Below are 63,377 nucleotides of genomic sequence, written 5' to 3'. Positions count from 1 at the left end.
GAGATGATTCCATAGGAGAGGAGCTTGATAGCTGAAAGCTCTGGCTCCTACTCTACTTTTAGAGACTTTAGGGACGACAAGTAAACCTGAATTCTGGGAGCGCGGTGCTCTAGTGGGTTGATAAGGTACTATCAGCTCTTTGAGGTATAAAGAGCTTTCTTTGCTACGCCGATGAAGTCCAGCTCTACATCTCCACTACAGTAAATCCATCATCACTGCTACTCACTCCCCCCTGACAAACAGCCTCACTGGCATTAAATCCTGGATGCAAAACAACTTCCTCAAATTAAACTGTGACAAATTGGACATAATCCTCATTGGTCCCAAATCCTTCACTAAAAACAGTCACAGCTTCTGCCTCACTATCGACAACTCCACTCTCTCCCTCCCCACACATCCGCAACCTCGAAGTCTTGTTTGACAGCAACCTCTCTTTTGAACATCACGTTAACCAAATCACCAGAACTTCCTTTTTCCACCTTAAAAACATAGCCTGTCTCCACCCTCACTCTCCTCCTCTGCTGCTGAAACTCTGATCCATGCCTTCATCACCTCCAGAATTGACTATTGCAATAGCATTCTCTATGGCACATCATCCAAAATACTTAATAAACTACAGCACATTCAGAACTCCGCTGCTCGCCTGCTCACCCACTCCCGCTCCCATGACCACATCACCCCTGTTCTCCAGAATCTCCACTGACTCCCTGTCCAACATCGCATCGAAAACAAAGTCCTTCTCCTCACCCACAAAGCCCTCCATAATCAGGCCCCCTCCTACCTCACCGACCTCCTCCATCACCACACTCCATCTCGTCAGGTCCGCTCCTCGCCAAACTCCTCTCCCATCCACTAAGGACCAAGCACCGTACGTGGGGCGACAGAGCCTTCTCCGTAGCCGCCCCCTCCCTCTGGAACTCTCTTGCCAAACTGCCATCCGTGACTGCACTGACCTTACCATGTTCAAAACTCGAATCAAAACTCACCATTTTAGAATTGCTTTTAATGTGAATGTTTGATATGTGCTCTATGTTTATATTGTGCTACTTTTTATGCTAAACTTTTAATGTTGTAAAATGTCTTTGAGTATCATGAAAAGTGCTCTAAATAATTTTTATTATTATTATTATAATTATTATAGATATGGGTCATACTGACCTCCTCTCCCTTTTCCTCCATGGCCACGACCTTGTCCTTTTCCTCTGCCTCCCCTCTGACTTGGACCTGTGAAAGCTGATAACATTGTCAGCTGGGCGTTGTCAGTCTTGTCCTGGTGATGATTCTGCTGCTGATCAAGAAAGCTAGAAAGGAAGTGGCGCTCCAGCAACCGTGTTGAATATCTCCTAGACTGGAAGAATAGTGTTAAAGTTTATAAGAAGGCCCTCCACAAAGCAAGAGCTGCCTACTACTCCACACTAATAGAAGAAAATAAAAACAACCCCAGGTTTCTCTTCAGCACTGTAGCCAGGCTGACAGAGAGTCACACCTCCACCAAACCCAGTATTCCTCAATCCCTAAATAGCAATATCTTTATGACCTTCTTTAATGATAACTATTAGAAATCAAATCAACCATCTCCTGCCCTCAATTGGCACTAATACCCTATCAAGAACAGAAATCTCAGAAACGGCTGAGAATCCTACCAATTATTTAGACAGCTTCTCCCTGATCACCCTTGATCAGCTGACCAAAATAATCTCATGTTCTAAACCAACAACTTGTATCTTAGATCCCATTCCTACAAAATTACTGAAAGAAATTCTGCCCCTAATTGATAGTACGTTACTGAACACAATCAATCTGTCATTATCATCAGGATATGTACCACAGTCCTTTAAACTAGCTGTAATCAAACCCCTTCTCAAAAGATCCACCCTAGACCCGGAGGTTTTAGCCAATTACAGACAAATATCCAACCTCCCCTTCCTGTCTAAAATCCTTGAAAAAGTTGTAGCCAATCAGCTGTGTGAGTTTCTCCAGGAAAGTAATGTATATGAAGACTTTCAGTCGGGGTTTAGAGCTCATCACAGCACAGAGACAGCCTCGGCAAAAGTCACTAATGACCTTCTAATAGCTTCAGATCAGGGATTTGTGTCTGTCCTCGTTCTGTTAGATCTTAGTGCAGCATTCGACACTATCGATCATCACATTTTATTACAGAGACTAGAACAGTTAATTAGCATTAAAGGAACCGCCCTAAACTGGTTTAAATCCTATTTTTCAGATCGATTCCAATTTGTGCCTTTAATTCTCACTTAAAATAAATCTCTAGGACCGCCTTTTTCCACTTGCGTAATATCTCAAAAATCAGACATGTCCTTTCTCAAAAAGATGCAGAAAAACTAGTCCACGCCTTTGTTACATCCAGACTTGATTATTGTAATTCCTTATTATCAGGCTCCAGCAGTAAGTCGTTAAAGACTCTGCAGCTTGTCCAAAATGATGCAGCACGTGTCCTGACAAGAACAAAGAAAAGAGACCACATTTCTCCAGTATTAGCTTCGCTACACTGGCTTCCGGTTAAATCTAGAATAGAATTTAAAATTCTCCTCCTCACCTTCAAGGCCCTTAATAATATGGCACCATTATACCTCAAAGAGCTGATAGTACCTTATCAACCCACTAGAGCACTGCGCTCCCAGAATTCAGGCTTACTTGTCGTCCCTAAAGTCTCTAAAAGTAGAGTAGGAGCCAGAGCTTTCAGCTATCAAGCTCCTCTCCTGTGGAATCATCTCCCACTTTCAATTCGGGAGGCAGACACCATCTGTACGTTTAAGAGTAGGCTTAAAACCTTCCTTTTTGATAAAGCTTATAGTTAGAGCCGGTCCAGGCTTGTCTTAGACCTGCTCTTAGTTATGCTGCTATAGGTCTAGAAGGTCGGGGGACATATGACACACGGAGCTTCTCTTTCCAGCTTCTCCTTCCTCTTCTCAATCGTTATCACATCAAAGAAATTCATATCTCATCAATACATGTTACTGACTTGACTTCTTCCCCGGAGTCCCTTTGCCTTATCGTCCGCAGATCCAGGGCCGCAGCTGTGGCCACATCGTGGATTATGATCTGTGGATCGCATATCAGAGGTCGTAATGGTGGATCCAGTATAGCGGATGATCCTTTATCGTTTTGGCATCTGATAATGGTGGTGAACCACGATCGAGGTGGCAGCTGATGATGGATCCTAATGGCGGCAGTGGACAATGACTGTGGACTATAGTGGCATCCGATCTTGATGGTGGATCATGATCGTGGTGGCTGCTGACCATAGACTATGATTACAACAAGACTGCCTGATATATAATATTTCTCCTCAGATACTCGACTATTACTGACAATAATCCATCAATTCATTGACCTTCAGTTATGCTACAAAGTGTTTATTCTAATCAATGCTGCAAATACCCTTATCTTTCTGATGTTCTTGTCACAACCTCAGTCAGCTCATAACATTTTCATTTTCTGTTATCTTGTTTTTCATGTACTAATTCTCATGTCATTTCAGAATTCAGCCACTCCCCCCTGCTCTGCATCACCTCTTCCCACGGATCTCATTACCTGCCCCACCCCCTGACTCACCTGCTTTCCATCAGTCATCAGTCACCCAGTGAATATATACCGGCCCATTTCCTCTGTTCTTTATCAGATTGTCTAGTGTGTTTTTCCTAGCTTGCCAGCGTTATCCCTTGTTTCACTCTTCTGCCTGATCACTGCTCTGACCTGCCTTTTGGACCCTGGATTCCCTTTTGCCTGCTCCCTATCGGATTTGCTTGCTATCTCTGACTGTCTGCCTGGTTTTTGACCCCTGATCACTCCATTAAACCAGAACTCTTGTTATTCCCTAAACCTGCTCAAGTGTCGTGCTTTTGGGTTCACGTTTGCTCATTTTGCGCATCCTGACAGTTCTACTTTACACTTGACATCTATTGCACTTCTGTCCGTCCTGGGAGAGGGATCCCTCACATGTGGCTCTCTCTGAGGTTTCTATGTTCTTTTTACCCTGTTAAAAGGGTTTTTTAGTAGTTTTTCCTTACTCTTGTTGAGGGTTAAGGGCAGAGGATGTCACACCTGGTTAAAGACCTATGAGACAATTTGTGATTTGTGAATATGGGCTATACAAATAAAATGTTATTGATTGATTGATGTCTGCGTCTTACTACCTGTGGTGGAATCAGGGTGTTGTCCACCTCATCGCTCATCATCGCTAGCGCCTCCTTCCGCCTGGTGAGATGGTTGTGGAGGTGGGGGGACTGATGGCTGTCCTCCTTGATCTGGTGGAGATTGATTTTGTTGTTGCACTGGTACTGGAGCATAGGGAGGAGGAGGAGGAGCACAGTCCAGATCCAGATTCACATATTTTGTCTTTTTTTCTTTTTTTTTACACAGAAAGACAGGGATACAATAGACTGTTGTGTTTGTGTATGTACTTTCTGAGTTTCTTGTGTGCTCTGTGTTTGTTGTACTCTCAGTCTCTATCTTTCCCTTTTCTCTGCCCCCCGCACACACATACTGTACTCTGCAGCTTGTCCAAAATGCTGCAGCACGTGTCCTGACAAGAACACATACTCTATTCCGTTACTCTGTCCTCTGCACACACATACTGTAAGCTTTCTTTATGCTTGAAATGGTTTACTTTCTTTTTTACATTTTCAAGTTGTCTTTTACTACAACTTCCTTTTTCGGGGAATCCCAATTTAACCTACTCAGTCATTTGTTTTAATAAATGTGGTAGAATTGGGGTCTTTCACCGGTCTCATTCTGGTCCATTTACGATCTCTCTGGTAAACACAGCTGAAAGTCACGTTATGTTTGGATACCGCTATAGAAGACCAGCCACATATTTACAGTCGGTTACAACAGTCGGCCAATGTAGGAGTAACGTCCCGAGTTACAGTACGGAGTTTCACAACGAAGTTTCAATACGGAGTAACGTCTACTATTCTGAAATAAAGCCAAAATATCTCAGATACGAATGCTGTGATCTTGTAATTTGGAGCCAGACTGATTCTCATCTGTCATCATGATGTTTCTCCCCATTTTTATTATATTGAAAAAGTAATTAAAAATAGCAACTATACCTATAATAACATATACATAACAATAAAAAACGACCTAAAATGACAGAAACCTTATTTGAGAAAAACTTATATGATGTGAATTTTGTCTTTCTAGTTTGCTCCATGTCCCATCTGCTAAGGTGGACATTTGGTTGAATATTTGGTTGGATGTAAATGGTAAACGGATGAAATTTAAATTTTACTTTTCTAGTCTCGTATATGTGCACATTAATCTCTTTTGTCATCCTGTCTGTTTTTTCCTTTTTTATAGGTACACGTGGTTCACCTGTCTGTATGTCTGTGTTGCTCAGGCTGCTGATGTTGACAAACAAATAAACCGAACAAGCTGTGGCTAAATAATGTAAATGTCTTAATGACCCACATGTAGGAGTTATTTATTTATTTATTTATTACTGGACATTCTAAATAGTTGAGCTCAGCTGTCACATATCTAATGTCTTAATTTGCTTTGGGAGGCATTTTTTGCCTGGACTGATGGTCATATTTTGATTTTGAACAACCACATATTAGCTAACATTTATCCCCACAATAAGAATGAATGTCAACTGATGTTTTTGTCCTGTCATTGTATGTAAGGATCATTTAAACTAGCACTGCTAGGCTGCAGTAGGTCAACTGTGCCTAATACAGAATGACAGTAAGGGCTGTCAGGTCATACTTGTATACGTGTGATATGCCTTTGCTTGGAGTCCATCGATGACAGTCCATTAATTTTGATGGTCTACAGAAGGCACGGATGCCTAATAAAAGGCTTGAGTCACTGTATGTTTAGTCAGACGGTAATATTGGTTTTGCATGATTACGGCAAAACCTTTTCAATGTACAGTACATGCTGAAAAGGTGTGTCCATGTGATCAAAGTATTCTGTTTATAACACAATAAACTTTATTATGTCTTAAAGTACAAGTTTTTATTCAGAATAAAGTGTTTGATGGGCATCCCCACCCAACCTATGAACTGCTGAGAGGTCAGAAGGCACACACACACACACACAGGCTCAGATATGCATCCACAAAGTCACATCCACAGAGAACACACCCTGTCCCTATCACTCATAGTTACTCATTTACACATTTTTGCAACATCAAGTGAGGCAGCAATTCAGCATCCACACCACCCACCCAACACATCCACCTTGTTTTCCACACAGCACTCCCCTGACCCATCCGAGCCCTCTATATAGAGCTCTGTTCTTGTCTCTGCTGTCTTTTTCTCATCTAACTAATGGTTAGCCATGGACACATTACAATTTCAAATTTTGCTCTTATGGATGTGTGGCTGCAGAGCAGGCTGGGCGCAGCACAGGTAAGTCAGTCCCCTAGGATGGTATAATAAATAAATACTAAATTAATTCATAATTTAAGATAAATCTAATTATGTAAACTATTTCTTACTTACTTAATGTCAATTTTTTTTGCTTTTTTTAGTTTTTGGAGACTTAACTGTACTTACTTTTAGAGAAAGGTTACAGGGTCACAATGTGATGTAGTATGTGGTCTTGGTTGGTAAACACAGGATCACATCTTTTTTAATTACGTAATATCATTCATTGTTATGTCATCTAACAGTAGTTCATGTAAATCTACACTTTATATTTCATGTAAATTTATATTCTTATACTCTGGACTTAACTCGATTCTTAAACTTTTTCAAATAAATTCAACCGTGGTAATATTTATATATCGATGTCTAAAGTGAGCAACCTGTGGCGCAGGATGATGAGCAGGTTATTCATGAACCAAAAGGTTGATGGTTTGATCCCTGCTCCTCCAGTATGCATGCCGATGTGTCCTTAAGCAAGACACTGATCACTGTCGTGTCAGAATGCGAATTATGTGTAATAGAAAAAGCAATGCATAGAGAAGTGCTCTGTAAATTTGTGAAAATCACTTTGAGTGGTTATTAAGACTAGATAAGTCTTAACTGTACTTACTTTTAGAGAAAGGTTACAGGGTCACAATGTGAAATAGTATGTGGCCTTGGTTAGATAGACCAGATAAGTCTTTACAAGTTGGTTTACCATTTGTTTTCATGGCCATTTTACGTGTCTGCACCTTACTATAACTTTGAACTCACCTTTAACTTGAATCTTGCCCTATGTCTTCTTATCTTTTACAGTCTGCAGAACCCACAAAGAGAAGATGGTAGGTTGTGTTGATCATCCAAGAAATTGTTTGACTCTTCAAAACACATTCAAATCAAACCAAAATCAAATCAAATCAAATTAATTTCTAATGCACATTTTAAACAACCATAGTTGACCAAAGTGCTGTACAATAAGAGACGATAAAAACAATATTAAAGTAAAGTAAGAACCAATAAAACAACAATAGAATAAGAGAAGATAAATCCAAAATGAAAGAATAGTAAGAGCCACCCAGTAAGCTTAAGATGAGTCCACAAATCAAACCCTTTGGCATACAATAGGCAAAACAGGCTAAAAACAAATAAGTAAAAGACTTAGACACACTTATTAAATGGCTGACTAATTTAATAGTTAAGTTAAGTTATTTTGATTTAAGCTGGGAATGCACTGTTTCTATTACATTGTCATTGAGATGATGTGGACTTTACCTCTGTACAGCTCCTTATCTTCACTATCCATGATAAACAAACACTTTCACAATTTGCTGTGTGTGTGTTTATATATGTATATAAAATATATTTCATATATGTATATACATATATATTTATAGAGACAGAGAGACAGCGAGAGATGTAGATGTAGATACAGATATAGCTATAAATGTGTCTCAGGTTACCTGAATACACTGTTTGACCGGAAGGGTACACTCTGACCAAGCCCCATATCACAGAGAAAACACACATGTATCACTTTCACATCACAATAACCACCAATTAGTGGTAAACGACATGATATTGCATCGACATGACATGGAATTGCTGCTCTTCACCCCTAAGCCTGTAATATCCATTTGTCTGTGTCTTTGTGTTGTGTTTGTGTTTCTCCAGCTGAAGTGCTGACTTCCTGTGACTTTAACCAGGACAGTCACCCATTCTGCAGGTTCATACAGGACACTGCAGACAATAGTGACTGGACCCGACATAAAGGTCGAACCCCAACAGAGGGAACCGGACCAAGCGGAGACTACCCTGATGGAAGTCAGTCCTGAACTTGTGGTTTAAAACAAATATTTCCTTTCTGTACATTTACTTTATTGACTGTCAGGCCATGATTAAGGTGAATTTCGATTTCTAGGGTGGATACACTGAATTCTGATTTGGGATCAAATGGCACAGATGCTGTCTATTTCTGTCTGCAGATGGATTCTTCATCTACCATGAGTGTGACAATGTTGCAAATATGCAGAAAGCTCGTCTGCTGAGCCCAGCCCTCTCATCATCGGCCTCTCAGATCTGTGTCCAGTTTCGATACTACATGTACGGCTCAGATGATCAGAATGTGTTAAGGGTTCTGGTCAAGAGGCTCAATGCAGAGGAAGAGGTCTGGAAAAAGACCGGAATCCAGAGTCCGTCTTGGCTGAAGAGCTCCATCACTGTGTCCAAACCTGGTAGTCAGAGCGTCACTGTAAGTGTCATTGTAGATGTTGCTTTAAAAATAAAGAATGGAGACTTACAGTATAGCTGACGGTGGCAAAGGGGGCAACTAACATCCGTAAGGTTATTTGGTCGAGAAGAAAAATTAGTTGAAAAATGTTATAGTTCATTTAGAATTTACTATTAAAGTGTGGAATCTTGACAAAGTTCCTAAATAGCATACAGTCTATAGACAGATGCACTTCATTTAAGTCTGAAACTGTTTATCATTACATCAACTTAAAAAAATATATACTTTTCCTATATTCAATTGTTTGCAGTTGTGCTAACATCGAGAATCACACATCTGCAGTGCTTTGACAGAAACTGAATTGTTTATTTTCCTAAATAATTTGGAGAATTGGAGGGAAACAAAAATTTTACTGAAATACCTTGTAGCATTAATTCTCATGCGTACAGTTGCTTTTTCATTATATTCTGACACTGGTATAAAATAAAAATTCTGTCATCAGAATTTAAACATTGAGATACAGCTACAGAATAACAAAAAACTTTTCCACATCCACTGTAATGCCAGTCCAATACACAATTAATATGTGGTTTGATCCCAGTCTCCTTAGTCTAGGGTTAGGGTTAGACTAGAAGAGTGGAATATAAAACAGTCAACTTACCATTTACCATCTCTTATGTTCATATGTAAAAATACTTGTTATTGCTATTGATAATACATATTACAACAGTATGACAACAAAGCAATTGACAATAGTCAAGGTTTCATCTAAGTGTAGTGCAAATTTTAAACAATTTCCACATTTCCCAAAAACTGGCAAAAAGAAAATGTGAATGAAGGCATGTTCAAGGTGCTCCTTCCACACAGGTTTGCAACCTGAGAAGTGACTATGAGCATTAATCTTGTGGCTTTAGGGTGATTTATTTTCTCTCTGTGTCTCTAGATCGTGTTAGAAGCTCAGAGAGGCTTCTCCTCTTCCTGTGATTCAGCTTTGGACAACATTGTTATTACTGAAGGAGCATGTCCCTGTGAGTTTTCACACACGCACACACACATGCACACACAACAAATATTGCTGTCTCACCGATTGATCGTTTTGTCCACAGCTTGTGTTTCTGGCTGCGATTTCGACTCTATTGGTGACCTGTGTGGGTGGACAACACAAACTGAGAATAATGATGTGTTTGGCTTTGAGCAGTGGCCTGGACCAACAGACACTCCTGGCACCGGACCTGATGATGACTTCTCCAAACCTGGAAGTAAGGGGTTCTTTTATAAGTCTGTTTGGAAAACCCTTCTTTTTTTAAATACTCCAGAGCAGCAGCAGTCATTGAAGACTAAAGTACAGATATCTTTATATTTATTGAAAAGAAAATGCAGAAAATCACCATTTTTAATTTTCTCCTGCATGTTTACATGGTATTTATGTCTTGTCGAACACGGCAGCTGTGACCACACGCAATATATCTTCAGGTTATCTGTCTGTCCATTTCATTCTCATGAATTCAATACCTGAATATCTCTGGAATGTCTCAAGAGTCTATCTTCAATATGGCACACACTTTCACTCGGATTCAAACACTTGATTTTGGAAGTCAAAATTACTGTAGCCAAACATGTTTCTGGCCATAACTCAAGAATTAATGCTCCGAAAAATCTCTAATTGGATAGAATGATAGTGATTATAGTTTAGATAAAACAGGTCCAGCTCTTTCTCATTCACATTTTCTTTTTGCCAGTTTTTTGGAAATGTGGAAATTGTTTAAAATTTGCACTACACTTAAATGAAACCTTGATATTGACAATTGCTTTGTTGTCATACTGTCGTAATAGGTATTTGCAATAGCAATAACAGGTAATTTATATATGAACATAAGGGATGGTAAACATATTTTGCAAAACATATTTCTTTCCATTATTCAAACAGAACAGAAGGGGAGATTGTGAATTTGTTTTCCTGTAATATGAAAAGCTGTAGATGCTTTCAAGCATTCGGCGGTAATTCTAGTCTCAAAACCATCTTGTACTAAAATAAAGTTGGGCAAAAATCTAATTGTGATGTGTTACTTTCTGCCGTAATACATAGAATAAGACAACTGAAGAAAAAAAAAAAGGTTAAATTTACCATTCTCAATTTTTGCCCTTTGGTTGTTAAATGCAATTTACGTACATTATTGCAATCTTTTTATTTTGTTATTTTATTCTGAATGGCATTTATTTTTTGAACATTCAATTTGTAGTTGGTGCCTACATGTTGATGGATTCTTCCGAGGCCATCCCTCAAGTCAGTTCGCAGATCAGAAGTCCTCTATTGACCCCCTACTCAGGATGTGTGGAACTCTTCTTCCACTACTACCTGTATGGCACCAGCACCACCATGCAGCTCACTGTCCACACCATCACCGAAAGTAAAAGACAACATTTATCATTATTTGCATAGATAGAAAGAAATAAAAACAAGAAAAGCATGAACGTTTTTCTTTATACACAGATGGAAACGTTGGACCAACTCTTTTTACCAGGACGGGCAACCAGGGTCAAGGCTGGAAGCCTGCAGAAGTCCAGTACCTGGGAACTGCTGCTATTCAGGTAAATATTAGTGCTAAGTTTGTCTCATTATATCTGTATGTGTGTCCACACAGGTTTACACCAACTAACTAATAAATGAATACATTTTTTGTACATGTATTCCAGTTTGTAATTGTGGGTACCTTTGGAGAAACTCCTGAGACAGATATTGCCATTGATGCTGTGTGTATCATGGCCTGCAAAGGTGAGAAACTGACCAGAGAATTCAAGTTACTCTCTGCACCACCAGAAACACAAATTGGTCAACAGATTTTTATATTTATATATATTTATTTTTCATTTATAGCTCAGCCAACAACTCCTCTTCCACCAACTACGGCAAAACCAACAACTATAGGACAAACTACGGCAAAACCAACAACTCCAGGGCCAACTACACCAAAACCAACAATTCCTGGACCCACTACGCCAAAACCAACAACTCCAGGCCTAACTACACCAAAACCAACAACTCCTGGACCCACTACACCAAAACCAACATCTCCAGGACTAACTACACCAAAACCAACAACTCCAGGTCCAACTACACCGAAATCAACAACTCCCGGACCAACTACACCACAACCAACAACTCAAAGACCAACTACCCCAAAACCAACAACTCCAGGACCAACTACGCCGAAACCTACAACTCCAAGACCAACTACACAAAAACCAACAACTCAAGGACCATCTACACCAAAACCAACAACTCCAGGACCAACTTCACTGAAACCAACAACTCCAGGACCAAGTACACCAAAACCAACAACTCCAGGACCAACTACGCCGAAACCTACAACTCCAAGACCAACTACACAAAAGCCAACAACTCCAGGACCAACTACACCAAAACCAACAACTCCAGGACCAACTACACCGAAACCAACAACTCCAGGACCAAGTACACCAAAACCAACAACTCCAGGACCAAGTACACCAAAACCAACAACTCCAGGACCAACTACACCGAAACCAACAACTCCAGGACCAAGTACACCAAAACCAACAACTCCAGGACCAACTACGCCGAAACCTACAACTCCAAGACCAACTACACAAAAACCAACAACTCCAGGACCAACTACACCAAAACCAACTACAAAGCCACCAAGTATGACATGTCTTTTTGAAAGTTTTCTACTGACACTTTGTTTCTTTGTTTCAATCTTTCTTGTCGAGCAACCCGTTCATTTTCTTTCTGCTGTACAGACCCATGCCCACCTGATGCAGAGTATATAGAATGTGGCCCATCTTGTATCCCCACTTGTATTGAGCCCTCCACCAACTGTTCTGGATCCTGTATCAGCGGCTGCTTCTGCAAACCAGGGTTTGTCTTCAAGGGGCGGCGCTGTGTGCCACTGGAGAAATGTGGCTGTCTGGATGACCAGAATAACTACTATGAGGTTATATGTTGGAGTTTATATTACAATATGCTTGTGCTTTTTAGGCTAAAAACATTTAATGACAAAGTAATAAATAGTAAACAAGAAGGTTGTACAATGTACTTTTACTGATACAGTTCACATCACCAATATTGATCCTTCATTCAATTTTGTTTTAGCCTGGCGAGATCTTATTTGGAGATGACTGCTCAAAGCTGTGTCGCTGTGCAGGAAACTATACTTTACAGTGTGTTGATAACTCCTGTGACCCAACTGAAGAGTGTCGCAACATTGATGGTGTTGGAAGCTGCTATCCCAAAGGTAATGCCTCATAAATTGCTACAGTACTTGGTGCTTGCAACTTGAAATGTGTCATCCAAGTTTCTTATTGTTTTTTCCTTTAGCTACATCCACATGCATTGCATCTGGTGATCCCCACTACACCACATTTGACAAACGCAGGTACAACTTCATGGGCAACTGCAGCTATCTGATGTCTAAACCCTGCAACAAAACAGCTCTGCCATACTTTGAGGTCCATGCTGACAATGAAAATCGCTATAACTCACCCACCATCTCCTATATAAAGGCCGTACATGTATATGTGTACATGGTGAAGATCTCCATTCTCAAAGGGGGCACTGTGCAGGTAAGAAATGAGAGGAACTAACACTCTTAAACAGGATCATATATTCAATCAATGAATCAATCACATTTTATTTGTATAGCCCATATTCACAAATCACAATTTGTCTCATAGGGCTTTAACAGGGTGTGACATCCTCTGCCCTTAACCCTCATATTGAAAACAGTCACTATTGTCATATAAACATATCAACAATACCTCTCCAGCTACTGATATCATTGGAGTATAATTCGTAATTGTAAATTCTATACACAGAGTTAAAAAAAAATGCTCCTCAATTTTTCCTCAGTAATCGCTCATTAGGGCAATGCTTTCCCTATACAGGTGAATGGGACCAATGTAAATCTGCCGGTGACTCTGGCCCCTGGTGTGTCTGTGTTCAAGTCAGGAAAGCATTACACTGTGTCCTTAAACTTTGGTGTGACCGTTCGCTATGATGGAAATCACTTCATGGACATCAAAGTGATCAAAGAGTGAGTGAATCCTTTTGTTAATGGATGTTTCTAAATGAATGGATAATCAGTGACAATGCTAGTGCTTGGTTGAATTGACAAACAATGGTTGAGAAATAGCAAATTACAGTTTTAAATGAATTGTTGCCTTCACGTCCACAAATCACTAGGTATCTGGTTTTCTTGTAATCTATAGCTTTCAGAATAAACTGTGTGGACTGTGTGGAGATTATAATGGAGATGCCAAAGATGACTTCCGTAAGCCAAATGGATCATTGACCAACAATGTCAATTCCTTTGGACACAGCTGGAACATTGACCCAAAGTGAGTATTTCAGGGATAGAAGCATACATTAATAATTTTACTGGAGCTAAAGGTCCCAGTTTGAATGTCTGTGTTAATAGTTAATTATGCCTAGCGGTGCCACGCTGATTGGCATGGTGGCGAATCTTGATGACTCACCAAGAGGCTTCAAGTAGCTGTAACTTCCATGTTTCCGCTCAATCACTGTCAAACTTAATTTTTGTGATAAGGAACCTGCCCTGAAGAGTTCTATATGCAAATATACTTTAATAGTCACAGCGGCCCAAGGTCATAGCGCCACCTACTGATCAGCGTGAAAATGAAGTTGGTGTAACTCCAATGTGCATTGTCCAATTGACCCCAAATTGCTCACACTTCATCAGAGCCCCGACCTGACCAGATCTATTAGTCTGTATGTAGTGATAGCGCCACCTACTGATCAGCGTGAAAATGTATTTGTTGTAACTCCACTGTGCATCATCCAATCGGCCCCGAATTGCTCACACTTCACCAGAGCCCCGACCTGAACAGATCTATTTCTCTGTACGTAGTGAAGGTGATAGTGCCACCTAATGATCAGCGTAAAAATGAAGTTATTTTTAACTCCTCTGTGATTTGTCCAATCAGCCTCAAACTTCTTTCACACGATCACAGTCCCGCCCTGATCAGATCCATATGTCAATATTTATCGTTACAGTGCCACCTGCTGGCGACAGGAAGTGACATATTTTATGCTTTGAGGCTGGATTTTCAAAATAAACCCCCCCAGATAGTTATAGGAAGTTACCAGGAAACCCGAAAGGAAGCTGGCACAGTTTCTTTCTCTTTCTCTCTCTCTCTCTCTCTCTCTCTCTCTCTCTCTCTCTCTCTCTCTCTCTCTCTCTCAAATTGGCACAGTTTCTCTCTCTCACCAACCTGGATCATGTTATAAACATGCAGCTTTTATAAAATGTCTCTCTCTAGCCGGCAGCAAGCACTAGGCACACATTCAAAATTTCTCTGGAGGAATTTTCTAGATTATTTTGTGTTATGTGCTAAATATATGTAAAAAAAAAAAATATCACAGTATTTTAACATCTAAACCTTCCTTTTTTTCTCCCAGTAAAACCGTTCAAACTGTTTGATGTCTCATTTTGCACTCAGGGTCATTTACTCAGTTTGTGTCCAATGATAATGCTTTCTGGGATTTCTAACTCCCTCCTCATGCTTATAAGTTCTCCCATTTAGTGACAGGCGAACAAAGAAAGTTAAATTCTCAGGCAAGTTAGGCTTAGGGTTTTGGTCACATAAATATTGCACAATGAAGACATGTGTACGTATGGCAACTTCAGTTCTAACTGACAAAGCTCCCACTCGTCACTTCAAAGTAGAGAAGCCTCTTGGATGAGAGGTGAATCATCTTCAAGAAACTTAAGCAAGTCCAGTTGCCTATGTACACACGTACAACTGAAGATACCATGACCTGGATAACTGAGAATCTTCACAGATCCAAGTCCAAACATCATAACGGTTCTCAATAAAAAGCATTTTGGTGAGCATCCATTACTAACGAACTAGACACAGAGCTTCTCTAACAGACTGTCTGGGTTAACAGGTGTAATACGAAACCCAACACCACCATTCCAGGGTGTGATGAAGAGCAGGAGCAATATGAGAGCTCTACATACTGTGGCATCCTGCTGGACAAAGACGGTCCTTTTGCTGTATGCCACCCCAGAGTCATCCCCAATGTAACTGCACACTCATTCACACCACAAATGCACAAACATATGCAGTACACACAGATGTGAAGTTGTTCCCTCTGATGATGTTTTGAGAATTATTTTGTACATATAGCTGAGACATTTTCTAGTGCTCAGTTTGAGATGGTATCCCTCTGTGGACCAAAGCAAGCAACAATTACATTTTCTTTTATTCCAACCACAGGAAATTCACCTAACTAACAACTAGCAAAGTGGATTTGTGTAATATAAATTCCACAAAATGTAGATACCCTGCTACAAAACTCTTGATAAAGATTATTGCATGTAATACAGAATGGACCAGTCACTAATGGCATACCATAAGTTATTACAATAATTTGTAAAATGAAATGAATGGCGATCCTTGGCTCAACCTTCTGCAACACAAATGAATGTAAAGTCACAAAATTGACGGATTACATTTCTAAGATAAAATGGGGAAACAGAATTAACTCAAAGCTTCATGTGTCTTTAGAATTATTTTAAAGACTGTATCTTTGACCTGTGTGAGCTGGATGGAGCCAAGCCCATTCTGTGTGAAGCAATTGAAGCCTACATCAATGAATGCCAGGACCGGGGAGTCAACATTGGACCCTGGAGGAATGAAACCTTTTGCCGTGAGTATTAAATGAATGGATATGTTTGTTTAGTCTAGTCCACTCAAAGCCCTTTACAGTACAGTTCTTGACATTTACCCATTTACACACGCATTAATGCATATTTGTGCAGCACTTTTCTTTATAAGAAAGGGCAATTTGAGGGTTCACTATCTTGCCCAAGGATACTTAGGCATTCGGAAGAATAGGATTGGACGGATTGAAAACAACCAAAGTCCTTCAGCTGCAGCTTTTGTGTCAGTACTTTTTAAAAAGAAAAACGATACTTATACATCTATTTAATAAGGATTAAATCAGTTCGGGAACAAAATTGAAACAACCCAGCAACACAGGAGATGACTCTCAAGTCTCCTGTGAAAAAGGAAAGAAATCTTAGTGCTGAAACCCCAAAAATGCTTGATTCATTGAATTTATTTTAAGATGGGAAAAACAGTTACCGCACTGCAGTTATTGCATACATTAAAACTCACTGAGGATAAAACACATTAAAGGCTGAAGTGTTATTTCCATTGTTGTCCTCTAGAATGACATTTAACACATCACAAGATAAAAAACAGAAAAACAAGACAGTGACCAAAGACAATACATCAACAGAGACATAGCTAATAAATAGCAGCTTAATACTACTTAGTCAAGTCAAGTCAATTTATTTATATAGCACATTTTTACATTACAATTCATTTAGCTGACGCTTTTATCCAAAGCGACTTACAATAAGTGCATTTAACTGTGAGGGTACAAACCTAGAACAGCAAGAATCATGTAAGTACATTCATTTCAAAAGCCAAACCACAAGTGCGACTTGTAAGTGCAACTAAATTAATTTTTTTATTTTTTTTATTGGTTATTAGACATAATTTTCTTAGTCAAGGTGTAGTATAAAGGGATATGTCCTTAGCCTGCGGTGGAAGATGTGTAGACTTTCTGCTGTCCTGATGCCAGTGGGTTGTTCATTCCACCATTTAGGAGCCAGGACAGCTTTTAACATTTTTAAAACAACAAACACGTACAAACACATACAGGCAGAGATCAAGGCGAAAAACAAATGCCAAAGAGAAGAGGTGGGTCTTGAGCTGTGTTCTGAATGTCTCGATGGAGACGGCAGTTCTGATGTGGTCGACCAGTTTGTTCCACAAACTGGTCGACCCTGACTTTCCGACGAGCCCTAGTTGCGACCAGAAGTGACTGGTGACTAGTCAGAGGACCTGAGTGACCTTGGTGGGTTATAGGGAATTAAAACTTCAGACAGGTGGGAGGGAGCCAAGTCATTAAAAGCTTAATAAATAAATAGCACAATTTTAAAAATGAACTCTAAAACTGACAGGGAGCCATTGGCGGAAGGCGAGTGCAGGGGAAATATGCTCATGCTTTTGGAAGCTAGTCAGCAACCTTGCAGCAGCGTTCTGCACATACTGCAGGCGTGACAGGGAAGACTGACTGACAGGGAGTAAAAGCATGGATAACTTTCTCACAGTCTTTGAATGAAAGAAAGGCTTTTGCCTTTGCTAAGGCTCAAAGTTGGAAATAGATGCCTGTCACAACAAAGTTTTGTTTGTCAAATTGAATGCAGAGTCAAAAATGACTCTAAGGTTCCTTGCCTGCGGTTTCACAAAGGGTGAAAGAGGGCTGAGTTTCCCACTCAGATTATTGTAGTGTTTAGGTACCATATTTTTGACAATTTTGTATGCAAGTAACATATTTATGTAAATGAGTCTGGAATGTGCAGGGTGTGATATAAATCTTATCACTTTGTTATGATGCTTTTGTCATTTGATTTTATGGTGTTGTGATAAGAAGGTGTACCAGGAGATGGCAGCATTAACTTAACTCTTTCATTTTTCTCGGTTAGGGATTTTAAAGCCACATTTGCACCAAATAAGGGCCTGTCTAAAATGCAACCAAGTTATTTTACTTTGCCTCTCCAACTCTGACTATAACATTTCAGTCAGACAACTCACCTCAAACGTTTATTGCAGCCGTAGAACAGGTTTAGTGTTTGGCGTCTAGGCTCGAACCTAATCACTCCCCCATATGATTACACAGATATGATGGGAGTGATGAGCAAATACTTGTCTGACAGCCATCTAACTCATACTAATAATAATAGTAATAATAATAACCAAAGTTAGCAAATAATGAAAAGGCAGACCATACTCATTGCAAAACAGATAAGAGAACAACATTATAGAATACATAAATACATTTTTTTTGAATGCCTCTGCTTCTCAGACCAGCTTAGTCCGCAGGTAAATGTATCCCACATGCAGAAGGTGTTTGATTCCTGTCTAATATGTGTATTGATGAATAGTTTATTTATCCTGAAATGAAAACCAGTCAGTGTAGAAATAGTAAGTTCATTCATCCCCAATTGTTAGGTGCCTCTCAGCACCTTTTCAAACAAACCTAAAAATAAATTTCTGTTCATGAAAGTTTTACTGCCATCAAGGAAAAACAGCTTTATGTCTATATTCCAATCTGCTCACTGACTTCAATCTCCAATCCTCCCCCTAGCCCTGAGTTGCCCCCCCAACAGCCACTATGAGCCCTGTGCAGACCCCTGTCAGGAGACGTGCACTGGGAAGCCTCCTTCCTGTGACGGGCCCTGCTCTGAAGCCTGTGTGTGTGATCCTGGCTATGTCCTGAGTGCCGGAAAATGTGTCAAAAATAGTGCATGTGGCTGCCAATACACCAACGACCAGTATTATGAGGTACACAGTGAAGGGCTTGTGCATGTGCATTTGTATGTGGATGTGTCCTTAAACCTTTTTTAATGATATTTTAGTCTGTAACAATGTGACATGCAGTTTTCTTAAATACACATTTGCAATATTAAAAACAGAAAGCTGCCTGCTCTGCATTTACCATACTGAACTCATTATATTTCTCATTGCTAATTGACAACCTTTGTTTTAAGCCTCCTCCTGCTAACCCAGTTTCAATTTGTGATTGTCTCAGCCTGGAGAGGAGTTTTATGAGCAGGACTGTAAGCTGAAGTGTAGGTGTGATGCTCAAAATGTTACCTGTGTGACCTCTGAATGCCCCCCAATGAATGAGTGTAAACTCCAAGATGGCGAGTTGGGCTGCTATCCCACTGGTACGTTTAAAACTATTGTCCTTATACACATGTGTTGGATGGATATGGGTGATACTGTGTTAACTGAATGCTGACTCGGTGTAGTCTAATGCTCTGTTCTTTTGTCCCCCCCCCTGTCAGGCTCTCAGGATTGTGTAGTCTCTGGAGATCCTCATTACAACACATTTGACAAGAAGTTCTTCAGCTTTATGGGAACATGTACCTACACATTGGCGAGAACATGCAAGAACAAGACAGGTAGGGACATGTTCCTTTCATTGCACCTCAGCCTCTTTTTAACCCTTTTTTTCCTTCAGGCCCAGAGACTCACCCAGTATTCAGCAAAGAACCAAATATACACGAGCACAGAAAATATTCTGGTTATCCCCCCAATGTAACCTCCTGTAATTATTGCAAAGTTCTGAACATGATGATACACGCAGGTGTACTTCACATGATCATGTAAAGTTTGATGTACAACTACGAGTAAATGATAAATTCAAATAACCATAGAAAATGACAAATAATAATCAATCAATCAATCAATCAAATTTTATTTGTATAGCCCATATTCACAAATCACAATTTGTCTCATAGGGCTTTAACATGGTGTGACAACCTCATAATACAAGCACAAGTGCTAAAACTGTTGTATTATCTGCACAAATATAATGTGGCTGATGTTTTCAATTACTACCCACCAACTGTATTTTTGTCATATTTCTGTGGTCATTACTCTGACTTCTCTGAGAAATTTGGCATCTATCTTAAAGGCTTGTGGGGTCTTGGGACATTTTACATTCATATAATTGCATACGTTTTTTATGTACATAATGTTTATGAAATCTAATTGCTGCAAAAATCAGACTGTGAACTGAATTGTTTTGCCTTTACTGCACACGTCAGAGAAACCTCGTGTAGTCTACACTGTAGGGCAACCTGGTAGAGCCGAAGCCGTGCTGGATTTGACTCGATCTTTATAAATATGGTGTTGTGCTACCTTTGCAGGTCCTTGGTTCTCAGTGGAGGGGAAGAATGAGGCGAGAGGAGTGTCAAGTGTGTCGTACCTGAGGAAACTCTATGTCACTGTGAATGGAATTACTGTGACACTGATGAAGGCCAGAAAGACGCTGGTCAGTAACATTTACACAATGACGTCTGTGTATGGAAGTGTACCTATCCTTTATCACGAGAGGATGACTGGGCTCGCGCACACACACAAACACACACATACGCGCACACAAACAAACGCACCATCTGTAGCACTCTCTCTATATCCATCTTCATCCTCTGCTCTAGTGAAATTACAACTTTAAGCGCTCATCCCTTGATGTCATCACCTTTTTTTATTAGAAATGATCCTTGTTCTTTGAATTTTATCTCTTTATACTCTTTATTCCATAATCCTAGAAATCCAAATCCATCTTCCGTCTTCCTACATATCCTTTTTTGATTGATCCTTCCACAGATCAGACAAGTCTTGTCAGTGTCATTGTTTTCTCGTCTTATCCTACAAGACAACCAAGGATCCTAATCCCTGCAGGCTGTTTTCTTTAATCCACTTGCCATATGACCTGTTATGTATCAAATTTGAAAAGCTGACAAGACTCTTAATTAAATTTGTAGCAAACATTACCTGTAGCTATAGCTTCTGTTTAACATGGTGTTTTATATCATACGTCCTGTATCCCTCCGGCAGGTAAATGGAGTGCGGGTGGCCCTCCCTCACTCCCCCTCCCCTCTCATGACTATCAGCCTTGCTGGTCAGTACATCACCCTGCAGACACCCTTTGGTCTTCGGGTGCGTTGGGATGGAAACCATTACGCCCAGATCTCAGTTCCCAGGTTGGTATAGAGATTTGTTTAAGAAGTAATAAGCGACACAGACAAACACTATGTAATAACCAGTAACACTAAAGTAGGAACTAAGTAACTAAATGTAACTCATTTAGTTTACTAAATCTATCAAGCATGGCGTCAAAAAGCCAATACATTTTTCCCAGCAGTGTTTAGGGTTTATGGAAAAATACCTTTAAAACAGTCGTATCTTAACACTTAAAGACACTTAACTGTGGATTCTTTTTTACTCCACATTTTTTTCTGAAATAATGAAAATCTTGACCTTGTTTCACTCAAATTCCACCAAGTGGAATTCTACTTCTACTTTCTTCAATATTAATCTGATTTTAACTGTTGAAAATCAGAGTTTAATATCAGTTTATGCTGTTACAGCTGCAGAGGTATATTTTATGAAAACTGCTTAAGAAATCAGATGAACATCTGTGCAAGATGTAGTTTAAAGGTCATGGAAATCTGTTATTTTTAGTAAATCCTTGCAACATGCCTAATTCCTAATACTTTGGCTGTATTCTGCAGACTCTATTGATAATGCCCTGATTGATAGGAGCAGAGATTTCTATGTTCTATCTATTTGTGTCTTGAAATCCATTAAAGGGCTAAACGGTATTTGTCCTTGTAAGTCTTCTTAAAACATTCCTCTTCATCTTTTAATCCCCTGTTATCTGTGTCTTCGGCCCTTCAGCTCCTACAATGCCCAGATGTGTGGTCTCTGTGGTGACTACGATGACAACCCAGGCAATGACTTCACCAAACCAGATGGCACTCTGGTAGGAAACGCCAATGACTTCGGGAACAGCTGGCAGACTGAAGAGGATGAGGATGAATCGTGAGTTAGCACACGTCCATCTTTTCAATGTAACCGGAACATTTCTGAGAATGGACTTCACTTTAGGGCTGCAACTAATGGAGCGACGCCCGCGAGCTCGTTCAGGCAGCCGACTGGAGCTGCGCTTCTCCAATCATGTGACATACACCACATGACATACCGCACTCTCCACAATCATCTATAATACACACCCACCTTATTAGGCGGTCTATTTAAGCAGAGGGAATTTCCCATCACCCCCTTTGCTTGCCCCGCTTCTGTGTCAGTATTGCTACCAGTTGCTTCAGCCCCTCCCTCACCCCAGCATCCACCTGTAGGCTCCGACGGGGGGTTACAAGTATTGGATCATCACTCCCATTATATCTATGTAATCATATCGGGGGCAGTGATTAAGTCGGAGCCTAGACGCCAAACACTAACCTGTTGTACTGTTGCATAAACGTTTGAACGTGAGTTGTCTGACTGAAATGATTATTTTGATAACCGATTAATCCGTGGATTATTTTTTCGGTTGATCGATTATTAATTGGATAAAATGACAAAAGCTACATTTGACCCTTTACAGTTTATTTGAAATGCTCTTTCTATGTGTGTAATGACAATCCCAGTTTCAGATATGTATATTCCGACCAACATGTTTTCTCTTCAGGTTCATACCACGGTGATGTTTGCTGCTGTTTCTTGCGAAATCAGCTTTTTACATTTGCCGTTAACAGTCTTCTTTGCAGACTTACATGTCAAGTGTTCCTAAACTCTCTGCTGTATCAATAAAAACAATTATCTAACATAGTTACAAGCAGCATTTTGCAGGTTCTAATCTCTTTGTGCTCAGCAAATGGAAGCAGCTCAATTGAAAAAGGAATTTAAGGAAGAAGCAGCAACGAGCGTGTTTAAGCAAAGACAATGCAGTTGGCCGATTGGGCTTGAGTTCCAGGGAAAGCCCATATATATATAATTTCCAATTATGGAAAGTTAAGTGTCACATTTCTAGCTCCCTCCAGCTAACAGCCATTTGAGCCACAGCAGAAGATGAGAAATAATACTATTGCAGCAGATGTTTTTTTGCTAAAAATATATTATCAGCACAAATATAATGTGGGAAGATGTTTTCAATTACCAAACACCAACTGTCTAAACTCTTGGTGTTATCATTTTTAGGGATAAATGAAACTGAATTTGTTGTTGATTTTATAATTTAATGAGCCTGTTGGTTTTTTTTCTTTTGTGCAGGTGTGTTCCAGGTACTAAACCTGACCCAGACTGTGATCCAGAACTACAGGCTGAGGTGGTGAAACCAGACAAATGTGGCAAAATTAAAGACCCTGCTGGACCCTTTAGGTGAGAAAATAAAAAAAAAAATTGACCTGCTATTATGTAAAGCTGTAAACCATCAATATGTGTGTGTGACAAAAAATTGACTGATGGCACTGATGATGTGTGCAGTTCAGTTTTCATTTTTTTAATGGAGGAATCTCAAGAGCTGCTCGTCCAAAACTATCACAGTTGACACTGCATTTGTTGGGGTCCTCAGAAACCCACGGGGAATTGAGATAATCAAAGGACAGACAGATAGACAGGCAGACAGAGATTTCTAGTTTATATATTGGTTGCTTGACCCTTTAATACAACATTAATATAGAAAACATTTATTTTGAAGGAATATACATATTTCTGACAATAAATTAAATCTTAGTGTTATGTCCTACATTTACCTAGTTAAACTCAGAAATCACTGAAATTACAAATTCATCCAATTTCAATTTCTATGTTAAAGTCGATGATTATTCTTGTAAGGTCTATTTATATATACAGTATATTAACATAGGTTTCAAGAAAATCTTTCCTAATCAGATCTGTTTATTTTATTGTATAAACCTTGGCTTTTCACCTTAAATCGATATCAGAAGAACGAAAGCGCCCTTTTATGAGCAGTGTCAGCACTGGGTGTGTACCAGATTGTATACTTGTTTTTGTACCAGCTTTACAGCTGCCCAGACAACATGTGTTTTATTTTGAAAGATGTGTCTAAAAACAATTCAGTTGGACACATTGTGGTACCTTTACAAAGATTATCTGGTTCACTATCATATTTTAGATTACATTTATAGCTTCTTCTCAGAATATCACAAGAAAGTCAATGGACTCTGAACCTATGAACATTTGAGAGCACACAATCTTGGGTCATTCAGGATGGTTTCATGCATTCCTGTAAATGTTTACAGCTGTAATCTTTACAAGGAAAGAGTTGAGTGACAATAATGGGATGGTATGTAAAACCACACGTCATTTGCTGTTCTGCACCTCTTTTCTGTCTTTGGTTTCTTTCTGTCATCCCCTGAGATTTTGGCAGCGTTTGAAACATCTGCCTTCTCCACCCCAAACTGGATTAGTCTTTGTCTGTTTTCCAGGGAGTGTATCAGTGTGGTGAATCCCACTCCATTCTTCCAGAGCTGTGTGTATGACATGTGTCAGTTCAATGGTCAGCAGCATGTGTTGTGTGACCAGCTCCAAGCCTACACTGATGCCTGCCAGAACGCCGGTGCCAAAGTCCACCCGTGGAGGACTCCAGCCTTCTGCCGTAAGTCTTCAGTAGCTTAATGCGACAAACTTACGTTTGTTTTTTCAAAAGAGGCTCTTTAGCTCCAGGTTGGGGCACGTTAAGGCAGCGGCAATAGAGCCATTACAAATGTATTCACTGTCTTTTATTACATAAGCACAGAGGGACGACAAAGTGTTGCAAGCAGTGCCACTAGCTTTAGCTGTAGACTATTCATTTCTGTTAACAATTATATGAATAAGGTCAACTGAACATCCACAATATCTGAAAGTTCAACGCTGATCTCAACATTCACACACTTCCATTCAGTGAGGCTGCAATAGTAGGCTGTAATAGTAAATCCCTTTGTACCATACAGCCTAACCACTGCACCACCTCAGCAATGATCTTAAAAAGCTCCAACAATCTACCGTCATGTGACATTTATCTTTACATCCCGGTCCTATTTCTTTTGTCAATTGTATCTATCCTTGTCTCTATCCTACCCACATTAAATGCATGCAACTCTTCCGCTCCTGCCTTTGTCCATGCAGCCCTGGACTGTCCCCCCAACAGCTCCTACTCTCTGTGTGCCAGTTCGTGTCCAGAGACGTGTCTGGGTGTGGTTGGACCTCCGGGCTGTGAGGATGTGTGTGTCGAGGGCTGCCAGTGTAAACCAGGCTTTATCCTCAGCAATGACAAGTGTGTGGCACTGAAAGACTGTGGCTGTGTGGACACCAGCGGGACCTATCACCCTGTAAGTGGCGACAACACATCCTGAACTAGATCTATACAAACCCTCTCACTTTAAAGTATTTCTAGGTTATATAATGAAACCTGGATGGTTTCATAGAGAACTTTGGAAATATTACATAACATGATCAGAACAAGATACAAGGTATCAGAAACCAAGCAAATAATGATTACAGCACAGTGAACGAGGAATATTTAATGATGTTGTTGACGTGAGAAAGAAACTGTCAATCAGTCTACTGCATAACTTGAAATGACTTGATCTGAACCTAATACCTCCTTATTTTTGAACCCACAACTTCATACTTCTCATCACATCAAGAGTGTTGGAAAATAAATAACAAATAACAAATATCTTGTTTGAATGCATTTATATAGCACTTCTCCAGTATTAGCAGTAACAAGTCACATTCACCCATTCGGCACCATATAGTGCAACTCATCATACATCCTATCCACACACTGCTGACACAGCCATCAGGGGCTCTGTATCCAAGACATACCTTGAACTGGAGGAGCTGGGGCCACCGTCATCTGCTCATAAATGAATGAGTTGGAAAAGTGGCCAAAAGGAGCAAATGTGATAAAGCTGACAGAGATAGGTGTAGGTAGTAGACCTTACTGTGTTACAGTATCTGCTTGTACTTCAGTCAAAGCATTCAAACGGCAACAGATGAATAACATATAATAATCGGTCCTCAAAACCAACTGACTCTGTTTTGCAAATTCTCCCTCTGAATGAGGTTTCAGCTTCTTGGCTTTCAGCTTGCTCATCACAAATCTTGCCAGCATAACATTGTCTCTGTTACAGTGCGGTCTTGTGAAAGCAAAGAGCACTAACTTTATCCAATAGCATTTGTCCTTGGTACTTATGCAGTTATGCTGCATGTTTCCAGCTGTAATAATATTGAGATTGGTGTTTGAAATCCCCTTTAGCCCATTCCCCCACGCTAAGCCCACTGGCTACTTTTTTATTTCAACAAAGAGGAAAAAAAGGATTTGTCCACTCCTCCTGGAAAGTCGAATATTTCACAGTCTACTTCTCGTTTCTTGACAGTCATCGATGTTGGTCAGCAATGACACATAACAGCTTTGTGTGTGTTTTGTGACCTGACAGACAAACAGCAGGATAGAAAACGTTAGTCTACTGTTATATGTTTATTTTTTTTACGTTATTTCCAAAGAATTGTCTCATAGCCCATTCCCTATTCCTGCAAGGGATTCTGCCATCATTAATAAACATAGAACTTCATTAATTTGTCACCACTGAACATAATCTAGTCAGTCATTACATCTCCTACAAAACACATTTACCATTGTAGGTTATTTTGTAGAAACTTAATTAGACATGGTCGAACGTAAATAGTTTTGGAGAGGGCAGCTGAAAATATAAATATTATATGTGCATAAACTATACTATACTACTATACTAGGATGGTTTGAGTATTACACAAAATACGAGCTACAGGTGGAAGCTTCTGCACAAAGATGTTTTGATCTTGAGAATATCATGCTGGTCAGTTAATGAGCAATTATTTGTTTGTGGATTCTTAATGTATTATTTGCATTATTATGTGTGTTCATAAGGTGGATGATGACTGGTACGTAGAGGGTTGTGGGCAGAAGTGTGAATGTCAAAGTGGAGGTTTCATCCAGTGTTACAACAGCAGCTGTAAACCAACAACTGAGAGCTGCCAGCTACAAGATGGAGAATATAAATGCCACCCTCAGGGTATGTTACACACACACACACACACACACACTAACACACACAAACCGTCTAACTATTTCACCGTAGGTCTTAAATTACACTTACGTCTCTTTTTTAGGATTTGGCATCTGCTCAGTATCTGGAGATCCTCACTACATCACATTTGACAAATTCACCCACAATTATATGGGAGCCTGCTCCTACACCTTGACCAAACCCTGCAACATCTCCTCCGACTTGCCGTACTTCACTGTGGACACCCAGAATGAGCACAGAGGAAGTAATAAGAGGGTCTCCTACGTCAGGGCTGTGGTCATCAATGTGAATGGTGTGACTATCATCCTCGGCAAGGGTCGCAAAGTCCAGGTAGGTTACCTGACAGGCATGATTCTTTCAGAGGTGGGATTCTGCTTGATACAGTCGTCATCTCTACTTTCCCCCACTGCATCTGTCACATCTGTCGGAAGAACTTGCTTCGAAACAATAATTCCATCAGTCAGAAAATATATCAGCCACAACTCTGGTGATCAATTAATAAAGAAAACAATAGTTAGCCCAAATTTGTTTGTATACTGTCCAATCACAACATACATTATCTTACAGCACTATACATAATTAGGCAAAGACCTTAAAATATTGTAGAGAAACACAACAGCTCCTACAAAGAGCAAACACAGTGGAGAGAAAAAACTCACACGTGTGAGAGGGGAGAGATGGAAGAGAGAAGAGATGGGAAGAGAGTACAGCGAGAGACCAGGAACAGTTGTGAAATCATTTAATCATCATCAGACTCGTTGTTATAATGTGTTATAATCACTAGGTAATATGCAGGTGATGAGGTGGGGGTTGTCATCCCCCTTTAAACCAAAATGACAAAAAAAAACATCCCCCTTGATAACCTACCAATTCTCCTATCCCCTCTCAACCATCCCCTAAGACAGAGAGAGCTGCATCTGTGGATAGAGAATTTTAGTCTGCGGGTGAACATCCCATAATGAGTTTTCTCCCGATGGCCAATGGTCAGTGGCCATCCATAAAGATTTTACCATCTCCGGCAGGCAGGCAGGATTCAGCATAAACTCACTAGACAAGCTGTGCGCATTCATTTCTTCACTGTAGGGGTGTCATCACCAGCAGCCAACCATTCAGCTCAAAAAGTTATTTTAAGATAAGATCCCAAGCAATCTCCATAACACGTTTGGTGAAAATCCATCCATGCACACACAATTGTGAAAACAAAACTGTGCTGACATCTCATTACAATAACAAAATATGACAAACGACACTTGAAGAGACTATTTAAAGCTATTTTCTCTTTCGAATATATATGGTTCCCAGTGGTCATGTCATTGGAAGCATGAGAATAATAATAAAGAATGCTGCTTAAGATTTATAGCTGTATGCAATGGTTACTTTAATACGCAATTGTGAAAATGCAATTTTACTTGGGAGAAAGGAAAGATAACTTGATAAAATGGAATCAGTTTGTGTTACTTATGTTGCCTAATGGTTATAATTACAATAATAACAGTGATACTTATGGATGTAATAATGATATTAATTACAGTAGCAAGGATAGCAGCATCACTTAATGAGATTCAAAATAATTAAGCCGTCACAATGATTACCTTTCTACTCTTCAGGTCAACGGCACAGTGGTTGTCCCACCTGTCAGCTCTATCAGTGGTGTTCAAATCTTTCTGAGTGGAAAGTTTGTTGTTCTGGAGACAGACTTTGGCCTGAGGGTGCGTTTCGATGGAAACCACCACGCTGATGTCACTGTGCCAAACGCCTACAATGGCCTGCTCTGTGGCATGTGCGGTGAGAGTTATACGTTTTATAAGCCTGTTTAAACAACAAATTCCGGTCAGAATTCTGTCCAACCAAAATACTATCGCAAGCATAACTATGTTGATCGATCACTCTGTAGTGAGTCTGTATACTTGTTCCCTCCGCAGGAAATTTCAATAAAAATCCAAAGGATGACAACTTGAAACCAGACAATAAACCGGCTGCTAACACCAATGAATTGGGAGACAGCTGGCAAGTTCCTGACCTGCGGCCTGAGTGAGTCACAGTTTACATTTATTAATACAGACTTGCACTCTCGTATCAGAGACAGCCTTTAGAACTCGCTGTTGCTATGTTTACGTCTGACATTACTGCAGAATTTACAAGTCCCTAAAACTGAGACTTTTGGAAACAAATGATGCACACATGCTTCCTGATAAGCTCTTATCAGTCAACGGTGAATGCAACGTGTTGCTAACTCTTATTTTCAGTAACAGGTCCACCTCGTCGTCAGTCCAATAAAAGAAATCCCTGCTCTTACTTTTCACTGTTGCTGTTCCGTGTTCATAGTATTCTCTGTAGCTAAATAACCAACTGCAGAGAAGACAATTTACATCCACTGTACTTACACCGACACATTCAGAATTTTCAAGGGGTAACGATTAATGACAGAGGTCTAAGGAGTGGTTTCAGGGTTTATATAGCACTTTCAGTCTTGATGACCACCAAAGCCTTTTACAGTACAGTTTTACATTCACCCATTCACACACATCCACAGTGCATCTATTAGCAGCACTTTCATTCTATGAGGGGCAATTTGTCTTGTGCATCTTGCCCAAGGACAATTTTCTTGGCATGTAGATGGGGATTGAAACTGCTGACCTTCGTAGGTTGGAGGATCGACCGCCTCCACCACACAGCCATTAGGCTAACTCAGCATCTCACTCCAGTGAGGAATGAGTCGTAGATCCAGCACATGTACTTTTTCTATTTCTAGTGCAAGAAGAGAAGATTTCAGGATGTCAGAATGAGGGGAAAGAAACCTGAATGCACCCAATGTCTACCTAAGTCACATACGCATAAATGAATTCACTCAAATAGGTAGACGCAGTGATAAAGTATGATTTCAATATATTTTAAATAAGTAAATATTTAATAATTAATTAGCCCTCTTTAAATTATGTGGTTTTATTCTATCGCAAAATTGATATGGATATGTTTCTAATATTGACATTTTTCAAAGTTAAAACCTCCACCTTACATAACCAATTTGTCAGCTTTCTTGAAATCCTTAACATCATGAAAGCTTTAAAGGGATAGTTCACCCAAAAATGAAAATTCACTTATTATCTATGCACCACTATGCCGATGGACACTTTTGGAGTTTCAGGGGTAAACAACGTTGCAGCCAAATCCAATACAATTGAAGTAAATGGTGACCGATTCTTCAAACGTAAAAAAATATACAGAAAAAAAATAAGAAAATGTATCAATATCGCTCCTGTGGTGTCATCCAGGTGTCCATACGCGCTGACATTCAAATTCAACTCGAAACAGCATCATTTACACCAGGCTTTTAGCCTAGATGTCCTCTGTGATCCACGCTCCTGAGGAGGATATCAGAAGACATTTGAATACATGAATTGAAATTTGACACACAAAGGTCGGCTCAGTGTGTTCTACAAAAGCATAACACTTAGCAAGAAATCCCATTCAGCACCAGAGTAATGTAGAATCTTTGTAAATGAACACATTCATTCCTTGATCCAGGACACAAATTACATCATAAACTCATAATCTGATACCAAATTGCACTGATGACACGTTCATCGTCTCCTCTCTGAATGAGAATTCCACCCTAATCACTTCATTCAGTTTGAATGCATCCTCCACATCTTTTCCAGCTGCACTAATGGAGGAGAACATGAAGACTGTGATAAAGAAATAGAGGAGGAGGCCAAGAAGCCCACCAGCTGTGGCATGATCACTGATCCAAATGGTAACACGCACACGCACACGCACTCTCACACACACACAGACACACACAGCCTGAAAGATGAGAAGAGATTCAGATTGGGATGGTATGGCAAGGTGATTATTTTAGCACATCACAGTTTATGGTTTTATAATTAACTGGGTGTAAAGTTAAGATAGGTCCACCTACAGTATCAGCCAATTATCTATACCGCTTATGTAGGAGCTAGAGCCAGGGCCAACCTATGGAGACAAAAAAATGAATATGGTAGATATCAAACAAAATGTTCAATACATCACTAATTTAATATTGTTCACCTAGGACATGATAAAGGCCGGCCCTTGATACTGTGACTAATATTAGTAATAGAGTGAAAATAATGATGAACTTAATATTTGCCTGGCATTCACCTCCTCTACACCTCTGTGCTTTCAATCTACACCTCAGGTATCTTCAAGCCTTGCCACTCTGTTGTGCCCCCGGGTCCATACTTTGAGAACTGTGTGTATGACTTGTGTGCGACTGGAGGTCAGACCGTGGCTCTGTGCCAGTCCGTAGAGAGCTACGCTGATATGTGTGCTGCTGCAGGAGTCCCCATCGCGTGGAGAAACCGAACCTTCTGTCGTAAGTCTCTGTGTGTGTCTGTGTGTTGTGTTGTACAAAGACTTTTCATTCGACAGCATGCAAGAGATTTGCACAACTTTTGATCAGGCTATGAGGGAACATCACCTATAACTGGGACTGCAGATTACAGCAGAAACAGGCACACTAGTTATATGAAACCTGTGGCTGACATCAAGGAGATGTGTGTGATTTTTCTTTGTCTGCAAAAACAGTCACAAGGCACAGACAAAGAAAATAGTTTTCTGCGCTAACGCAAATTCATCGGCAATTACACTTCCCTGCAAAAGAGAAAAGAAAACTTTGATCAAGTAAATACACAACAGCGTTTTTTGACCAGCATTTTCTAAACTCTTTAAGCAAAACAACTTCCCAAAACTGTGTAAAATATTTTTGTTTTGGTGGCAATGCACAAAATGAGTGTTGAGAGGTTTTCTTTTTACATTTACTACACTTGTCAGTAAGACTCAAAAAGTAATTAATGTGCACAAAGAACCACTGGTTTCACAATCTCATGATCTAGCTGCTGTAGTACTTAGATAGCTGCTGTCAAGTTTTGTTTTGATTGAGTATATAAAGTATCCATCTTTTTGTCTTCCTCCCTCCAGCTCTCAAGTGCCCCCCAAACAGTCAATACACCCCATGTGGCCCTGCCTGTCCCCAGCCCAGCTGCCAGGACCCTGCAGGCCCCGGTGTCTTCTGCAACCAGCCCTGTGTGGAGGGATGCAGCTGTAACAAAGATTTTGTCCTCAGTGGAGACAAATGTGTCCCACTCAGTGAGTGTGGATGTACTGATGAAGAGGGAAGGTACAAGCCGGTAGGTTTTATTTTACGTGGAACGCGAAGCAATAATATTTTTCTTCTTGAGTTTTGTTACAAAAAAATATATGTGTGTGCGTGTGTGTGTGTGTGTGTGTGTGTGTGTGTGCGCACTTGTGTGCAGACGGGAGACACTTGGTTCACAGAGACGGACTGCTCAGAGCGCTGCAAGTGTAATAGCAACAACAACATCACCTGCGAGCCGTGGCAGTGCAGCCCTGCACAGGAGTGTAAAGTGATGGAGGGAGTACTCGACTGTCACTCCACTGGTAAACCTAACAACACACTAGATGACTAGAAGGGTCACTACACCTGAAGTCAGTATTTTTGTATAAAGTGTCAATATTTTTTAGAATAATGTGATCATTTTCCATCTTAAAATACACACCCAGGCTGGACAACAACCATAGGTTTACTATAATCTGTGTCTTATGTTTGTAGTTTTGTGTTCGTCTTTTGTACTCGAGCCAATCACTGATGCATTTTTAAATTGCCCTCCCACAGGTAAAGGAGTGTGTCAAGTGTCTGGAGACCCTCACTACTACACCTTTGACGGTGTGATGCACACATTCATGGGCACTTGCACTTACACCCTGGTGGAGGTATGAGATTCATTTGACCTGTATTTCACATTTCTATTTCAACGTGACACACATTTTTCGAGTTTGTGCCCATCACTGGTTTGTCTGCTATGTGCAATGTGTCAGTTGTAAATCATTCTTAAACTATGGTCTGATATTGGTTATTTTGAATACTTTAGGTCTGTAACACCACCAACGTCACTCCCTTTAAAATAGTAGCTAAGAATGAGGAGCGTGGTCAGCCGGACGCCTCCTATGTCCGCTCTGTCAAAGTCTATCTGCCGCATGATACTGTGATTGAACTGCAGAAGAGCCGCAGAGTTCTGGTAAGAAAGGTTTTTTTCAACCGTGGATATTAGATCATAACTGTCTAAAACAGAATGGAATGATCAGTAGTATTTTCTCTGTCCTGTCTTAGCTGAACGGACGTCGGGTACGCACCCCAGTGGCCACTAACATGGCCAAGGTGATAAGCAGTGGGTCCTACAATCTGCTGGACACAGACTTTGGTCTACAGGTGAAGTTTGATGGAGTCCATCACCTGGAGATAAGTGTTCCCGGAGAATACTTCAACAAGGTATGAAGACGTCCCATCAGCTGTACTGTCCCTCCAATCGATTCCTCAGTGCCGAGTCAGACAGTCAAACACAGAAGGGATAGGAGATTCTAAGTGTAGTGGCTTGTAATAATTATTATTTTCTTTTACTGGATTATGAATACTGCAAGGCACACTCTAATTCCACCTCCCCACTCTCCAGCTTTGTGGCATGTGTGGAAACTACAACCACAATTCCACTGATGAAAACCTGATGCCCAACAAGAAGCCCAGCAAAGATGTGATTGAACTCGGCAACAGCTGGAAATCAGATGGAGACAGTGATCCTGGGTTAGTGGATACAACATGGTTTACTTGTAATATCTTGCTCAAGGACGCTTCAACATGCGGAATGATGAATATATACAGTATATATACAGTATATATATATATATATGGTAACAAGTAACACTGCAAAATGCCAAGAGCCTGAGCGTCTCATCCAAACATTGTCCTCTCTAGCTGTCAGCCAGACACTCGTCCAGACATCCACCCCAACTGCACTGCAGATGAAGAGAAACGTTTCGAGAGTCAGTGTGCTGAGGTCATCCTCTCTAATGTCTTCAAGCCCTGCCATTCTCTGGTGCCCCCTGAAGCGTTTCTGGGTAACTGCATCTATGACATGTGTGAGTACGACGGCATGCAGGCAATGCTCTGTGACAACGTGCAGGCATACGCTCAGGCCTGTCAGAGTGCTGGAGTCACCATCAGCTGGAGGAACAATACCTTCTGTCGTGAGTTCCATTCATCTACTCAACACTTCAAGTAAAATATACAGTTTTGTTATTTTGAGAGTTAATTCTCCTTCCGTCCCGCAGCCCTGCCTTGCCCTCCCAACAGCCACTACTCAGATTGTACTGCCCCATGCCCACCAACCTGCTCTGACCTCTTCCCCATCGTCTGCCACCTGCCTCCAACCACCTGTGTTGAAGGCTGCCAGTGTGACGCCGGATATGTGCTCAGTGACAACAAGTGTGTCCCTCTGGACAGATGCGGCTGTCTGGACTCAGATGGAGACTACCATGATGTGAGTGAGGCAGCTTCCACACCGATGCCGACAGATCAGTTGAAACAGGAACATCCTTCATCACAGACACATGCAGGTTATAATGGCAGTCGGAGTTTTGTGAGTTAATAGCTCTTACTAGAGAACTAGGCAGAAGGTAGGAACCAGTGGTTTCGATCCTGGGTTCAGGACCCACTGAAGTGTCGACAACTGTGAAAGTTCACAGAGGAATCGCACCATTAAGAAATAAATTAAGATAATACTCATTTACTTCAGGTGCAAAATGTCCACACAATTCTCTTCACAATTTTCTTCTTTCTTCTCCTTCTTCCGCAACAGGTATTAAAGACATGTGAAAAGACACTTTTTTTAAATCGCAATATACATCTGTTACACTTAAACTGATTTACAACGGTCACTTCCCGTGTTTAAATTTCATTGGCTCAAAGTCACACGGCAAAACATCATTGGATCCAATGCACCTCGTAAAGGCCACAGAATGGTAAATGGTAATTGGTCTGTATTTATATTGCACTTTTCTCTTCATAGTCATTCACACACACATTCATACAGTGCATCTATGTGCAATGCTTTCTCTAATTTTGCAGTATCTCACTCGATGATGCATGTAGAATGGGGAAGACAGGGTTCAACTGCCTATCCTCTTGAAGGACAGCGACTCTACCTCCTTAGCCACAGCCTTATTGTGTGTGTGTGTGTGTGTGTGTGTGTGTGTGTTGTTTTTTAGATGGGAGACTCGTGGCTTACAGAGAAATGTGCTGACTCATGCATCTGTAACCCTGGTGGCAGCATCACCTGTAAGGCCCACAGCTGTAACTCCAACTCAGTGTGCGCCCTGGATAAATATGGAGACCTATCCTGCAAACCCAGCAGTGAGTTCACCACATTGACTGACATTGTAACTGCTGGGCAGTGTGCAGCTCAGAGACTTTGAACTTTAAAAGAATAATAAACAGTTGCTGCTGCTATATCTTGTTTCGATGTTTTTTAATCATTCCAATTCACCTCTCATTCTCTGTAGGTTTCAAGAAGTGTAGCATCGCTGGGGATCCTCACTACCGCACATTTGATGGTTTCACCCATCACTTCCAGGGCCCCTACACCTACATCCTGACTCAGGACCACAACCGCCACTCCTCTCTGTCGCCCCTGGTGGTAAGGGGGAAGAACATCAGACGTGGGGGCAACAGGAGGGTGACATTCCTGGATCAGATGTACATTGATGTTGACGGTGTCAATATTCGCTTCCTGCAGAAGAATATCATCTTGGTCAGTAGTTTGTCTGATGAAAGCCCCATTTATTTGTTGTTGTGTCTTGTAGAAGAAATAAAATGTTGTATCACCTGTAGGTGAACGGGGAGCGTGTCGTGCCTCCTTTCAGTCCAGTTGATGGTTTGACTATCACAAGGAACTCCAGGCAGGTCCAGCTTACCACTGTCTTTGGCCTTACAGTACGCTTTGATGGCAAAATTCGCGGAGGTAAAAAAAAAAAAACGTACCACTCACTTATTGAGCCCTTCTTTGGCTTGTTTGTTAATTCATTCATTTCATTCTATCTCTGTTTGTGTATCAGAGGTCATACTGCCCAGCACCTACAAGAACTCTGTCAGAGGCTTATGTGGAAACTTCGATGGCAGCACCAGAAATGAGTACATGAAGCCAGATGGGACGGTGATCAGGAGCCTGAATGCGTTCGGAGACAGCTGGAGAGTCAGTGACCGACAGGCTGATGGACTAAGGACATACGATCTTCCTCACACAGTCCATGTCCATAGGTAGGACCACAAACTAGAGTCACTATTATGGGAGCCGATTGTAAAGCTATGCATGCTGAAAATAACAGCAACATTTCACCAAATTACCCCCAAAACGTTTAAAAATGAGTGTATTTTTAAAGTAACTTTTTTACCAGATTAACAGCAATATATGTGGACATTGTCATGTTTACTTTTTTTCATAGTGTATTAAAGATTAGAAACATTTACATTTAACATTTATATTTATTTACCATTTATATTTATATTATATATTTAACAGTTAGATTTAGATTCGACATTTAAATTTAGATATAATGTTTGGCATTTAGATTTAACATTGAGATTTCTATTGATATTTAGATTTAACATGAACATTTTAATTTAATATTTAGATTTGACATTGATGTTGTCTTTCATATAATAGTTAAATATGACAGTTCACAAATACTGCTATAAAATCTGGTAAAAAATGAAATGTTGCTGTTAGTTTTTAACATGCACAACTTTACAATCGACAATGCATACACTGTAAAGAACAGTTTTTACACTTTTTAATGTTGGGTCAAGGTCAGTCCTCATTAGAAATATTCATATTCGTGTGTGGAGATTCGAATTTGACCTTGGAAACACTCTGAACCTTTGTTTGTGACCTACAGAACTAACACATCTGTCTTTCCTACTGAAGAATGCTGTAGGATATGTATGATCATGTATAAGCATTGCTGACCCTGATGCCTGTGCTAACAGCTGTTAGAGTAATAACTCTTACTAGTTAAAGTCTGTATACATAACAATAACTGTATACATTTCATAGCTCTGTTCCTTCAACCTCCTCGTTCACACTTTCAGTTAAACGTTGGTTTCGACATAGCAGCTTCGTTAAAGCTCTGTTTCCTCTCTCCTTCCCTCCTTCCCTCCTTCCCCTCTGGCTCCAGGCGAGAGATTGAGACTGACCCAGACTCGGGATTTGAGACATCAGACTGCTCTCAGTCTCAGATCAATGATTACAACAGTGTGACTCAGTGTGGAGCACTGTCTAATTCCAACGGACCGTTTGCTGCCTGCCATGCCACCCTGTCACCCAAATCCTTCCAGGAGTGAGTACTCTGCCTGTGTGTGCCTGGGAGTGTGCACATCTGTATTCTGGAGAGAGTTAGTATGCTGCTAACTCTACTTAGCAAGTTGTCACCGTATTTATTGTGTGTGTCTCCCTCAGTGACTGTGTGTTCGACCTGTGTGCCGAGCAAGGTAGCACAGCGCTGCGTTGTGCCAGTTATGAGGCGTATGCTGCAGTTTGTCAGGAAGCAGGTATCAAACTGGGATCCTGGAGGCAGCAGCTGGACTGTGGTAGGTTGTTGAACCATTATAAATCATCAGATTAGCAGAGACAAATGAAGATAAGAAAAGGATATTTTCTGCACAATTTCCCTTGATCACGAATCCTCAAGTCATTGTTGCTGACTGTTAAATATGAGCTGAGTAAAACTTATCAGCCATTATCCATATCAGATGATGTTGTAGCTTCTCTCTCTCTCTCTCCACCCCCCCCCCCCAGTTCTCTCATGTGGTGCCAACAGCACCTACTCCACCTGTATGTCACCTTGCCCACCCTCCTGCGCCGACCTGGCAGCCCCTTCTGAGTGTGACACCACTTCCTGTGTGGAGGGGTGCCAGTGTGCCAGGGGCTTCGTCATGAGTGAGGGAATCTGTGTGCCATACTCAGAGTGTGGCTGCACCTTCCTCAACAGATACTACCCTGTGAGTAGCCGTATCAAACACTTACAGCAATAATGTGGATGTATTGATGAAGATGGAAGGCATAGGTGTTATTGTGTGGAATGCTCAACAGGCATCTTATTACATGACATTAATAGGGTGCTTACTTTTCTGTTAATTAAATGTTCACATATGAGCAAAATGACATCTTCAAAAGCAAAAAAAAGTAACATGAACGATATTTATAATATTAACACCTTTAACAAGACCAAAACTACATCATTTAAAAATATGTGTGTGTGTGTGTGTGTGTGACTATATGATCTCATGCTACTCTCCATGTCTCTTCTCTCCCTCCATCCTGCAGCTGAAGGAGACATTTGTGACTGAGGATTGTTCTCAGGTCTGTGAATGCACCAGCACTGGTGCCGTGTGCCGGTCCAAGACCTGCCAGGACAGTTACGTCTGCACCATCTATGACTTCAAACGTGACTGCTACAGAGGTGTGTGTGTGTGTGTGTGTGTGTGTGTGTGTGTGTGTGTGTGTTTCTATGGGAAGAATTTGCTTTATATGATGTATATGATAACAAAATCCTATTAAAAGGGATACAAATGTATAAACCTTGTGTAGAGCCACATCTAAAGACCACAACAGTGTCAGTGTCTAACATAAATGGAGATGTTTATCAATGCTAAAAGCATTTAAACTAAAGACAATTTCCAACAGGATGAAGGGAGCAGTAATGAAAATTGGACTGACAGATGTATTGCCAATAGTATATGTGACAGCATAATGTATATCAAAGCAATCATATAATCCTGATCAGTCAATCACGATCCACTATCCGCCATCACAATCCCGATATATATATATTCATACACATGTGCCATGCTTGTTCTGCCACTCATTTGCCAAAATCGTAATCACCTTGTGATGGAGGATCGTATCGTGGTCACTATGGCGGATCGTAGATCGTGATGGTGGATACATATAATATATAAATATAAATTAACTAATTATAAATTGAATATTAATATGCACTTTAATTCTGCAGGAAGGTACAGTTCCTGGCTCAGCGCTAGATGTAAAAGCATTGTATGAACATGTGTGTATATGTGTGAAAAACATATTTAGATGCCGTCCTTTTACCATTAGCAACTAACTGTGCTATGTGGCCCTGGTCATCAAATAAGAGCAGCTTTGCTGTAGACTTGTCTCTTGTCGTACTCTAAGGAGGTCTTCACTGATAACCTGAATACATAACACAAATGTAAAAATAACAACAGCAAACAACCTGCTGTCTTTCTTTATTTTTTAGTGCCGTAACACTGACATTTCCATGTAATTAGTGTAAAAAACATAGAAGTTAGAATGAGTGCAAGGGAAGCAAAGGAAAATGTCAGTGATGTTTTGTCCTGTGTTACAGCGAGTCCCTGTCTCAGTTACCCCTGTCTGAATGGAGGAACATGTGAAGCAGGAAGCAACAACACCTACACCTGTCAGTGTGCAGAAAGCTTCGAGGGCTCCAACTGTGAGGTGGAGAAAACACAGACAGGAGGACTGGGTAAGGCCTGATCACACGTCTGCCTCACTCTGCAGGGGGTTAACGTTTCCTCTCATGATGACTTGAGTCATTCTATGGTATTTTCATGACAGTTGAACATCTTTATCCGACTTACTCTGCTCAACTACTCAGCAGAATGACTCTGATAGAGGCCAGAGGCCTTTTTTTTACCTGCAAATCAACAAAGTTAATGGCAGGAAAAAAATCTGCATGAAGAATTAAGACTTATATACATGCACTCATGTAAGGACTTAACTTTATAGCTGTCTTATTCTTATTTCTACAATTTCATCCATTTTCGGCTGATAGAAAGGATCAAAGTTTGTTTTTGTAATTTAACCCATTATTTGTTGCAGAAACCAAGGAGATAATCCTGATTGCGGTTCTGGTCTCAGTCGCTATGATTATCATCGTGGTCACCATTGCGTGTGTTTGTATATGCCAAGCCAAGTGAGTTTCAAGTGCTTCTGTGGTGCAAACATCTGACTGTCACTACCCCTGTCCCTCTTACCTGTGTCCACTGCGGCAGGACAGCTTTGTTTCCTCCTCTGAAAACAACCTGTCAATGACTTTTGTTCTTTGTGCTGATCTAATGGAATTACTGTCCAGGTCAATGTTCCTAACTGTTTTGGGATAGGGGAAGGGTGTGGGTGTGAGCGAGTCGAAAAAGAGATGCTCCAGCAGGGTTTGGTTTTTTCGCCCCTGTGTGTGTGTGTGTGTGTGTGTGTGTGTGTGTGTGTGTGTGTGTGTGTGTGTGTGTGTGTGTGTGTGTGTGTGTGTGTGTGTGTGTGTGTGTGTGTGTGTGTGTGTGTGTGTGTGTGTGTGTTTATTACAAATATAAAATGTAGAATTGCCTGATTAGGGTTTATATACAGCATGCATGCAGGGTAGGCATGGGCCCTTCCATCGTTTTCTTTTCGTATTTTTCAAGGACGGGATGACGATATGGTTGTTTCCTCTGATTTTGACTTGCAGCCGGGATGTAACCAGGACAAAAGTTTAATTGTAATTTCAGGTCACAGGTTTATGTAATTCAGAAGCATATTTATCTGAGCGCAAACCGGATCCGCACTGGAAAGGGTTTCATTCTTTATTCTACAATAACTATTCATCTCTACCTATGTCTCCTCTATTCTTTCGTGCTCATGCAATAGTTCTTTATCTTCATGTTTGAGTCTCTCACCTTTGTTCTTTCTCTCCTTAGGAAGAAAAAATTCAGCATCAAGTCAACAAGTAAGAATAATCTAAACAAGAGCTAGCTGACAAATCTGACACTATCTCAGATAGATGATCAACCACAGTGAACATTTATCTGCCATCATGTCTGACGGACAGTGAAGTGTTCCTTTTCACTGTATGCTTGCTAACAGATTTTCCATGAGAAAAACACTATGAATCCATATCACAGCTTCAGTCCTGATTGTGGTTATCTGTGCGGCACTAATATTTATCCCTTTTTTATGTCTTGCAGATGTTCCATATGCCATGCATACAAATGACCAAAGTAATGAAAGAGTGACCTCTATGTGATGACAAACTGTTTAACCTGTTCACCTGAATGTTGTTGTTTAGTCTCTTCTGGAGCTTTTTAATTGGGTCTCCAAAGAAAAATATTATAGATATCATTCGTGTTACTTTTTTCATAACTTATGCTTTTGAAGATGTAATTTTGCTCATATGTGAACATTTAACAGAAAATGAATGTAATGTACGACGTTTTTTTGTCAATGAAATATGAGGGGGTAAAGAAACTGTGTTTGTCTTTGTGAAAACACCTACAACACATCCACAGCTACATTTTTTGTTTCACACATGACAGAGGTTTTTAGCCACACCTGCATGTAACTTTCGGCACGGACATTCCAACAGGACGACTCTGAATAAGAGCGATGATCTTTTCTTTTAGCAGGGAAACATTTTCGGGCACCAAATACTTGAAATGGAGATCAGAGGGAATCACAGGTCAGACAGAAAGAGACAAAATTTGCCGATTGAATGGAAACATTTGCCAGACAGATGTGAAAATGTAAAATGAAAGTTTTATTAGTTTCTTAATTTAAATAGACAAAACAAGAAAGCATTAAAATGCACTCGTTCTCTACCTGATTGAGTTCTGCTCCAGAAATGAAATTATTAGAGAGATTATTATTCCCAACATTATATGCTATTCTAATACAATCACTGAAGAAATTGTTGAAATTACAGTAAGAGTTAATTCTGACATTGCTGCTGTGTAGAATATATGACACAGCACAGTAATGTTTTCTGAATGATAAACCCTGCAACTTCTCTCCAAAACATCTTATCTCTGGGTCCTCATGGTAATTGTTACATTATAACATTAACTGAGTCTTTCCAACAATGAACTTGTAGAGTGAGCATTTTAACCTTGAGGGTTTAGTAGCTGGGCTTTTTAATCCTACTCTTTAGATGAACTCCCCAGATGTGTTTGGAATCCCTGCGATTCACATCTGTTAACAAGCTGCAGGAGAAAGCTTTTTGTTGAAAAGGGCAGGGACACCAGTGGGATTTAAATGACCACATTCTCTTGGAATGGTGAGCAAATTACGTTGACCAACACTTTGTGTCAGTGGGTTGAATCACAACAGTCGATACAGTATTTTCCAGGGTTGCTAGTTCAGCCCTGATGAAGCAGCCTTTCTGATGTCACATCAAGTCTCATCTGATTAAAACTTTTTAAACACCATGAGGCTATGAGGTTAGTTTTTCCCCCGATACAGTTTCATATAATAAATGAATGTAGAGAGTAAACATAGACAAAGATGAACAAAACCCTCAGATGTGACTCAATAAAAAGCAGCTGAAAAACAGAAAAAGCCTTGATTTAAGAGAATTGAAAGTTGTAGCAGACACTAAATATTTGTGTTGAAAATACGCTCAGTAAAATATGTATTTATCTCTAAAATGCTTCAGATATTTATTGACGTGGCACATTGCAATTGTATTACAGAGAAAATGAGCAGTGATGAGCTCACTGCATAGACTCTACATAGAGCTGTCCAAGCAGTGAGGAGGGGGAAGGCTTTCAGACACAACCTCTGGGGCATCTTATCCCTTTGCTTATTTAGCAGGTGATTCTGCACACACAGCATATCACCAAAACCACTGCTAGCTGCACCCAAACTATTGACAATGAAATGATCAAACTAGGAAATTATTAAGTGGCTTTGACACAGTAAGACAGAAATATATATCAACGGAAGAAGAAAGGTTTCAGTTTGTAAACTGATCAAAATCTTTTCACCTGCATTAAACAGCTGCCTGAAAGTCTTTACTGAGCAGACACTTTAATGGTCCCATAAGACCAATATTGTTCTCCACTGGGACAACTTAAATCTAGAAATGTAAATGTTAGAAATGTAAAAGAAACTAAATGCCAGTGGAACCCCATTACCTCCACCCTGCTCCCACTGCACTTCACATTATTCATGACAGCTTTCATTCAGATTATATATCATGTGCTGCACAGTTGTTGGTGCATCGATGCACTGATCGACTGCAGACAGTTCAAACTAAAGACTATAAAAGCATCCATTTAAAAACTAGATTCTACAGAACTTACAAGAAAAAAATTCAACATTCACAATAAATAGATCAAATCAGTCAGTGTAAGGACTAGTTTATGAAGCTGCAATACACTCACATTGAAATTCTGCCCTATTTTAAAAATAACTTTTTTCAGATGAATGTCAATCTGAGTGCACATCACTTCCTCGAGTTGGCTGTCAACTTTTGTAAACTGACTATAACACGTTTGTGGTCCAGTTACAAAACACAGACAATTGCATTTGCATTAGTATATCACCATGGCTACATTATCCTAACACAGTAGCATGTTTCAGGATTTTATGGACAAAAAAAAGTTTGCAGTTAAAAACCATAGGCACTACCCAGTCAGAATGTAGAGCAGCATATGTCCACGATTATTTAAAGGAGCAGTCGGAGCTTGTGGGGACTCTGTTATGGCTTCATTACCCAGAATCTGACTGTAGATTAATATCAGTTTAGATTTTCAGCACAGAACTAAATTAGTTTCTGCACACGTTTAGCTTAGCTTAGCACATACTCTTTCTGACCAGAACCTAGCTGGCTTTGGGGACAAGCTTTCTAGTTTTTTTTTACATGGCCCAAGGTATAGACGGCCAAACATTCCAGCAGTATGTGATATGTGTAATGTAATAGTAATGTATATGTGATTGTTGAACATTTGATTAATGTGCTGCTCTTCAGTCTGTGTAATAGCCAGTGGTCCAGTTTATCCTGAAGGTGTTTGCTGCAGCTGGGCTCAGGGCTATTTGCAAGGAGGTCGTGTGAAACAGATAAACAGACTGTTTGCACAAGGTGGAACTGGGATGGCAAACAAGTGTACACACAAATGTAGCCAATCTGAGGTTTCCTGACTGAAAATCCAAAATGACACGTGAGCTGCCATATACAAAAAAAAACAGTCAATGATGCTTTAATAAAACCTTCATATGTAAATATCAACAAAATCCCCCCCAGACATAGGAGAGTAAAAAAATAACCCACAGAATTCAATTAAATGTAGGCTTGAAGAAAATGTTTAACAAAAAATAATAACTCTGATGGAATGAAATGATGATTTGAAGGAGAATAAGTACCTAATCCATTGAAATGATAAACCAGTGAAATGAAGAACCGCTGTGGCTCCATGAGGGCTTTTCCTTTCATCATCTCTTCCCCCCCCGACCACGTCACCGCCACTCCTCCTGGCCTTTGATTCCCCTCCTCTCTGCTCCTCCTTCCATGGAGGCTGGACTGATGGATCAACACTGATGTTTGTATCTTCAGTACAACATTCCTCTCCACGTCATCTGACAGGACAGACAGAGTAGGGATTGGCATAACATGCTTTGACTGCTTCCAGTTAAGAATAACAGAACTGTATCAGGGCTTTTTGGCCTCACACATCTTTTTTTGTGCACAAATCTAAAAGTAAGGTTTTTTTCTTTATCATCCTATGTTACAGGCTTGAGACATGTTACACTTTACAGTTTGCTACACTAGGGGTCAGAATCAATATGACGTTGCCGAAAACATAGCGACATATTGTGTTGAAAACAACTGCTGCTCCTGCTAACTGCTGCTCTATCTCAGGTTATCAAATCTCAAGTGGAAAGCTCTAAGGACAAGTGTGAACACAACCAGACACACCATTGAAATAAATCCAACAATGTAAATGGGCGGCTGTGGCTGAGCAGTAGAGCGGTCAGCCTCCCACCAGATGGTCGGTGGTTCGATCCAAGTCTTCCCATCTGCACGCCGAAGTGTCCTTGTGCAAGATGCTGAGCCCCGAAAAAGTGCTGCCCATAGAAGCACTGTAAGAATGTGTGTGTGAATGGGTGAATGGCAAACTGTAAAGTACTGTGGACTATAGTGGCATCCGATCTTGATGGTGGATCATGATCGTGGTGGCTGCTGACCATGGACTATGATTACAATAAGACTGCTTGATACATAATATTTCTCCTCAGATACTCGACCATTACTGAAGATAATCCATCAATTCATTTACCTTCCATTATGCTACAAAGTGTTTATTCTAATCAATGCTGCTAAATCCCTTATCTTTCTGATGTTCTCCTTTACACGTGACATCTATTGCACTTCTGTCCGTCCTGGGAGAGGGATCCCTCACATGTGGCTCTCTCTGAGGGTTCTACCTTCTTTTTACCCTGTTAAAAGGGTTTTTTAGTAGTTTTTCCTTACTCGTGTTGAGGGTTAAGGGCAGAGGATGTCACACCTTGTTAAAGACCTATGAGACAAATTGTGATTTGTGAATATGGGCTGTACAAATAAAGTTTGATTGATTGATTGCTTGACTGTACTGTAAAGTGTGGTCATCAAGACTAAGACTAATACGATTTGTTTTGCAAATTGTTAAAATTAGTTTCATTAAAAAGCTACACCCAAACACATTGATTCGCTGCCCGTCCTGGCTCCATTTCTACTTCTCTCTCACACATTAGGGCCCGAGCACGACAGTGGAAGGACCTTGGGGGCCTTATCATACCCGAAAACTCACAAAATTTTTCGTCACATGGTCTGAAGGTGGCGTGGCGTCAAATTTTGATGAATCGCCATCATAACACGAGGTTGTTGTATCTTGGACATACATGGTCCAATCTACCCCAAACTGGAGATATATGACAAGAGGCCCTGCCTGATGACATCTACACATAAATCATGACTTAAAATCACAGCACCCCCTGGTGGCAACAGGAAATGTCTTGTTTTTTTGCACGTCTTACACTTTGATGTACTCCTCCTCTTCCATTGACCACATACATGTCAAACTTTGTCAGAAGGACCTCAAGACATTGATGATGAAGTCCTATGGACAACATGTCACTGCGACACACGAAATTGCTGTAACTTCAGTGTACATTGTTCAATCTCCCTTAAACATTATGTATGTGACAACAGCCCCCCCACCCCTGAAGACATTCATATGGTATTTAAGAATGGGCTTGGCCAAATAGCAGATCAGCGCCCCCTAAAGAACAGCCTCGGCACCACGATTGACCGACATGTACAAAAATTGTAGGGACATGTGACATATCATTTAGAACAAAAAAGCCTCTTACAGCAATTAGACAGGCCAAACAGGAAGTCGACCGTTTTTGGCAGTTTACACATGTTGTATTTGAACAAACTCCTCCTAGAGCTTTCATCAGATCAACTTAAAATTTAGTGAGGGTCATCTTAACTCCATGGAAATTCAAAGTTATTAAAAAGTTTTAGTGTACTTCACACGGTGTGACTGTGGCGTGGCGTCAAAGTTTGATGATTCGCCAAAAAAGAGGGATTTGTTACTCCTCTGTGCATTGTCCAATCAGCCTCAAAACTCTTCCACACGATCACAGTCCTGGCCTGATCAGATCCATATGTCAATATTGACTCGTCGTCACAGCGCCACCTGCTGGCGACAGGAAGTGACGTTTTTTTTTACTTTAGACACCCTGCTCCTGGCTGGTTTGCAATATACACATCAAATGTGCTCAGAATAGTCATATGACCTTCATCATACTTCATGGTCAGAATTGTGACTTTTCCTCAAACCGTTTAACCACAGCGGTGCGGCGAAGGTTGATGCTTAATGATTTCAAATCAGGATGATTGAGCTGTAGTTGCAAGTTTAAATCGCTAGAGGGAAGTGTGAGTCCATGGTTTGCCCAAGTGTAATAGAGCTTCCTGCTGAGAGCTATAAAGAATTAATTCTTTCCTGTATTTCAGGTTGATAATGTGTTGAAAACCATATTAAACTTACTGATATGTGTCAAACAATGTTGAGAGACAACTTTAGTTCATGTTTAAGAGTAAAATGAGCCGTGAGAGACTTTATTTTGTGTTGACAAAAGTGTGGTGCCCACTGAGAGCAACTGTCGAATCAAGACCAAAATTCTCACATAAGAGTCTCAGCCTGAAAGAAACATGTGTCAAATTAACTCAGGGTCATAGCACCACCTACTGATTTGCCGTGAAATGGACGTTTTTTGTAACTAAAGACAGGAAGTTTATCCTTCTTGCGTTGCCCAGAATGTACGCAACACGGAGCCGTTTTTCCCAGTCCTTGTTTGACCGTCGCCCCGCGGCCGGATCAGGCCCCATCGTGCACAGGGGTAAGGGCCCGACAGTGCTGCTTGCAGCCCTAGTTTATGGTTTACGGTTTTAATTCCTATACGTTTGTTTGTTGGTTGTTTTGCATGTTTGGTTGCACAAACATTACTGGACGGATAACCATGACATTTTGTGGAATAAATCTCAGGGAATAATTCATGGATCCTGTTTACACCTTGGGGTTAATACCAGAAATCAGATCACGTGTAACCTATCTACCTGTTTATCAAATCTTATTAAATCAAATGTTTCATTTACATTTTTTCAAGCCTAAGGATATTTTGTGACTACAACTTCTGATGTTTAGAAAATATCAATCAAGGAACTAAAGGAAGAACTGAGTCTAGCTACACTACCACTATGGTTTCTTGTTGGTGACCTCTGCATCCTACCCCTTTTGAGAAAGGGAACTGTTGGCAGAAATTGAATATAAAATAATAATAATAATCAAATAATCCCAGTCCTGTTTTCACTAGTCTCTAATCATCTAAATTGTTGTTTTCCTTACCCTAGAATGGGCCCTTTATTAATAAATACTTTATATTTACTGTACATCGGGAGTGGGTCCGTTTGTGTTTTTATGACAACTGACCGTTACCACAGGTTCTCTTTCATGTTTGAAAGGGGAGGGGTGTTCAGCTGCAAAATGCAACTTCACCACTGTCACTAAATTGTACCCACTGAACCTTTAAGCCTAGTTTTATATACTCCTGACCATTGTATTTTTACATTTAGATACAAATTTAAGTTAATTATAAGAGGCTATGTCCTCATGGAGAGCTTATTAGAAACTCATATTGTTAAAGCTGTTGTCTTACCTGCAGTATGCCTCTTGGATATGTTCCAGCACCAACACTTTACACTTTCTCTTGGCTATTTTGTCCAGTGAAATGAGGGTGTGGTCAGGGGGAGGGTGGGTGGCTCTGCCCATTGAAGGTCCCAGAAGTGGTGTGATTGCCCGATGCTCCATCACACTGCCTGTCCTGAAACAAACAGAGACACCGTGTCATGGACATGCTGACACAGGAATGGTTAGGTGTAGGGATGAAACGGTTACTGGTATCATGATTAACCACAGGCAAATTCCCGACGGATAGTATTACTATATGAAATTTAAATTATCATTAAAACTGCGGATGATTACCACGGTGTAAAGCTCATGGTAAAAAGTGTCCAGTTCACCAAATATTTGTTTGATTCGCTCCAGAGTTTATGAAGCACGTATTTATCCACATTGAAAACAAATTTTGCTAGCACACAGTTCACCTGACACATACAACACGAGACGTTGTGAAATTCAGGATCTGACACCATCATTAATAACAAAATAAATGTGATCGTCAGTTTGTGTAAAGAGCGACAGAGAACAGATTTTGAAGCAACGCAGTGTGTTAACTTCATTGTAGCAGAAGAAGCGACGCCCCGCTTATCCAGTAACACATACATTCAGCAGGTTATTATAAAGATCAGTTCTACGAGTGAGTGATTAGAAAAGAGCAGAGTCACTTGTTGACCAGTACGGTGTAATGCACATCAATGCAGTGGTGCTGCCAAGAGGGGGCCAGCGGGGCCACCGGATACTGTTAAGGCTATAATCAGAGTTTTACAACACAAAGCAGTGAAACGAAAACATAGAAAGGCTGAACCGGGATTATAATCCAGAAAATTGGGGGAAATAAATGTAGCCTCTGTACCTAACATGGTTTGATCTGGCCGACTGTTGGTGGGAGAAGCTCTGAGATCGGCCCAGGGTACGTGTCTCTAGAAGCTCCCCGGCTACCAAGCTTGATGATAGTGGAGATTTCTTCAGTAGCGATCGAGGAGGAGGAGTGGACACAGTAGCTGTGAGCTGAAGCTTCAGTTTCATATGCTGGCTTAACTGAAGTGTTAACATGGAGCAAGATAAGAGAAGACAAGAGGGAAGAGCACTTCATTAATTCAATTATTGTATTCAGCCATGTTTATATTGTAAAACAAAAATATGTCTATTCCCAACTTATCCACTTTAAAGTCATTTTCAGACAGCACAGTTGGGTCCATACTTTCTCAGGAGTTTGCCTTTCACACATAAACATGGGGGCAGGTGATTCTCCACTCAGACGCATTCACAACAACACAGAAATCTCCACAGCGTTCAGGTAAGGGGTGGATGTAATCTTCAGCTGTGGAGATCACATGCATTTGTTTACAGCACATCAGCAAAAGCTCTCTTGACATCTTCATCTGTGTCTTCTACATGTTTGGCACTGCCTGTTCCTCCTGAGATGTATTCTTTTGGGGGGGTTTTTTATGTTTGCGTCTGTTTCATGTTCGAAACGTCAAATCAATATGCCCAGTCGCTTGTAGTGAATCCCCCAGTGCATCTGCTATATTCTTACATTGGCTCATTCAGGAATTATCCAGAGTTTTAACAAAGGGGCTGGGCGGAGAAACGCCCGGAGAAAGTCCGGAGCCTCTCATTCAGGCAGTTGCGTTATCACACACAGCCCCTCCGGAGAATGTCATGAGATTATCCAGAGTTCAGAGCATGTCTGAAAGCAGCTTAAGTTTTATCACAGAGGTTACTATACGCCTGTCAGCAGGTTTAGCATATAACAGTTACAAAGTCCATATTTAGTAGGTACAAACTTAATTCTTTAGGCAGCTACGAACCCATGTGGGGTGTCCCTTTATTTAAGCCCTCTGAGGTGAGAAATTCATCAGTCTAAGCTCTGGGTATTAGTTGGGTAAAATGTTAGTAACTTCAGTTGAATCAATGTCAAAGTTATGCTGTATCAATCTTTTGCTTTCCATTTTTCGAATAGAATTTAAAAATTTTCGATTAGAATTTAAAATTTTTCGAATAGAATTTAAAATTCTCCTTCTCACTTACAAGGCCCTTAATAATATGGCACCATCATACCTCTCTACGTTTAAGAGTAGGCTTAAAACCTTCCTTTTTATTGAGCCGTTATTTAGAGCTGGTTCAGGTTTGTCTTGGACCAGATCTAAGTTATGCTGCTTTAGGTCTAGAATGTCAGGGGTCACATGACAGGTGGAGCTTCTCTTTCCTCTTCTCCCTCATTAATATCTTATCAATACATGTTACTGACTGGACTTCTTCCCCGGAGTCATTGGGCTTTATCGTTTGCAGATCCAGGACCGCAGCTGCGGCCACATCCTGGATCATGATGGTGGATCGTAGACTGTGATCATGGACCATAGATCATTATGGTGCATCACGAATCCCACATCGTGATGGAGATCGTGGATCATGATCGTGTTGGCAGCTGATCGTGGATCATGATGGTGGATCAAGATGATAGAGCGTAGATAGTGGTGGCATCTGATTGTGGTGGTGGTGGATCCTGATCGTGGACTATGATTACAACAAGACTGCTTAAAAAACAATACGCCTACTCACATACTCTACCATTACTGATAACAACTTCTCAATTAATTTGTCATTGCTGCTCCCTTCATCTCTATGAGACATTTTCTTATGTATAAATACTTGAAACATAGACACAGTTTTCCATTAAGTTACAAACTGTTTCCGTTAATCAATGTATTTTTCCTTACTCTTGTTGAGGGTTAAGGAGAGAGATGTTGCACCTTGATTTGTGAATATGGGCTATACAAATACAATTTGATTGGTTGAAGTCAAAGTTGTTCTGTACCACTGGAATACTTGCAGTGTACTAAGTATGTTACTCAGTGTGCGACCTCGCAAATGTTTGGTACCTCAAAGAGTCCAGTTCTGAGGATCTGGAAGGCCACAGTGAAGGAGAGGGTGGAGCCCTTGCTACACTGTCCCAGGTTGTTGATGGGAGACTGGCACACCACCGCTTCATCCCTGGGGTCCTGCTGATGACTATGAGCTGAGGAAAAGACGGATGGAGGAATAGGGACCAAGTAGGGGGAGGGAGTAACAAGCATAGGTAGGACAAAGCATACAAAGTTAGATCAAGACAGAACTCTAAGACTCACATTGCTGAGGTGCTTTATCTTTCAAGCTAGAATTTCTGCCCTACGATTATATGCCTCCGCCTACCCTTAAGATAAAGTGCTCACGGTGACTTTGACCTTTAGCCTCCCAATTCTAATCAGGTCATCCTTGAGTTCAGGTGAATGTTTGTGCCATTGAAATGGGTGTTCCAAATCCCTTTCACAAGAACATGAAATCACTGTGACCTTGACCTGCGTTGATTATCTCTATTTCACTCCTGGAGTCAAACAGCAATTTATGAAGTGCATTTTTTTTATCTTATCATACAGTAACAGCAAACTATGCTGGGCCCCAAGCGGCCTGTGTGGCTGCTGGAACTGATAAAACAAACCTCTGTTAGTTCCCACCAACACAGATATTAGGCCTCTCTTGGGAAATCTGTACATCACTGTACTGTTAGGTTGTTCTGCGAAAATACATCTTCTACATCTACACATTAAACTACATTAATGCAGTTATAATCCAGCAAAGTCAATGAATACAGTTGTGGATAAAGGCGAACATGATCTTCACTGTAGAAAGATTAACCTGTGAGTGACTTTAATTTACAGTAGAAATGTAAGAATTGAGAAAGCACAATAGTAAAGACGTATTTCATATAAATCTTACAGCACTTAATGTAGGCGTCTGTTTACTGTAAGAGTAAAGTCCAAAGCCTGGAGGAACAGAAACTGCTCTTACATTTAAAATGTTTAACAGTGTGTAGTTTAACTTGGGTGTAGCCCAGGGATCTATTTTAGGCCCATTACTGTTAAATTTATACTTGCTGCCTTTTGGCCAAATTATTAAGAAGCACTATGCTGATGACATGCAATTATATATTCCCCCAATGAACGGAGCCCCATAGACACATTGCCATAATGCATCAAAGATATTCGCATCTGGATGTCTAGCAATTTTTCACAGTTAAATAAAGATAAGATAGTAGTCCAGGTTGTCGGGGGGAAAAGAAATAGACAGCAGACCTCTTATCATCACTATCTCTGGATAGTGTCACACTGTCAGGAACCTTGGTGTCATCTTGGACACCGACCTCGCTTTCCAGAGCCAAATCAACAACATAGTTAAAATTGGATTTTATCCTATTAGAAATATTTCAAAAGAAAGGAGCGTTCCAAGAAGACAGGGAAAAATGTGTCCATGCTTTTATTTTCAGTCGGCCAGACTACTGCTCACAGGAACCTGTAAAAAGCATCTTGATCAGCTCAAGGATCCTGACGCTAGAGTTTTAACTAGAAAAAAAAACTTTAACAAAATCCTCCTTTTATTTTATATCTTACTATCTTCTTATCTTACTATTTTATCCACCTGGTTTTGTAGCTGCTACTTTTGTCGTAGCTCACAATCTGTGCAGCACATTGTGTGTCCACATGGAATGAGATGTGCTGTATAGATAACGTTTTGATTAATTGCTTTTGTCATTACATGACTTTTCAGCTCATTTAAGCTGATTAAAGTGGCGTTCGAATAGCCAAACCATGAGTAAGGCAAAGATGAATGAATTAATTGTCGATGCTCGTGTTGAATAATGACATCTTATCATGTGGACATCTTTATCTTTCTGATGAAGTTGGAACAGTGTTTCAAGTCTGCTTCTCACCTTCAGAATTCCAGATCAGATGGACGGCAAAGTCCTGCAAGTTGTTCAGGAGGGTGTATTTAACCCAGAAGTGCTCCAGAGGCCTGACGGCCCTTGGGCAGGAAGCTGTCATCACCAGCTGAGGACGATCCAAGCGGATACTGGGCAACGAGTAACAACTAGAGATATATCTGGAAAAAAAGGAAACAAGTGTTTTTATTTCCTATCACATGGCAAACGTTTTGACTTGTTACAAGTGAAACTGGTTTTGCAATTTAGTAATGCTAGTGAGTCAGAATGTACAAAAGGTGGATCATGGAACTAGCTCACATAAATAGATTGCTGTGGTTTTTCCTACTACTGGTGTCTGGTCATAAACACAGTATGCTTGGCATTCAAGTGGTTCAAGTTGACAGAACACCACTGAGAGGCAACAGCAACATGAATGCTAATATAATCTAAGTCCAACTATAGGCTGGCAGTTGTTTAAGGTAATGCACTACATGCAAAAGCATAATGAAATGATCAAACAGTTGGAATATTCAAATTCTATTATAAAATTTGAATATTAGGTAATATTATAAAATTACCAAAAAAACTCAATGCAAGAAGTTACTATATATTAATTATCTTTTGATGAAAAATAAGTCAGAAAGCCTGCTGTGGACACGGTCTGTCACAGATCTGTCAAAACATATTTTTCTATTGTTGTTTTTCTTTATGATTTCAAAATACACAAAAGCGTAGTTGTAGCATTGAGCGTGTAGCATGTTGTCCAGTGCCCAGGCCACAAGACGTGTGAAAAAACTGACTGAATGACTCAGGTTTGTAAAATCAAAGGGTAATTCTTTAAACAATAAAAGATAATACTCCTACATTGTTTTCACAGCACTCGGAAATGTCAGTAGAGATTTGCTACATGTTGAACAAAAGATGACCAGTTACCTTGTGAGAGGAAGTGCTGGAGTATACCATTGTAACACAGCCACCAAAGGGATTTCCAAACCCTATGTTTAAAAAGAGAGAATAAACTCACTGCAACACAATTTCCTCCATGTGCACGCACAGATTGTGCCAGAAAGTTGAATAAAAGTTTCATGAGTGTAATTAGATGCTTTCTTTGTCGGCAAATATATCAGTAAGACACAGTGATCCTAATCACCATAAGAACACATTTATTTTGACTCGGTCCCACACACATCATATACCAGAAGTTTTAACTAAAGCACTAAATGTAGATTAATTTGCTGCTGAAGATAGTCCCCAGCTAATTTCCTATTTCATCCTGTGTTTGTTAAAAACTCGAAGTAAAGGAGCTGTCTCCTCACCTCACTGGAGTCCTCTTCTGGTTTGTTTTGAAGCTGCAGCTGAAATAGAAAGTTCTGTTGCTCCAGCGCACTGAGCGTGCTCGGTAAGCGTGATGACTCACTATCGATCCGATAGAATGACGCCATGGTGAGCTCAGCTGATTGGTGGCTGGTGGGATAAATACATATGGGTCATAAGTGCATCAATATTTTTTTCAAAGATAAACATTTTTCACTGATATACATAAAGTAGGATAGATTATTACTCCTAAAAGAGAAAATATCCAGTGAGAGGCAGATGTGTGGACGAAAATGCCTTTGTTGATGTCAGAGGTCAGAGGAGAATGGGCGGAGTGGTTCGAGATGATAGAAAGGCAACAGTAACTCAAATAACCACTCGTTACAACCAAGGTATGCAGAATACCATCTCTGAACGCACAACACGTCGAACCTTGCAGCAGATGGGCTACAGCGGCAGAAGACCACACCGGGTGCCACTCCTGTCAGCTAAGAACAGGAAACTGAGGCTACAATTCGCACGGGCTCACCAAAATTGGACAATAGAAGATTGGAAAAACGTTGCCTGGTCTGATGAGTCTCGATTTCAGCTGCGACATTCAGATGGTAGGGTCAGAATTTGGCGTAAACAAAATGAAAAGCATGGATCCATCCTGCCTTGTATCCATCCTGCCTTGTATCAACGGTTCAGGCTGCTGGTGGTGGTGTAATGTGTGGGGGATAATTTCTTGGCACACTTTGGGCCCCTTAGTACCAATTGAGCATCGTTTAAACGCCACACCTTGTTGAATCTATGCTACGAAGAATTAAGGCAGTTCTGAAGGCAGAAGGGGGTCCAACCCGGTACTAGCAAGGTGTACCTAATAAAGTGGCCGGTGAGTGTATAATTCTCTATAATACATCTTCCAAAGCCCTCAACAAACATCCGTCCATCCAGAACTCTGTTACCTGTCTGCTAACCCACACTCACTCCTGAGATCACACCACCCTGTTCTCCAGAACCGCCACTGCAAATATTGAAGTTTTCTTTAATCTGACAGTATACATTATGGGCACATACTTACCACACATTGTCAACTATGAGCACGGAACCATCTGGCATCATGGGGAGATAGGACGAGTTGTAGTTGGGAACTATCTTCATGTCTCTTACACACACCTCCTCCTGAGAGCTGCAGTTCACCACTTAGGATACAAGAGGAAGGAACAGCAGCTGATTGCCCAGTCATGGTGACTTCATTCTATTTGACTGCGTCAGTTTCAGGGTCTTGGTAATATTCTTGCTGGCTCACTGGAATACAACCATGTTAACATGGTTCGTAACACATGTGTTTCTCCTACTATGACAAAGAGCCTTGGGACCACACACACAAATGGGTTACTCATATATAGCTGCCAAAACAATTACTATGGGGTTGTACTGTATGCTAGATGGACAACCTACTCTTTTTCTTGCTGGAATTTAAAACCAGAGTGGACAGTATGTTTTATGTTCAAAGCGTTGTTCTCTAGCTGAGGGCGGTATGGCACTAGCTTACTTGGAGGAGATCTGGGGATTGTATCTGTGAATGTGAATGGTTTACCTTTCAGAACGGTCAAGTGTTTTCCAGACACGGTCATCTGCTGACACTGGACGCTGGGAGGTGGCAGAACATTCAGGGTGGTGTTGACTGGCAGTCAGATACAAGACAAATACAAAACAACAGACACTTTACATAACTACAGTTATTCAGCAGTCACATAGGACAAATTTAATGACACGAATGCCATTACGACTGACTTTGCATGGCAACCTCACTGAAATCTGTGGTTCCAGGTCGGAGGTCCACAAACTCTTGAATTCTTTGGGGCAAGTTCATGTCCGGTGTTGACAGATAAATCATTTTTTGTACCCTGTGCCTTGAAGGTGTTCAGGTCCTGTCTGAAGGTGTGCGTTGGGCTCCTGAGCTGCAGAAGAGTCAGGTAGCCATGTTCCCTCACTTCCACATTTTCTTCCTCCTGCTTCCACACAGTCACTATGATCTGACAGCACAAAGAGGCACACAAACACAAAAAGACCCGGGGCCTCATTTATGAAACAGTGCGAAGGATTCATTCTAAAAGTGTACATGCGAAGGCAGACAATGGCTTACACAAAAATATATTCTTATTTATAAAACCATGTGCACCTGAGGGCAACGGGCCTGATTCACCAACCGTTCCTATTTTTGTTCTTGTGTAAGAACAAAATCTGTTAAAACTGAAGAGCACTCTCACGCACTCTTGACAACTGAAACAATCTGTTTTTTACTTTTAATTTTACAATTGTATAATAAGATTTCAATGACAATAATATTTTATCATTTGTATCTTAAAAAAAGACTTACAAGTTTCAGTGCATGTTATAATTTTTTTTTTTAAAGCATGGAAATGTTGAAGAGGAGAACACACAGGTTTGTTTCCAACCTGTCTGATCAGATTTATCATTGTGATCCACATGTCATCTATTCACTTCGTGGGAATAGTGTCACTGTTATTGATGGTGATGGTGATGATTATTGATAACCCTGAACCCTAATGACGAAATAAACAGTGGAAATATTCAGAATTGACCTTGTCCAGTGTCAGTGTGCAGCCTGGCTGCAATTCAGATGAACAAATGTTACTGTATATTAAGATATCAGGCTAAACTTATCATAACAGCATTAGACAAAGGTGAATTTATTATCTTTTAAAGCTGGCAAAAATAATACTCGTCCAGCTGTGGGCACAGAGGCGTTTAAACAATGTAAACGTAGCCTAAAATGGAATGAACAGCTGTGTAACCATGAGATCTAAGCTCTGTCACACTGGTTATAATGAAATAATAATTACGTCATCATAATTATTATTATTATTCATCACTGAAAAGACAAAAAAGGTTATTGGCAGTTAAAGTAATAAAACTAACCAATGGTACACTACACAGTGTACTCTTTTGGTGCAGCAATGTTATCAGTAATGTGTTTTTAATCACTGTGTGAGAAAATGGATGCCTGACAAAGATAAGTTGGTTGGTTAGTTAATGTTGACTCACAAATCAGTAACAGTACAAGTCTACCCATAGCTTGTTTTGATCTTTTATTATATAATATTTTCAGTCAATCATCACAGTTAAGCAAAAGGGCATGTTTCTCACCTCTCCTGTGTGGATTGAGACTGATTGACAAGTAAAATATGCTGTGGCCTTGCAGGGACTGTACAATGATACAAACACTCAAAGTTTGGAAGCCAAACCACAACTTTAAAGTTATGTATCACTATCTGGATATGAATGTACCCATCAGGATATCAAAATGTCTTTTTTGCACAGCACTGCTCACTATCACATCAAACGCAACACAGATTTTTCGCACGTCCAGATTACATATAAGGTTTACGCGATTAGACAAGAAATTTGCGCCTCTTGACCTTGGTTGTAGAGCACCAACCATCAGAAAGCACCAGGCTGTATGTCTGCCAGTTCTGTGTGCTCAACACTCTCCTCTGTGGCAGAGAAAGCTGACCAACATGTGAAAGTTAAGAAGAAGAGCCGCCTGAGACACATCTTGTGCTTCCCCTTACAAGACAGAGTTCCCAGCACCAAGGTCCCCCTTGCTGGCTGCCAGAGACACATGTGAATGGGCCACATATTCAAAGATGTGATTTACAATGAGCTCAGTGAAGGCACAGGAGGCCACTTTGAAGGCCTGCACCTTTGCATCGAGGATGACTACAAGCACGACTGGAAGCTAGTAGACGTTAATCTGCCAAATTTAAACCTACGGAAAAAATGCCCGAACAGACCTGCGTGCGGAAGAAGTGAACTATTGAGATAGACATCCCAACTTGGGACTCCTTAACCAATCTGAGAAATGGTTACTAACTAACTACCATCATGGTTCACCATCATCTCCCAAGATGAGCCGATGCCAACAACATTGGAATGAGCTGTGAAACATGTAATGTCTCACAGTTTACATGGTCATATCATCCATGTGTCTTACCTTGGCTTTGAGTGTGTTCACTGGCAGCTTGTCCAAAGAGACTGTGAGGCAGAAGATAACCTGGTCATCCAACACCAGAGCAGACTGCAGGGGGACAAGAAAGAGGACACAATGTTCAACATTAGAGAGAGTGTGGAGACAATAAGTGAATTTAAGCCTACAAATAATTAAAGGTTCAGTGTGTAGAATTTAGTGACATCTAGTGGTGAAGTTGCAAATTGAAACTGAATACCCCTCACCTCACCCTCCCCTTTCAAACATGACAAAACTAACTGGATATTGTTGATGATAATAATAAATATTTTAGTTATATATTGCTTGTTGTGTGTCCTTTTCCTTTCTATAGTAAAGATAATCCTGAAGCCGTGATATTTCCTCTGACAATAATCGTGGCACCAAAATTTCATATTGTGACATTCCTATTACACACTAGTGAAAACTAGTGGTGCACCGATGTATCGGCCGTATATCGGTAGCGGACGATATTCGCCTCGTTTACTGCCATCGGCGTATCGGTAATAAACTTGACTTTCACCGATAACATTGGCGACGTTCATTGGTATGTTTTCTGCAGCCTGCCAATCTGGCATCCAGATTATGGTACACTGACGCCGGGTTTACACGGGTGCTGAAGCGCGCAGGCCAGCGCCAAGGAAAGCCAGGCGCTCCCATCCCCCTGTTAAACCTTTGTGCGGTTCACATGGGCTGCGATGCGCCGGCCAGCGCCTTCACCGATGGTTTCAGCGCGAGAGGAGCCGATCGCGCCAGGAAACAGACTGAAAAATGATTTTAAACATATAAATGACATATTTTATATGATATAAATGATCAAATACGCATCCCATACTTTGTATTCCCCTTCAGTTGTCCTGGAGTTTTAATTTTCCCAATCACATAATTAAATGTCCCCCTCTGCCCATCCACTACAGCCACACAAGCAGTCATATAGATAAAAAGAGAGGGGGCTAAAGGCTTGCTTGGAGAATACGTCATTTACCCCGACACCATGGCATCTAAAGTTACACTTGTCACTTTTTCTGTTTTTCATATTATTCAAGTAATAAACAAATATCGGTATCAATATCGTATCGCCAAGAATTTCCATATCGGTGCATCCCTAGTGAAAACATCACTAGGATTATTGTATATACAATTTCTGCCATAGATCCTTTTCACCTAAATCATAAACACTGAACCTTAAAGCATAGAGGGACTGTAAATACAAATGACTGTCATTGATAACTGTAATTTTTTCGTAGGGTGTTTGATCTTATGCAATAACAGCATAAATTGACTACTATGAAAATATTAGCTCTTCAGTGCAATTAAAGGGCCCATATATTACACCTTTCTGGGACTTAATTTGAGGTATTGGTCCCCCTAAGATGATATATCAGTGGTTTAAAGTCGAAAAAACTGCAGCAATGTGTATTTCCATGTCCTCTCTTCTGCCTCTCTCTTGTGCTCCAGACAGAACAGGCTGTTTTCGCCTGCCTCTTTAATAATTTATGAGCCCCTCCTCTGATTGGCTGACTGCACTTTGAGTGACACGTGACCAGGCCTATCACCGGTCTCATTCTGGCGCATTGACGATCTCTCTGGTAAACACAGCTGAAAGTCACGTTGTTATGTTTGGATACATCTATAGAAGACCAGCCACAAATTCACAGTCGGTTACAACAGGATGTTTCTGAACGGTAAGTTACACCGTCCTCATGTTTGTTCAAGTTTTAAAAGGACAGTCGGCCAATGTAGGAGTAAGTCCAGAGTTTCAGTACGGAGTTTCAATACCGAGTAACGTCTACGTTACTCCATACTGCTGCATGTAGAGCATGCGGTGAGCAGTGTGGAACAGGAGGCTGGACTGGTATCCGCTGGGTGGGGCTGAGAGAAGAGTGCGATTCCATGATGACATCATACGGGAAGGAAGTATGTTTCAAGAAGATATTTCTTAGAATGGACTGAGTGAAAAAGTCTGCGGAGTGACTGTTTTCATACTTTGAGGGAACCTATTGACCCCCTTCAAGGAATTACACATAGTAAAAGCCCAGGAAATTTATCTTTCACAATATGGGCCCTTTAATGTAATTTTTTAAAATAAGGGTTTGCTCCTTAGAGTATAAAAGTATAAAAAAGTATATAAGAGTCATACAGCTTCTGTGTGTGTATGCAACATCTAACCCCAGATATTTCCTCTGCTCGTGGATTTATTTGTGCAATAAGTCTGTAAAAATTCACAAACCAATAGAATACCAGGTGTAGTGTAGGTAAATTAAAAACTGTAGTAAGGGATGTTTTAATATCATGTCACATGTTTGTTTTTTAATCAGTTTTAAACACAATTTATAGAGGGGTGTTCTTTCAAATGCAGGAGTAATTAGGAAAAAGAAGACACTACTGTTGGGTGAAGATTAGGAGTTGGTTCATAATTGACATAATTGTCAGTCTGGGCTGCTATCTGCACACGGGTTTCTTCCTATCAAAAGGAAGTTATTTCTGTCTACATTGCAAACATTGGACAAGATGAATATCCCTTGTATGTTTGAAGGTCTACTGCACTTATTAAGATGAAATCCGCCAGTTGATGTTAGCAGATGTTAGCAACAACCAGGGGATGTTAGGGACGTATCTTCAGTTGTGTACCATTGCGCCATCAGGTGTTCCGGGGTTTTAATTGCAACAGCGTTACAAGCGGTACGCTGAGGCTGAAGGGAAATCTGACTGGCTACTGGCATGTATGGCAGTACTATGAAAGTAGATCAGACATCATTACCTCTATGCCTTTTTAAACTAAACCCCTACTGTCAAATACCACATTGTTTTTAAGATTCTGCTCCTCACCTTTAAGGCCATCCACAAACTCGCTCCGCCATACCTTTCTGAACTCCCGGACGGACATTTATTTTATTGATGTTTTTGATACATTGTTTCTTATGTTGTGTTTTTTATCTGCCGTGTAAGTTGACCTTGAGTGCTCTGAAAGGCGCCTATAAATAAAATGTATTATTATAAGTATTATTAATATTAAACCTCCACCACAAGCCTGTGACAACCACATCTCTCTGCTGAACCGACTGAACAGCTTCTTTGCACGTTTCGATGCACGAAACAACACCACTGCACAGAAGTCACCAGCCCCCCCCCAGCGACCATGTTTCTTTACGTTTGAAGAAGTGGACATCATTTACTTGAATTGTGTTGATTTGGCTACAACACCGTTTACCCCCTGAAACTCCAAAAGTGAATATTCATTTTTTTCTGTGAACTATCCCTTTAAGTCCCTGAAGGCCTAACTGCACTTTCAAGTCTGGACACATCTGAAACACAAAGTTCACTGCAACGAGCAGAACAAAGTTTGAAGGCGTTTGTGTCTGAGAGAGACAAACAACTCAAACAGAAGAATAAGGAGCAGGGTGTGTGTAGAGAGGAGACACTGTGAAGGCTGCTTCCTCTCACACGGTCGGTAGGTCAGTAGGTCACGTTTGGTGATGACAGTGAGTTTGTCGTTTAAGTTCAATTAAATATCCCCCGATGAATTTACAATAAATATAGATGCCATTGTTTTTTATGGCAACCCATCTTAAAATCTGTATTGAATCCACCTTACCTTAACCGGTTCCTTCCCATCCAGCCGCCCATCAGACGCCGGGTTCCGGTGAACGAGGAACGTGTTGCACGCTGTGAAGGTCCGGTTGCTGTCGGTGCATCCGGGCTCCCTCTCCCCCGGACCCTTGTCCTCGTCGTCCCCGCTGCAGCTGCTCTGGAGGTCCGGCTGCCCCTCGCCGTGCCCCTGCTGCCGGCTCTCAGCGACGCACACACTCGCCACAGCGGACAGGGATCCCAGCTGGTCCCTCCAGGGTACCGCACCAGAGCGCTCCTCCCGGAACCGCAGCACCAGCAGGAACTGGACGGTCTCGCCGAGGTAGACGTGATTTCGCCGCGGGAGAGTTGCGTACTCCGCCGGGTCCAAGGGACTCGGTATCGGAGCGGCCGGAAAGTACATGAAATACTCGCAAAGTGGTTCCATCACAGCAACCGCCAAGTAATGTCCGCCAACATCAGCTAACTGTGAACCACCTGCTGCATTGTAAACAAACCAGTGCTGTCGCGATATCTTCCTGCGGGAAAACAAAAGCGCACGACAATGTGTCTGAAACCGTCTAACATCCAAACTCCGTAGGAAACATAATTAAAGTCACATTCAAGCGATCAGCATCCACCGTCCCCCCCGCTTCACTTCCTTTAACTCTTTTACTAGTCCCACCACAAACAGGACGGTTAGTAGATTACCAAAACAGAGCGACCACCAGACCAAACTAATCTACCCCCAGAAGACAGAGCATCCACAAAGCTGGGCACGAAGACCAAAGCAGCAGATAGCCAAAATCATTTCAATTAAAGGTCCAGTGTGTAAGATTTAGGTAAAAGCATCTATTGGCACATATGGACGATGAAAAATGACTTAGGTATAAATAAATGTATTAAATAAATGCATAAATATATAAGGAAATAAATACATATATAAATAAATAAGAGTTTGTAATTTAATAGGATATAAATAATCAAATGTCTTAAATTTATTTCCACATTTATTTATTTCTGTATTTCTGTGTCCGTATGCTAATGAGAAAGGCGGTCCTATCCTCAGTCTCATGCAGGATTCATCACAGCAGTGTGATGATCCAGTTCTGCTACTTCTGCCTTTCAATGCTGACTGTTGTCCAGTAGAGTTGCCATTTGCAGTGTTGTGCCAGTTCAAACTTAAAATGAACTAGTTCATGTTCATTTGTTCCATTTTTTATTGGGATGATTTAGGTGACAAATTTACGATCATGTGTTTAGTAATTCATATCGTGTCAGATCATGTTTGCATGTTGCTCCGGTCATGTTAACACTGAGTTCTGATTGCGTGTTACGTCATGAGGACAAAATGTTGATGAGTAATTTTTCTTGATGTTTAAATGCAGTCTAATAAACACGAAATAACCAAACTGTAAGTTACTTCACGTGAACGAGCTCTGATCTCACTGTGTGTGTCGCCCTGAGTGAGTGAGTGGGGGCAGGGTGTCAGAGCCCGGGGCCTGTGTGTGTGCGCAGTCTGGGAGCACACACACACACACACACACACACATTTTCTCTCGCTCCTGGTATTTCACATGATGGCCTGATACGATGATGATTCAAAAAATGTACGTGAACGTGAGTCACTCAGTTTGCCAACTACACTACAGGGAAGATTCGCTTGGAAGAGATTGCTTCTGTCTGGATCGCTCAGTTGACCAATCCTGCTCGAGA

The 63,377-nt window shown here is 40.7% G+C and overlaps 2 protein-coding genes across 3 annotated transcripts; one reads left to right on the top strand and one right to left on the bottom strand.

Moving 5' to 3' along the window:
• Positions 1–6,309: 6,309 nt before the first annotated feature.
• On the top strand, positions 6,310–39,978 carry zanl (zonadhesin, like). Its single transcript, XM_035149648.2, has 50 exons — positions 6,310–6,380; positions 7,194–7,219; positions 8,049–8,198; positions 8,360–8,625; positions 9,548–9,632; positions 9,711–9,863; positions 10,845–11,012; positions 11,096–11,193; positions 11,299–11,377; positions 11,621–12,286; positions 12,385–12,578; positions 12,737–12,878; positions 12,962–13,206; positions 13,528–13,676; positions 13,852–13,980; positions 15,554–15,689; positions 16,177–16,318; positions 18,830–19,026; positions 19,274–19,412; positions 19,533–19,649; positions 20,400–20,524; positions 21,091–21,236; positions 21,934–22,077; positions 23,308–23,415; positions 24,486–24,655; positions 25,168–25,370; positions 26,954–27,098; positions 27,196–27,443; positions 28,721–28,898; positions 29,036–29,144; positions 30,773–30,867; positions 31,291–31,467; positions 32,073–32,281; positions 32,408–32,552; positions 32,788–32,885; positions 33,044–33,190; positions 33,283–33,441; positions 33,623–33,750; positions 33,922–34,193; positions 34,278–34,486; positions 35,214–35,358; positions 35,508–35,755; positions 35,836–35,965; positions 36,060–36,261; positions 37,179–37,340; positions 37,460–37,590; positions 37,799–38,001; positions 38,327–38,462; positions 39,387–39,524; positions 39,881–39,978. The coding sequence occupies exons 1-50, from the start codon at positions 6,310–6,312 to the stop codon at positions 39,976–39,978; spliced, it is 8,160 nt and encodes a 2,719-aa protein (XP_035005539.2).
• A 1,565-nt stretch (positions 39,979–41,543) lies between these two features.
• Positions 41,544–62,413, bottom strand: trappc14 (trafficking protein particle complex subunit 14). 2 transcript variants are annotated; one of them, XR_004694750.2, is made up of 12 exons: positions 61,690–62,413; positions 58,083–58,166; positions 55,971–56,100; positions 55,662–55,748; positions 55,143–55,263; positions 54,082–54,229; positions 53,699–53,760; positions 52,775–52,944; positions 50,910–51,046; positions 48,881–49,065; positions 48,005–48,203; positions 41,544–44,380 (listed from the first exon to the last, which is right to left on the bottom strand). XR_004694750.2 is itself a non-coding variant. In XM_035149279.2 (12 exons), the coding sequence occupies exons 1-12, from the start codon at positions 62,107–62,109 to the stop codon at positions 44,377–44,379; spliced, it is 1,713 nt and encodes a 570-aa protein (XP_035005170.1). In that variant the 5' UTR covers positions 62,110–62,410; the 3' UTR covers positions 41,544–44,376. The 2 variants fall into 2 exon arrangements, 1 of the variants encoding a protein (XP_035005170.1); XM_035149279.2 differs by having other exon boundaries at positions 48,005–48,169; positions 61,690–62,410.
• Between the last annotated feature and the right edge of the window lie 964 nt (positions 62,414–63,377).

This window comes from Hippoglossus stenolepis, chromosome 23 (genome assembly GCF_022539355.2).
Source record: "Hippoglossus stenolepis isolate QCI-W04-F060 chromosome 23, HSTE1.2, whole genome shotgun sequence".
In the NCBI taxonomy this organism is placed as follows: Eukaryota; Metazoa; Chordata; class Actinopteri; order Pleuronectiformes; family Pleuronectidae; genus Hippoglossus; species Hippoglossus stenolepis.
The sequence above is the reverse complement of the archived record's forward strand: the minus strand, read 5'-3'. Positions and strand labels throughout refer to the sequence as shown.

What these genes read in the sequence shown, in the direction of transcription:
- zanl (XM_035149648.2), top strand. Translation starts at nt 6,310, where the DNA reads ATGGACACATTACAATTTCAAATTTTGCTCTTATGGATGTGTGGCTGC. An exon ending in CCAACGACCAGTATTATGAG is followed by an intron (nt 19,027 to 19,273) that starts GTACACAGTGAA and finishes TGATTGTCTCAG; the next exon opens with CCTGGAGAGGAGTTTTATGA. An exon ending in GAGGCAGCAGCTGGACTGTG is followed by an intron (nt 37,591 to 37,798) that starts GTAGGTTGTTGA and finishes CCCCCCCCCCAG; the next exon opens with TTCTCTCATGTGGTGCCAAC.
- trappc14 (XM_035149279.2), bottom strand. Translation starts at nt 62,109, where the DNA reads ATGGAACCACTTTGCGAGTATTTCATGTACTTTCCGGCCGCTCCGATA. An exon ending in ACACTTGACCGTTCTGAAAG is followed by an intron (nt 55,264 to 55,661) that starts GTAAACCATTCA and finishes TTGTATCCTAAG; the next exon opens with TGGTGAACTGCAGCTCTCAG. An exon ending in CAGAAGAGGACTCCAGTGAG is followed by an intron (nt 53,761 to 54,081) that starts GTGAGGAGACAG and finishes TTTTAAACATAG; the next exon opens with GGTTTGGAAATCCCTTTGGT.